Source organism: Nicotiana tabacum, chromosome 12 (assembly GCF_000715075.1).
Source record: "Nicotiana tabacum cultivar K326 chromosome 12, ASM71507v2, whole genome shotgun sequence".
NCBI classification, from domain to species: domain Eukaryota; kingdom Viridiplantae; phylum Streptophyta; class Magnoliopsida; order Solanales; family Solanaceae; genus Nicotiana; species Nicotiana tabacum.
This window is the reverse complement of record NC_134091.1, coordinates 105,351,847-105,423,935: the sequence shown is the minus strand read 5'-3', so window position 1 is coordinate 105,423,935 and position 72,089 is coordinate 105,351,847. Positions and strand designations below refer to the sequence as shown.

At 37.2% G+C, this 72,089-nt stretch overlaps 3 protein-coding genes across 14 annotated transcripts; all 3 read left to right on the top strand.

The window, feature by feature from the left end:
- The first annotated feature begins 42,291 nt into the window (after positions 1-42,291).
- LOC107802781 (replication protein A 70 kDa DNA-binding subunit D-like) lies at positions 42,292-60,638 on the top strand. 12 transcript variants are annotated; one of them, XM_075226787.1, is made up of 14 exons: positions 42,303-42,592; positions 43,165-43,467; positions 43,626-43,855; positions 45,090-48,362; positions 48,470-48,576; positions 52,415-52,833; positions 54,472-54,537; positions 55,209-55,337; positions 56,916-57,082; positions 58,090-58,252; positions 58,340-58,616; positions 58,734-58,824; positions 58,896-59,023; positions 59,159-60,638. In XM_075226787.1, the coding sequence occupies exons 10-14, from the start codon at positions 58,109-58,111 to the stop codon at positions 59,182-59,184; spliced, it is 666 nt and encodes a 221-aa protein (XP_075082888.1). In that variant the 5' UTR covers positions 42,303-42,592; positions 43,165-43,467; positions 43,626-43,855; positions 45,090-48,362; positions 48,470-48,576; positions 52,415-52,833; positions 54,472-54,537; positions 55,209-55,337; positions 56,916-57,082; positions 58,090-58,108; the 3' UTR covers positions 59,185-60,638. The 12 variants fall into 12 exon arrangements, with proteins under 12 accessions (XP_075082878.1, XP_075082877.1, XP_075082888.1 ...); XM_075226778.1 differs by having other exon boundaries at positions 42,305-42,592; positions 45,090-45,162; positions 48,028-48,362; positions 58,896-60,638; XM_075226780.1 differs by having other exon boundaries at positions 42,306-42,592; positions 48,095-48,362; positions 58,896-60,638.
- Positions 45,041-45,976, top strand: LOC142167312 (uncharacterized). The gene has a single exon (XM_075227475.1). It carries the CDS (start codon positions 45,041-45,043, stop codon positions 45,974-45,976), a length of 936 nt encoding a protein of 311 aa, XP_075083576.1.
- Positions 47,314-48,165, top strand: LOC142167310 (uncharacterized). The gene has a single exon (XM_075227474.1). It carries the CDS (start codon positions 47,314-47,316, stop codon positions 48,163-48,165), a length of 852 nt encoding a protein of 283 aa, XP_075083575.1.
- Positions 60,639-72,089: the final 11,451 nt, after the last annotated feature.

Below are 72,089 nucleotides of genomic sequence, written 5' to 3'. Positions count from 1 at the left end.
GTTTGCATGGGTCTGGGCCACCTAGCCTCTTTGATTTTTCCAATCACTGATACAATGCGCGACACATCGACACTGAAATTATACTCCAATAGTCGAGGTTCCTCTATAGGATCGGCATATTTTTCAAAGCCACTCTTGCTCATAAGCCCCCGAGAATTTTGTCCTCGATCACCCCTTCGATTGTTTCGGGTGGCATTGCGTGTTGAACCGTTTTTTTTATCTGTGACGCATGGTTGATATCTATCTTTGTTCGACCTTTGCTCTTTGTCGATGTCCTTCTGGTTTTTAATAGCCGACCTGTTCTGATGCATGGATCCGGAAGGTGCTCCTAACTGGTCGACTTCGACCCTAATATTTGACTGGTATCGATTGTGTACATCTGCCCAAGTTATTGCAGGATACTCGATCAAATTTTGCTTCAGCCGACGTGATGCTATTGAACTCTGCTCGTTCAACCCTTGGGTGAAAGCTTGGACGGCCCAGTCATCTGTGACCGGTGGCAATTCCATGCGTTCCATTTGCATTCGGAATATGAACTCCCTCAGCATTTTATTATCCATTTGTTTTACGTTGAAAAGGTCTGATTTTCTCGTTGCAACCTTTATGGCACCGGCGTGTGCCTTTACAAACGAATCCGCTAACATGGCAAATGAATCGATAGAATTTGGTGGCAGGTTATGATACTAAATCATCGCCCCCTTCGAGAGGGCTCTCCGAATTTTTTCAACAACACGGATTCGATTTTATCGTCTTCCAAATCGTTACCCTTGATGGTACATGTTTAAGAGGCGACGTGTTCGTTGGGATCAGTCGTACTATTATATTTAGAGATTTCGGGCATACGGAATATTTTAGGGATAGGTTTTGGGGCTGCACTCGAGTGAAAAGACTTTTGCACGAATTTTTTGGAATCCAACCCTTTTATCATGGGTGGAGCCCCTAGGATTTGATTGACCCTGGAATTATATATTTCTACTTTCTTATCGTTGGCTTCGATTCACTTTGTGAGCTCCTCAAGTATTTTAGAAATTTCGGGAGCAGTCCCCAATTCTTTCCCGTTTGACCTTACTACGACTGGCTACGTTTGGTGGGCAATTTCTCGATGCAGACTGGGCTCTGGTCTACTTGGTAGCTGGTTTGGCTCTGCAACTAAGCTATCTTTACCTGTTGGGCTTGCAACATTTTAAAGATCATACGCAAGCTAACTCCATTCTCCTACACGTTATGGGTGTCTCGAGCTGCAGATCGAGTATCGCCATGGATGCTATTTTCAGTCTCGGAACGCTGGTTTGCCTCAAAGGCCACGTGTGAGTTAACGTCTAGTGGTACCTCGGCTTGAGCTTCAGGTACTCCGACTCGAGTTTCAATGGCATCGATAAGCGGCCCCCCGGCCCCAGGTATCAAGTTGTTGGTTTCAACTTGAAGGTCAGCTTCGTTGTCGGTAGGTAAAGCCATTAACCGAGGGCTTGCCGTTGTTAATTCGAAATCATAGACACTTTCTAAAGACGAGCGTAAACTGGCGTGTGTTGCAGATTTGTTTCTAACAAACACTGTTTTCCTTAGCCCCACGATGGGCACCAAATTGTTTACCCGAAAAATCGGATAGAGTTAAATTTGTATATGATTCTAAGGACACGTGATATAATATGATATAAATTATAGAATGAAATAGAAAATAAATATATTCGTGACAAATGGAATGAAATATAAGGCAGAGAAAAGAAGTACTGATATACAAGGCAAAGTAAATGAGCTCTCAGATCTTAATGTCTCAAGAGTTGTCTTTGTTATATTGCGTTGATGCCCTTATGCTTACAAGGATCCCTCTCTTTATAGTAGAGGGATCCTACTTTATCTATAATAAAAAATATATAGTGGAGAACCCATGAAAAATTATTTTTCCCCAATTCCTACCAAGATTCTCTCCCTTAGTGCGGTTGCAACGGCCCTTGTCTGCGAGCTCGATACTGACTCGAAGTCGGTATTGGATCGAGCCATCGGCCTTGAATCGGGCTTGATCCCGATTTGGAGTCTTGATATTCGGGGTGGATATTGGCCAGTCTATGCATCTTCGACAACCTTTGCATTGCCTCGTAGTTTGATTTGGTTATGGGCTCGATAATGATACTGAACCGATCATGGATTAGACTTAGAGCTCGAAGCACGACGTCCTTACTCCGGATCTCGCTCTGACATTACGCATATACTCTTTAATCGAAATATTACCATCTCGACCAGACCATACGATTGACTACTCGATTTTGACCATATACACATATAAATCTATTTTAGTGAACAGAAAAGTCACAGTGAAAATGAACACATGATTCTTATTTTAGTGAACTAAAAAGTGAGTACAATGTTAACGTTCTACGATCATGTAGTAGATTAGAAAAATCCTTATCTATTTAATGGAAATATTTTTATTTCTTTTTGTTCTTTTCTATTTATTTTTTTTCTGTATTTTCTATATTCCTTAAAAACTAAGGTACTTGACATCCCTAAGCAAAGGTGGATCCACATGGAAGGGCACAGGGCACGTGAACCCATGCTCCCCTCCCTAGATTGTGTGTTACAATGGTATTTTTTGAATAAACTACTTAAATTTTCATGTGGGAATCCATGGTCAAAAGAGCATTTGGTGTAGTGGTAAATTTGTGCACCATTGGCCCCTAGGTCTATTGTTCGAATCCAAGTTCTTTCAAAATCTCATGCCCTATCTTTCTGTTCTATTTTTTTTTTCTATGCATTCTTCTGTGTTTGGGTTCACCCTTTGATATATCCTTAAATTAAAATTTCATTTTTATTGGATTCTTTTCTGTGTTTTCTTCATTCTCTTTTTTGGTTCCATCATTGAGTTTCAAAAATAAATTTAAATTGATTTGAATCTTTTCAATTTCAAGTTCTCTCTTTTTGCATTTATCACTCTCTTTTTGATTAGTTATTTAATTTTAATATATCGAGCTTAGTATTTGTAACTATAAATAACGATGTTATCATTGACAGTTCTCCAAGGTAAGAAAACTATTTATTGATATTTGTTTATGGAATGATAAGTTTTTGTAATAACAATATTGATTGTTCTTTACTTGTCAAATTGTTGTCGGTAAAAATTTAGAGGACCAAATCAAACGGTGGTCGAGTAGTGGTGTACCCATCCTCCTGAAATTCTGGATCCGCCTATGTCCCTAAGTATGATTACGCAGATAAAAAGAGTATGATTACGGAGAAATATTTTCATGAGGACAAGTTAAATTTAACAATATGGATTAACTTGTAGGTCCAGGAATCATTTAAAGCAATTCACGATGTCACAATCCTAAATAAATCAAGTCGTTCAAACAACTCCGAAAGCTTTGGTACTGTTTAAGCATGTCTAAAAAGTATCTAAGGCTTTCTGAAACCAATATAAATGTATATATGTTTTTATCATTTTTCTAGAAGAGAAAATTAGTAGATCAATCCATCGTCTTCTCTTTAATTTTATGACTTGTCTTCAACAAATTTTCTTTCTTGTTTGCTCTTGATGCGATTTGCCCTGAACACCTACGATCAGGAGTATCAGTTCTATTTGCGGGTTCGACAAAAATTGCTAGTTTTGCTGCAAATTCTATATTCTAATTAAAACTTCACCGTAATATGTATAAATAATTTATTCAAAATTTAAGCTGGCTATTTTAGAATCCAGAACCATAAACTAAAAATCTTGTAAATATCTTTTTGCTTTTTTCATTTCTCCCACATTACATTATTTTTAGGTTTATTGTGTGTGTTTATAGAATTTAGTATTACATTATTAATTAATTTATTAAGGAGTTTAAAGGTTTGGATTAATGCCATTTTCAGTTAAGTTATGCACAAATTATGCCCAATTGTTTTAGCCTAATTCGGTGAATCCAGTCCAATTATTGGTTTGCCAAGACCCGGATAAAAATGACGTAGTTTCATAATAAAACTGCGTCGTTTTGTTTAATGAATCAAAGATCCAATTTCATCCATCTATGACCCTCTTGATCCAATGGCCACCATTCAATCTCCCTTCTAATATTTAAAACCCCAATTTTCAGATTTTGGCCCACATTTTTTGCCTTACCTTCTTCTCTCCTTTTTCTCTCTTCACTCTCTCTCACCCTCTCTCTGTGCCTCCACCCTGCTCCGTCGCCGGAAATCGCCCACCGACGGCGGCCCGCCTCCAATCCGCCCCAAAATCGCACCATATAATCACCTCAACCTCCTCTTTCCAAATCTCCAACCCAAATCCCTCAAAACCCGCTCAAATTCCATGATTTTAGATCTAGGAAACTCTATCCGCCGCCTATTTTTCCAAAATCAAAGAAACTCCGGCCACTACCATACTACAACACATACATGAATGGATAGAGCTCCGCGAGACCTATCATTTCCTACCCATTTCACCCCCAAAAACCGCACCATCGCCGGCCAACCACCCCCGATGCCGCGATCACCCCAAGGTCACCACTGCCTCATTTTTTATTAGCCCACTCGACCCAAAGACTCATGTACCCTTCTAGTATGATGCCAAAACTTACTTGTTTTGGGTGTTTGCTAAAAGGGAACTTGTGTCTCGGGGTCGGACAGTCGCCTCTTGGCATCTCCGGCGTCTTCTCGTGGCTCGAACAGTTTCAAGCACGCTCGTTAGGTATAATTTTCATCTATTTAATTAATTTCTGATTTTGTTTTTTAGTTATTAGTAGGTTAGTTTCTGATTTTTGATTTTTCTGTTTTGGTTGTTTGTTGTTAATTAGAGTTTCAAGTTAGTTTAATTTTTTGTTAGACTATTATTGATTAAACATTATCTTTAGGGTATAAGTTGAATCGTTTACTTAGTTAATCGATTGTTTAGTTGTTGAACATCGTCGTCTGATTGTTAACGATACTTGTTCTGTTTTGAGCATTAGTTTGTGAATTCTGTTATTTGTTCTATGTTTAGTTTGCACAAATCGGTTTGAGTTTTAGTTCCATTTGAATTCTGGTTTCTGTTTTGTCAATTCGTAGTTGTTTGAGTTTGATTTGATTCAAAATCAATAGGATGTTATTGATGTTGTTAAAATCTGAAGTTTAGATGGATTTTATCATAAAATAGGGTACTAGTAGCCTACTTTTAACTAGTAGGGTGGCTGAAATAATATTTTTTCTCCTTGTTTCTTACATAGCAGATTTTCAGACTGTCCTTTTACCTTTTGGACAGCCTTTGAACAGTGTTTAGCACACAAAGTACTTTTGGTGAACCAAAATCTGTCCAAAAAGTGACTTTATTTGCCTATTTAAGAGGCTGCTCTTTCCTCACTTGAGATCATCTTTTACACTCTAAAACGACATATATCTTTGAGAAATATCAGCAGCTTAATATATATAGCAAGCTGAAATTTCAGAGCTTTGTGAGTATTATTTGAGTGCAAAAACTCTGGGAAAAAAAATATAGAAACACCCATTAGGTAATTTGTGAAGTTGATAGCTACTAGTTTCAAGCATCTTTGTTGAGTTTTCTGGGTTATCTTAACACTTGAGTTGCTGCTGTTTCTACTGTATTTGCTGCTGAATTTATGTTGTTGCACTACTGTATTTTATTATTCTACAAATCAGGTAACATTTAAATTATTATATTGCAGATTATTTATGATAATAAGAAGGATTTAATCCCGATTTGGTTGATGGATCATGTTAGATTTGATTTTGTTTCAAGATGAATGTTATGTTACTGTTATCATCATGTAAATATGCTAGAAATTAGTTAAATTATCGTTTCTTCTTTATATATGTGATTAAAATTGCATTTTATTAAGTTTACATAGTTTAAGGAAAAGATAAAGACCTCATTTTTAACCATGTTTGTTTAGTTTGAGATCTTTTATGTGAGTTACGTTTAAGGTTCATGTATAATTATCTAGGAAAGACTTCTAGCTTCAAATGTTTTGATGCTTTAAATTATAGTCAACACAATATTATAATATTGTTCTTGTCTTTAGCATTAAAGTATTACTGTTTTATAGTTTTTATTTTTAGTCGCGGTTGTAATTATGAAAATGGCTTCAAATGTTAAAGGTGTTTGTGTTGCTAATGGGTGTAGTTTGATTAGTGTCATGTTGGTGTAGATGAGTAAAAATATTATGTTAGTCCTTAAGAAATAGTTGGTTAAGGAGATAAAAGAGCAAAGATATAATTAGCATGTGAGTTTCTTTTATGAAAAATAATTTTAGTTTGGACACTGACGTGAAGAGCAATTTGGGCTTAGAGGAATACTTATCACTTTGTGTTGTCTTGATCATTGAGCCTCTTAAGAAACATGGGCCGAATAAGCTAAAATTTGTAGGCCCAATGACAATAGAAAGTAAGCGGGTTTTTCTTTAAAATCAATAATTTATCTTTTGTTAAATAAAATAAGTGGCCAAATACCATGAAAGTTTAGCATAAGATTACTCGGGTTTAATGTCTTGCATTAGTTAAAAATAATTTTAATAATGTCATATTTTTTTTTTTGGTCGAATAAGTAATAAAAAAAAAAGTTTAAGCACTCTTTTTTTAATTAATTTAAACACTAGGCAAATAGTAGACGCGCTTTAACTTCACAGAATTGCTTGCGTAGCTTGATGTTTAACATTCAATAAATTAATCGAATAATCGCATACCTTATCCAATAGTTGTAGTTAATTTATAATTTAATTATTTCTCATAATCGCGGATTCGCTTGCGTAGCGTGATAGTAACTTTTAATAAATTTTTTTTAAAAAAAAGAATTTTCTCAAATGTAGTAATTTTTCCAAAATTCATAGCGTACTAATATTCTTTGTTATGACTGCGAATTCGCTTGCGTAACGCGGTTACGATAAAGTTAATAAATTTCGTCTCAATCACGCATTCGCTTGCGTAGTGTGGTTACGATATCTTATTATTTAATTCATTCTTTATTAATTCTAATAAACCAAGCATTAAAAGCGGATAGGTAAAATATGGAAATCCAATAAAACACGGTTTATCCAAAATTAATTTAAGCCAAATTTAAGTCAATAAAGCGACCGTACTAGAACCACGGGACTCGGGGAATGCTTTACACCTTCTATCCGGTCAATAGAATTCCTTATCCGGACTTTATTTTCGCAGACCAATAATAAAAGAGTCAAACCTTCCTTTGACTAGGGATTCAAATAAAAGGTGACTTGGAACACCAAAAAAATCAATTCCAAGTGGCGACTCTGAATAACAAAATAATCTCTATTCAAATTTGTCACCTTAACTGGAAAAATTCTTTAACCCACCATCCATAACATATACATATCTTTAGGGTATAAAAGGGGTTTGACAAATCTTATCCCGTCTCTTTCCACAATAATATATAAAAAAGTTTTCTTGAATTCTTTGTCTAACTAAACATTGAAGAGTGTTCATAAAGCGTAGGCATGATACATAAAAACTGCGTAAAAACTGCAGTATCTTAAGCTGAAAGTATAACCAATTGACTAATCTGAATTTCATGCAAAAGGGCATTTCTTCGTTGCTGTTTTGCCCTTTCCTTTTTGGTGGTAAGATACATAAGTTTCTCAGTTATTCCAATGATTTCTTCACTTTTAGCTACTATAGCAATAGCTCGTAAAAAAAGTGCCTCCCAAGTCAGTGATTGAGTAATAATTTTCATTAAGAAATGTCAAAATATAAAGAAGTAAACCCACAAAAAAGTCAGAGATTCATTATATAATATATATGTATAATTAAAAGATTAACGTATTTACACAATATAATTTTTTGGCAAAAGAGTGTCAATTGTCCCTCCTTAATTACATGTGGCTTCGTCACTGCAAGCCACAACGATATTTGGCCAAGAACACCTACATGCAAGTTAGTGGGGAAACTGGCGGAAAAAAGTTGCCAGTTGAATATTATTTATCGAAAAAAATGTATTGTTTATATAGATTAAATATATATCTTAAACACATTTTAAATCCCTAGTGAAATTCTTTATTTGGCCAATGGTGAAAGTAGGAAAAACAAGTTGTAAGTGAGATTTCACACAGATTGTCTCTTCCCTAATCCCTACCCTCACTCCCACCCTTTCCCAAAACCCTCACCCCCAACTCCCCAAACCCCACTTTCACTCATCCTATAGTATTTGCTTGGATTATACATAAATGTTATTGAAACAACACATTCTGCATACTTTTCTATAAATGTTCAACTTCTAATAATAACCCACATCATTGTGAAAACAAAGATGCAAGTGTCAGTGCTTGTGTTCGTCAAAAAGCAGGATAAGATGATACAACTAGAGACATCAAACTTTCAAATTGTTGTTACGATCTACACTTTTTAGTAGGATTCAACTAAATAGTCCCCCTAATGCCTAATAAGACTTTAGGAGGATCCCACTAAAACAATTAATTTCTTTTCACATTTCTTTAAAGAAGAGTAACAAATTAGCAATAAAAAGGACCTTATTATGGGTCAACACCAACATATTGTCGTTTCATCATCAGTCAACATTGTGGAAGTGGGAATCTTAAATTATGGAACTTATTACTTATTTGCGGAGCCATTATGCTCGTGGATTTTCACTACTAAAAATTCGCTTAAAACCATCCGAAAAAACCGGCCAAATTAGGTCGATAATGGACAATAATCGTCCAAAACGCGATCATTTACGTGTGGTCGGTAATTTAAAGGTCAGTAGAGCATACCGACCAAAATCGGTCGGAAATACCGAACAACTTCGATCGGTATGCTTTACACGACCATCTGACAATTTAATTGACTAACCGATCAATATTGGTCGAAATATTATTTTAATAATTTAATTTTACCAACCAACGTTGGAGGGTGTGATAAATTTAATAATTTCTGTTACCGACCAACTTTGGTCGGTAAAGAAAAATAAATTAATCATATAATATTTTAATTACCGACCAACGTTGGTCAGTATTAGAAAATATATTTTCCTTTAAATAATTAAAATTAAACAATACCGACCAACGTTGGTTGGTAATCTGGACATGGCAACCAACTTACCGACCAAAGTTGGTCGGTAATGTTGAATTTTTGGTAATTCAATGTGCACTAACCGACCAACATTGGTAGGTATTTTACAATAAATATTTTTTAATTACCGACCTAGGTCGGTCGGTTTTCTGGTAATAATTTTGGCAGAAAATGCATGTTTTGGTAGCTACACTACCTGCCAAATAAAAACATCATACTAATAGCCCCAATACATATCAAATAACCCCCAATTCACCATAAACAACCCCTAATTCACCACAAATCCAATCAAACATCCAATTAAAACTTTAAAACTAACAAGTTCAATTAAACATCACAATTCAAAACCAATCAAAAACTAAGTAATTACAACAAGTTTAAAAATGTTCATTCTAATTTAAATCAAGTTCTATTATCTAGTTCAAAGTATTGGTCAAAGGGTATTTTCTACAGCATCACCACTATCTGATGAACTTTCATCTACAAGACGGTAAGAACGATCTTGTGGAGGACGGGAAGAATGAACACATGGAGGACGGGCAGAACGATCACGAGGAGGACGGGAGGAATGATCACCTGGAGGTCGAGCTTCTAGCGATGACTCACGAAATCGGGGCAACGGAAAAGCTCCAGTAGAAAGGAGAGTTCTGATCTGAGCTTGTATACCAAGTAATTGAGTATCTCTAAGCCCTTCTCTTTCCTTGGCCGCTCCTAGCTCGGATGTAAGCTTTGTCACTGTCTCCTGCATAGCCGAGAGGCTCTCCCTATTAAGTGCCTCGCCCTGTGAGAAACTCCATATTCTTTGTATTACACACCTGTAGTGATGGAATTTTTTCTCAGGAAGCCCGTATACCTTCCCCTTTTTTGGACAGCCAACAACCTTTAACCATATTCTGTCAGCATCCTTGTTTGAAGGTTGGGTTGGCCCGCCCGATTCACCAGCTGACTGACTACGAATGAAGTCCTCCACATTACTTTGGTAGTGACCTTACGTTATTTTAAATTAAATTCGTATATAAAAAATCTTATAAAAGTAAATTATAACACTTAAGGAAAATTGAAAGCTTACATATGTAGTCTCTTCCCGGACCTCGGCTGTAACGACCCGACCGGTCGTTTTGAGCTCTAGGACATAGTTCGGCCATTTGAGGCCTTGAGTAGCTTCACTTCAGGTATTATGACTTGTACGTATGGTCAGAATTGAATTTCAGGAAGTTCAAATTTTATTCGAATGAAAAATTCTCAATTCGGAAGCTTTAAGTTGGAAGAGTTGATCAAGGTTTGACTTTTGAGTAAACAACCTCAGAATCGGGATTTTAGGGTTCCAGTAAGTTCGTATGATGATTTTGGGTTGAGTATCAGGTGGTCCGGGAGCATTTCGGCGCTTATTATGAAAAGTTGGCATTTTGAAAGTTTAAGAATTTCGTAAGTTTGATTTGAAGTGAATTTTGGTGTTATCGATGTCCATTTGAAATTTTGAGCCTTAGAACAAATTCGTATCAAGATTTGTGACTTGTACGTAAAATTTGGCGTCATTCCGGGATGTTTAAGTATAATTCGGTCGTGTTCGGCAAAGTTTAAAAGTTTGAAAGCTTAAAGAAAGGTTTTGATTGTCGATTCCTAGTTTTGACATTGTTTGATGTGATTTGAGGCCTCTAGAAAGTCCGCGTTATGTTATGAATCTTGTGGGTATAGTCGGACTGGGTCCCGAGTGGCTCGGGTGAGTTACGGACGTGGTTCAAATCGTTTCATCGCATGATTTCTCTACTGAAAGGGTCTAGTGCAGCCGCTTCTGCAGAATTTTGATCACTGAACTGACTTCGTAGAAGAGGGCTGCTCATTGGGGAAGCATGAAAAGGCTGGGTGGTAAAGGATCGCAGAAGTGACATTTGGACCGCATTTGCGAAGGCACAGATACGGCTTCTTGGAGCGCAGAAGCGAAGGGGAGCGCAGAAGCGAGGGTCGATTGTCGCACCTGCGATGTCACAGGAGCGAGACCTTGTCCGTAGGTACGAAAGGGCAGCCTCCAGTGCTTTCCCCAGAATCGGACTTATTGCCGCATAAGTGACACCGCAGAAGCGGCCATTAGCTTCGCAGATGCGAATCTCTTAGGCAAAACATATATGTTAGCCAAATCGGGTTTTGGCTCATTTCTCTCATTGGAGCCGGCTTTGGGGGCGATTTTGGAGTGCCATTTTTTATCATCGTTCATGTGATAAGTGATTCCTACCGTTGTGAGTTAAATACATGATTTACATATGGATTTTAACATGAAAAATTATGAAAATTATGGGATTTTAAGAGAAAACCTAGAAATTGGTTTTTTGGGATATTTACCACGAAATTGGATGTGAAATTTAGAATAAATCATATATTTGAGTTCGTAACGTTATGGGTAATATTTATCTTCGAAAACTTTCGAAAATCGAGCACGTGGGCCAAAAGGTTGACTTTATTGACTTTTCGAGCGGAGTTGAAAACTTTTATAAATTGATTAATTATGAGTATTGATGACGTCCACAACACACCTCAATAAGAGATATGATACAGTGGTATGCAATAATAATTACCCAACTATAAGTCGGGGTCGAATACCCTGGGAGTTATAAGGGGTGTCAAGAGTATATATTTGAAGCAACCAAATGGACTACCTAAAATTGCACTTTCACAACAGAGTTTTAGTTTCTACTTCTACTATTACTCTAATGATAGCAAGCTATGGTAAATAAACTAGAGATGAATGTTTTTGATATTTTACCAAATAGTTTAAAAGCCTAGGCATGTGACCATAACCTAGGTGTTTGCCTAATGGGATAAAGACGTTAATAATTATTTTGTTGATTGGAGTATATTATAGCTCTCAACTCTACGTTACCCACTCAATACTTATCGGTCAAAGAGCGATTTTGCCCAATTTGGCCTTCTCAAATCCAAATGGGTATCAATCAAAATAATTGATATGAGCTCAAGTCGGGTTCTTACAATCTCTAGTTTGAACCCTTTAATTAGGCTAATCAATCTCTCAATTAACCCAATTCCTTATTAGCTAAGTTATCCTAGACTAGGTCCCTCTTTCTCAAATATAGACTAAGTCAAATAGGCATGAATTAATGTTTCCACCCATTAATTCTAAAATTGAAGCATGAACTAAGCGAAAGAATCAACACCCAGTTATAAACAAGCATTGAATTAAATATCCATAAGGTTTACACACTAGGGATGGGTCATAACGCTAGTAAAAATCTAGCTACTCATAATGGGAATTGAAGAAAATAAAAAAGAAAAGCTAATTAAACTCATAATGAAAGATTAAAATGATAAAATCTAATATTTAAACACTGAAATAATGTCAAACTTCCTAAAGTAGTAAAAAGAAACGGCTACAACAGCTTTTAATGTTCAAACTTGACTTACATTTGTGAAACTCATCTATTTATACAGGGCCAAAAATCGCGGACAAAAATTCCCTGTGAGAGGTTCTACGGCCACACAATTTCATGTGCGGTCCGCAATTTTTTCAGCTGGCAAGAAGGTGAGTTTTGCAGCCACACATTTTTGGATTGCGCCTGCAAAGCAACTTTTGCGGCCGCACAATTCTTGTGCGGTCCGCACTTCACAAGTGAAGACGGAAGCTTAAGCCTTAGGATTAGGACTGCAGTCGGAACTATGTGAAGACAACTCCAGAATGGAGTTCCGTCAGTTTCGTTTGCTCTGTTAGGTGATTTTGGACTTAGGGACGTGTCCGGATTGTGTTTTGGAGCTCTGTAGCTCATTTAGGCTTGAAATGGCGAAAGTCGAAGTTTTGGAGATTTTGACCGGTAGTGGAATTTTTTATATCGGGGTTGGATCCCAATTCCTAAAGTTGGAGTAGGTCTGTAGGGTTGAATATGACCTCTGTACAAAATTTGGGGTCAATCGGACGTGATTTGGTTAGTTACGGCATCGGTTATCGAATTTGGAAGTTTCAAGTTCTTTAAGTTTAAATCGGAGGATGATAAGTGATTTTAGCGTTGTTTGATGTGGTTTGAGGGCTCGACTAAGTCTGTATGGTATTTTAGGTCTGGTTGGTATGTTTGGTTGAGGTTCCGGAGGCCTCGGGTGTGTTTCTAATGCTTAATGGATTGAGTTTGGGACTTATGCAATTGCTGAACCTGCTGCACCTGGTGTAATCGCACCTGCGCACTTTGGGCCGCAGGTGCGGCATTGCAGAAGCAGCCATGAGCCGCAGAAGTGGTTTAGGCCCTGTCAAGCTAGGACCGCAGGTGCGGTGATAGATCCGCATAAGTGGAAGAGGGATGAAGGTGCGGGCCCACAGATGCGGACCAGTCCCCTTAAGTGATTTTCGCACATGCGATGGTATTTCTGTAGATGCGGTTGAAGGCTCGCAGAAGCGAGATCTCTGGCAGAAAAAAGGCTAAGTGCTAAGGTTTGATTTCAGTCTTCATTTTTGGAATTGAGAGCTCGGGATTTGGCAATATTTCAAGGGATTTTCAGAGGAAGCTTTGGGGTAATGATTCCTAACTCATTTTTGGTTGTATTCCATTAATCTATAGTTGTCTTCTCCATTTAATTTCGGATTTGGGGTTGAAATTTTGGGGAAAAGTTGAGAAAAGTTCTTAGGCCGAATTTTGGGATTTTGATCGAGATTTTGGTATCGGATTTGCGTAATTTTGGTATGAGTGAACTCATGAGTGAATGGGTATTCATATTTTGTGATTTTTACCCGATTCCGAGACGTGTGCCCGGGGAAACCTTTTGGGGCGATTTTCTAATTTCTTACTTTAGCTTTGATTTCATTAATTAGATTAATTTCTTATAGTTGTATTTTTGGTATATAATTTATTTTGGCTAGATTTGGGCCATTCGTAGCCGGATATTCGTGGAAAAGGCATTGTTACCGATTGATTGAGCTTGGTTCAAGGTAAGTGGCTTGCCTAACCTTGTGGGGGGGAAATCCCCTTAGGATTTGGTGTTGTTATGATATGTGAGCGTCATGTACGCGAGGTGACGAGTGCGTACACGGGCTATTTGTGGAAAAACCTATTTTTCTTTACCGAGTAATAGCCTGTTTTCATCTTATCTGAGTATACTAGCATGTGTAGTTATCCTGCTAGCCTAGAATAGCATGTTTACGTGTCCTAATTGCCTAATTAAACTCTTTGCAGCATGTTTAGTAAATCCCGCTTCTTTCTTGACTTGTACTTAGTCTAAATTATAGATTTCTTGTTGTAACTGTTATATTCATTTTTTTGAGTTGTGTATTTACTTTGGGTCTATGGGACGGTATCCCGGGAGATCCCCCTGCATATTTACTTTTGAGACTACGAGACGGTTCCTCGGGAGATTTTCCTGCACATTTACTTTTGAGACTACGAGGCGGTTCCTCGGGAGTTCTCCCTGTATATTTACTTTTGGGACTACGAGCCAGTATCTCGGGAGTGCCCCTGTTGTTATATCATTTTGCGGTGTTGTTATTACTTTGTGAATACTTTCTGTTATTTTCTCTATTTTACTTTATTTTATTATATCATCTGTCTTATTATTATATCCAGTAGGGCACGGACCTGACCTCGTCACTACTCTACCGAGGTTAGGCTTGGCACTTACTGGGTACCGTTGTGGTGTACTCACGCCCTTTCCTGCACATGTTTTACATGAGCAGATCCAGGTTCCTTTTACCAGCCTCGTCCTTAGTTGTAGTTGCTGCTATTTTCGGAGAACTTCAAGGTACATCTGCCCGTGCCCGCAGATCCTCGGAGTCCCCCTCTATCCCCCTATGTTGATTTATCTCTTATTTCTATAGATACTGATGTATAGAACAGTTAGAACTTCGTAGAAGCTTGTGACTTACGGTGTTCCGGGTCTTGGGAGTATCATATATATTTCGACAGTTGATTATTGTATATGCCGGGCGGCATCTCAATTGCTTATTAAGATATCCGTTACTGTTAGTTGTTAATTTTCATATTTTTCATTTCATTTCCGCAAGTGTTAGGCTTACCTAGTCGTAGAGACTAGGTGCCGTCACGACGATTCACGGAGGGAGAATTTGGGTCGTGACAAGTTGGTATCAGAGCTCTAGGTTCATAGCTGTCGTGAGTCACAATCTGGTTTATTAGAGTCTCGCGAATCGGTACGGAGATGTCTATACTTATCTTCGGGAGGCTATGGAACTATTAGGAAAAATTATGCTTCTTTTATTCCTTGTCGTGCGAAATTTGTTGGCATCAAAAATTCTAAACTTCTGTAATCTATTCTTTCTCACAGATGGTGAGGACCCGTACCAGAGGATCTGATGACCAGGCACCCGCGCCCCCTGCTAAAGCCGCCAGAGGCCGGGGCCGGGGTAGAGGATAACCACGCGGTGCATCCAGAGCACCCCCGAGAGCTGCGATAGAGGAGTCCCCAGCAGCTCCAGCTGGAGGGAAGGCACCGGAGGTTCCTATTACTACACCAGCCCTCCAGAAGACTGTAGCCCAGTTCATAAGCATGTTCAGCACCATAGCTCAGGCTGGATTGATTCCATTAGCTCCCGCCGCATCTCAGGCCGGGGGAGGGGCACAGACTCCCGCAATCCGCACTCCTGAGCAGAGGGTCCAGGTTGATCAAGCCCCAGAGTTCATTCCTATGCCGCCGATAGCTCCGATTCAGCATGAGACTAGGACAGTCGCTTCTGAGGTGGAGCAGCTCAGACTTGAGAGGTACAAGAAGTACCACCCACCTACCTTCAAGGGATTGGCTACAGATGATGCTCAGGGTTTTATGGAGGAGTGGCATCGTATTCTCCGTACTATGGACGTAGCGGAGACGAGTGGGGTTTTTTTTTACCACTTTCCAGCTTAGAGGAACAGCCTATCAGCGGTGGCATGCTTATGACTTGAGTAGTCTGGATGAGGCAGCTTCACTTACATGGACTCAGTTCTCGGACATGTTTTTGAGAGAGTATGTACCTCAGAGCCTCAGGGACTCATGGCGCGCAGAGTTCGAGCAGTTACGCTAGGGTGCTATGACTGTGTTAGATTATGTAGTCCGCTTCAGTGATTTGGCCCGACATGCACCGACCTTGGTTGCCACAGTTTGATAGAGGGTTCGATGGCTCATTGAGGGACTCCACCCCAGTATCTGGATTAGTATGGCCAGGGAGTTAGACATGGATATCCCTTATCAGCAGGTTGTGAGTATTGCCAGGCAATTGGAGGGCATGCTTGACCGGGACCGAGAGGAGAGAGAGGCCAAGAGGTCTCGAGAGACTGGTTCTTATTCTGGAGCTCGTGCCCCAGCAACTCGCCATGGTAGGGGTCATGTGAGTCACCCCATTCATTCAGATCTTCCAGCTGCCAGTGGTGTTCCAGCCCCTTCTAGGCCACAAGAGCCTTATTATGCACCACCAGTATCTAGTGTGCCTCCTACTCAGGGTGCTTTTAGCGGCCAGTCCAGCAGACCTGGCTCAAGTCAGTCGCAGCAGCCACGCCCTCTGAGGGGTTGCTTCGAGTGTGGTGACACCCGCCATATGGTGAGGGATTGCCCCAGACTTAGGAGGTTTGCACCTCTACAGACTTCTCAGCCACCACGTGCTCCACTAGGTCCTCAGGCTATGATTCCAGCACCATCTACCGCCCCACCTTCTCAGCCAGCCTGAGGTGGAGGCCGGGGAGGTCGAGGTCGCCCTAGAGGGGGAGGCCAGGCCAGGTATTATGCTCTTCTGGCTCGTACAGAGGCAGTTGCTTCCGACTCTGTCATTACAGGTATTGTTTCAGTCTGTCATAGAGATACGTCGGTATTATTTGACCCAGGCTATATATATTCACACGTGTCCTCTTATTTTGCCCCACATTTGGGCGTATCTCGGGATTTTTTGAGTTCCCCTGTTTATGTGTCTACTCCTGTGGAAGATTCTCTGGTCGTGGACCACGTGCTTCGATCGTGTTTGATTGCTCTTAGTGGTTTTGAGACCAGAGCTGATTTATTATTACTCAACATGGTAGACTTTGATATTATCTTAGGCATGGACTGGTTGTTGCCCCATTATACTATTCTTGATTGTCACGTTAAGACTGTGACGTTGGCTATGCTATGTTTACAACGATTAGAGTGGAAAGGTACCTTAGAGTATACTCCCAGCCGAGTCATTTCATTTCTTAAATCTCAACGAATGGTTGAGAAGGGGTGTGACGCGTATCTAGCATATGTAAGAGATGTCAGTATTGATACCCCTACAACTGAGTCAGTTCCAATAGTGAGGGATTTTCCAGATGTGTTTCCAGCTGATCTTCCGGGCATGCCGCCTGATAGAGATATTGATTTTGGCATTGATTTATTGCCGGGCACTCAGCCCATCTCTATTCCTCCATATCGTATGGCTCCTCCTGAATTGAAGGAGTTGAAGGAGCAGCTACAGGACTTGCTTGATAAGGGCTTCATTCGGTCCAGTGTGTCACTTTGGGATGCTCTTGTCTTGTTTGTGAAGAAAAAGTATGGTTCTATGCGTATATGTATTGATTATCGCCAGCTGAACAAAGTTACAGTGAAGAACAGTTATCCATTGCCTCGAAATGATGATTTATTTGATCAGTTATAGGGTGCCAAAGTGTTCTCCAAGATTGACTTACGTTCAGGCTATCATCAATTAAAGATTCGGGAGCCAGATATCCCGAAGACTGCCTTCAGGACTCGGTATGGTCACTACGAGTTCCTTGTGATGTCTTTTAGGCTGACCAATGGCCCAACAGCTTTTATGCACTTGATGCACAATGTGTTCAAGCCTTATCTTGTCTCCTTCGTCATTGTGTTTATTGACGACATTCGAGAGTACTCTTGGACTTGGGAGGATCACGAGCAGCACCTGAGGACTTTGCGTCAGACTTTCAGAGAAAAGAAGTTGTATGCGAAATTTTCTAAGTGTGAGTTCTGGCTAGACTTAGTGGAATTTTTGGGCCATGTAGTATCAAGTGATGGGATCAAGGTGGATCCATAGAAGGTGGAAGCAGTGCAAAGTTGGCTTAGACCGTCATCGGCTACGGATATCCATAGTTTTCTTGGGTTGGCTGGGTATTACCGTCATTTTGTTGAGGGATTCTCATCTATTGCAGCACCTATGACCAGGCTGACCCAAAATGGTGCTCCGTTCAGGTGGACAGAGGAGTGTGAGGAGAGCTTTCAGAAGCTCAAGTCAGCTTTGACTACAGCCCCAGTTTTGGTATTGCCTATAGGTTCGGGGTCCTACACTGTATATTGTGAAGTGTCGCGAATTGGTCTTGGTGTTGCGTTGATGCAGGACGGTAGGGTGATTGCCTACGCGTCTAGACAGTTGAAGGTGCATGAGAAGAACTATCATGTCCACGACCTTGATTTAGCAGCTATTGTTCATGCTCTGATGATTTGGCGCCACTATTTGTATGGTGTTCCTTGTGAGATTTACACTGATCATCAGAGTTTGCAGCATCTGTTCAAACAAAAGGATCTTAATTTGCTTCAGTGGAGTTGGTTGGAGCTACTTAAGGATTATGATATCACCATTTTGTACCACCCGGGGAAGGCCAATATGGTGGCCGATGCTTTGAGTCGTCGGGCAGAGAGTTTGGGGAGTTTAGTATATCTTCCAGCAGCAGAGAGACCCTTAGCATTGGATGTTCAGTCCTTAGCCAGCCAGTTTGTATGATTGGATATTTCTGAGCTGAGTCTAGTGTTGGCTTGTGTGGTCTCTGGGTCTTCTCTTTATGATCGTATCAGGGAGCGTTAGTATGATGACCCTCACCTGCTTGTCCTTAAGGACACGGTTCAGCACGGTGATGCTAAGGAGGTCACTATTGGGGATGATGGCGTATTGAGGATGCAGGGCAGGCTATGTGTGCCTAATGTAGATAGCTTGCGTGAGCTGATTCTTCAGGAGGCTCATAGCTCGCGGTACTCCATTCATCCGGGTGCTGCGAAGATATATCAGGACTTGAGGCAACATTACTGGTGGAGGAGAATGAAGAAGGACATAGTGGAGTATGTGGCTCGGTGCCTAAATTGCCATCAGGTGAAGTATGAGCATCAGCGGCTGGGTGTGTTGCTTCAGATGTTAGAGATTCCGGAGTGGAAATGGGAGCGGATCACTATGGATTTCGTTGTTGGACTCCCACGGACTCAGCGAAGGTTTGATGCAGTTTGGGTGATTGTGGATAGGCTAACCAAGTCAGCTCATTTCATTCCTGTGATGACTACTTATTCTTCTGAGCAGCTGGCTCGAATTCATATCTGCGAGATCGTCAGGCTTCATGGCATACTGGTATCTATAATCTCTGATCGGGGTACGCAGTTTACATCACGATTCTAGAGGGTTGTACAACAGAAGTTGGATACTCAGGTTGAGTTGAGCACAACATTTCACCCTCAAACGGACAGACGGACAGTCCGAGCACATTATTCAGATACTGGAGGATATGCTCTGTGCTTGTGTGATAGATTTTGGGGTGCTTGGGACTAGTTCTCGCCACTTGCGGAGTTTGCCTACAACAATAATTATCAGTCGAGCATTCAGATGGCACCGTATAAGGCTATGTATGGTAGGCGGTGTCGGTCCCCAGTGGGTTGGTTCGAGCCGGGCGAGGCCAGATTATTGGGTAAAAACTTAGTCCAGGATGCCCTAAATAAGGTGAAGGTAATTCAGGATCGAATTCACACAGCTCGGTCTGGACAGAAGAGTTATACGGACCGGAGGGTACGCGATGTAGCATTTATGGTTAGAGAGCGGGTCTTGCTCCAGATTTCGCCTATGAAGGGCGTTATGAGGTTCGAGAAGAAGGGCAAGTTGAGCCCATAGTTTATCAGCCCATTTGAGGTGTTGTAACGCGTTGGGGAGGTTGCTTATGAGCTTGCCTTGCCTCCCAGTCTTGCAGGGGTTCACCTAGTATTTCAAGTTTCTATGATCCGGAAGTAATTTCGAATGCTTAATGGATTGAGTTTTGGACTTATGCAATTATTGATTCTGTTGCACCAGGTGTACACCTGCGCACTTTGGGCCGCAGGTGCGGCACCGCAGAAACGGCCATGGAGCCGCAGAAGCGGTTTAGGCGCTGTCAAGCTGGGGCCGCAGGTGCGGCGATAGATCCGCAGAAGCGGAAGAGGAGCGCAGGTGCGGGCCCGCAGATGCGGCCCGTGTTCGTAGATGCGGACCCAGTCCCCTTAAGTGATTTTCACACCTGCGATGGTATTTCTGCAGGTGCGGTACCGCAGATGCGGTTGAAGGCTCGCAGAAGCGAGATCTCTGGCAGAAAAAGGGGTAAGTGCGAGGGTTTGATTTCATTCTTCATTTTTGGACTTGAGAACTCGGGATTTGGCGCTTTTTCGAGGGATTTTCAGAGGAAGCTTTGGGGTAATGATTCTTAACTCGTTTTTGGTTGTATTCCATTAATCTATAGTGGCCTTCTCCATTTAATTTCAGATTTGGGTTTGAAAATTTGGGGAAAAGATGTGAAAAGTTCTTAGGCCGAATTTTGGGATTTTGATCGAGATTTTGGTATCGGATTTGAGTAATTTTGGTATGAGTGAACTCATGAGTGAATGGGTATTCATATTTTGTGACTTTTACCCGATTCCGAGACGTGAGCTCGGGAAGACCTTTTGGGGTGATTTTCTAATTTCTTGCTTTAGCTTTGATTTCATTAATTAGATTAATTTCTTATAGTTGTATTTATGGTATGTAATTTATTTTGGCTAGATTTGGGCCATTCGGAGACGGATATTCATGGAAAAGGCATTGTTACCGATTGATTGAGCTTGGTTCGAGGTAAGTGGCTTGCCTAACCTTGTGTGGGGGAAATCCCCTTAGGATTTGGTGTTGTTATGATATGTGAGCGCCGCGTACGCGAGGTGTCGAGTGCGTACACGGGCTATTTGTGGAAAAACCTATTTTTCTTTACCGAGTAATAGCTTGTTTTCATCTTATCTGAGTATACTAGCATGTGTAGTTATCTTGTTAGCCTAGAATAGCATGTCTACTTGTCCTAATTGCCTATTTATACTCTTTGCAGCATGTTTAGTAAATCCCGCTTCTTTCTTGACTTGTACTTAGTCTAAATTATAGGTTTCATGTTGTAACTGTTATATTCATTTATTTGAGCTGCGTATTTATTTTGGGACTACGGGACGGTATCCCGGGAGATCCTCCCTGCATATGTACTTTTGAGACTACGAGGCGGTTCCTCGGGAAATCTCCCTGCATATTTACTTTTGAGACTACGAGGCGGTTCCTCGGGAGATCTCCCTGCACATTTACTTTTGAGACTACGAGGCGGTTCCTCGGGAGTTCTCCCTGCATATTTACTTTTGAGACTATGAGGCGGTACCTCGGGAGATCTCTTTGCACTTTTATTTTGGGACTACGAGACGGTATCTCCAGAGAACCCCTGTTGTTTATCGCTGTGTTATGATTTATTCGTTATTGACTATTAGCACTTTAATTATATTGTTGTATTCTATACTGGTTTACCTTGTTTTTCATCTATAATCATGAGGGCCCTGACCTTCCTCGTCACTACTCGACCGAGGTTAGGCTTGGCACTTACTGGGTACCGCTGTGGTGTACTCACGCCCTTTCCTGCACATGTTTTTCGTGTGCTGATCTAGTTTCTTCTGCTCAGCCATACCATCTGTGAGGCAAGGCAATTTTTCAGAGAACTGCAAGGTACATCTGTCCGTGCTCGCAGATCCTCGGAGTCCCTCTCTATCCCCCTATGTTGATTCTTCTCTTATTTCTATAAACACTAATGTATAGAACAGTTAGAACTTCGTAGAAGCTTGTGACTTATGGTGTTCCGGGTCTTGAGAGTGTCATGTATATTTTGATAGTTGATTATTGTATATGCCGAGCGACATCTCAATTGCTTATTAAGATATATGTTACTGTTAGTTGTTAATTTTCATGTTTTTCATTTCATTTCCGCAAGTGTTAGGCTTACCTAGTCGTAGATACTACGTGCCGTCATGATGATTCACGGAGGGAGAATTTGGGTCGTGACATCTTATTATATGCTACATGTTGTGGGAGTTGCACACGTATGAGGTGACAAGTATTCATGCGTATGCTAGAATTCTTGATTATGTCCGTGTAGACTTAGGTTCATGTCATGCTTTAATTGTACTAATTGAGTTATCCTTGCTTGTTTAATTCCTTTAATTTCTGTTTCGACCTAAGACTAGGCTTGTGTAGAGTTACGGACTTGCTATTGTAGAGATTTGACGAGCTACTCGATTAGCCACAAAATAATTGTGCTTTCCCCTACGAATATTTCCCGCGTTGTGCGTTTTCATCGAAAATCTTCCTTAAATTTCATAACTCACATGTATATTCGTGAGTGGGGTCAAGGTCCCATTAAAGCTTCTTATTCTAATGGGATCGGGTCGTTCGCCTAGGCAGTTTCATATTCTTATGTGATCAGGCCGTTCACCTCGGCAATATCATATTCTTACGGGATCGGGCCGTTCGCCTCGGCATTTCTATAAAATACTCTTATGGGATCGAGCCGTTCGCCTCGGCAAACTTCATGAAATACTCTTATGGGATCGGGCTGTTCGCCTTAGCAAAATCGTGCATAATATTTGACAAGAAGCCAATGTATCCGTGAGTTTTCCTAACTCGAATTGTGACGACCTATCTGGTGGGGACTATTTTATATATATATATATATATATATATATATATATATATATATATATATATATATATATATATATATATATATATATATCCCGCCTTGTCACGCCGCATGTGCAAATATCAATAGTAACAATAGCACGGAGGGTGGTACCACGTACCTATATTTATTTAAACTATTTATTTACGATGCCTCATACTTGTTTACATTCTATTGTACTGGATTTATTGGACCACTAGTAACTAGTAAGTGTCGATGTCAATCCCTTGTTACTACTTCTCCGGGGTTAGGCTAGATACTTACTGAGTACGCATTGATTTACGTACCCATACTATACTTCTGCACTTATTGTGCATGTATATATATTCCTGGTGGTCTTTTGGGAACAAAGGCGTGGCTATTGCGTGGACTTTACGGTAAGCTGCATCCCATATTACGATTTGTAACATACAAAGTCTCCATCAGAATTATTTACATTTTTCATGTCTAACTTGTATTCCAGACAGATGTTGTATTGTTATTGTACCTTCTAGTAGATGCTCATGCACCTGTGACACCAGGTTTTAGGGGTGTTCTAGAATTTATTATGGATTATTTTACATTAATACACTTTCACTTATTATTTTAACAAAATTGTATGTAACTACGATTTATTTTGATGCACTGACCTCTCTATCTTAGTAAGATTCATGATTTAAAAAAATAATCAAATGAATAATTAAGTTTGGCTTGCCTAACGATGACGTTGGGTGCCATCACAGCCTATAGTGGATTTTGGGTCGAGACATCGACCCACCTATCTGCATCCCCATCTTTCTTCTTATTATAAATATGCGCTTCCTTGAATAGCTGATCTTGGTGCATCGGGCACTCATACTTCATTTTCTGAAAATAAATTAATTTGGTTAAGAGATGGAATTGATATACTTAGAAAAGTAAAGACGTAATAATTTAAGCAATTACCAATCTTCTTCTTATTGTCCTGATGCTGATAGTACCCCCGGTATGCAAGGAGCCTCCCTTCTCGGATGAACGAGCTTTCTTGAAAATTATTCCAATCAGATTTGATACTTAATAATCTAACTATAACAGACAGCTCAGAGTGCGAACTTCCTTCACGTATTGGACAACTAGCTTCCTCTAACTGTTCATAAATATATTTTGCATCATCATTAGGAGTTTGTTCGATATTTTTATTAGGCTCAACCCCAGAGTGCATCCCAAAAGCATTCGCAACCATATCATGAATTCTAGAATCTTGATTCCTATTCTCGACCGACCTACTAATTTCACCAACAATCATGTTATAAAATATTCCACGGCTACCATCAATCTCTCCATGATTAGTCCACACAAAGTAATTCTCTATAAATCCCTTCCTATAAAGATGAGACTTAACTTCCTCCAGTTTTTTAACTTCACACAATCGCACTTGACACAAGGACACCTAATTACTCCTTCAATTTGGTATGATGAAAGTGGCATTGCATGTCTAATAAAGTCATCAACCCCTTCTACAAAATCCTCCATCAATCCCCGCCGATTAGGATATTTCTATTGTACATCCAAGTACGATGTTCCATCTATACAAATAAAACAAAAATAAATTAAGATATTTCCATTAGTATTAGAACTACTTAATTTATGCTACAATTATTAAATTAATTAAATCATTTTTTAGTTAATTAAGATAATTAATTTTTACTAATTACACCAAAATTAAATTATAGTAAATATAGTTAATTATGATTCATTCAATTTAAACATAAACTATAAGTTCACTTCATACCCAAAAAGTTCAACAATTATCTCTAAAAGTTTAATTCATATCCAAAAAGTTCAACCATTACCCCTAAAAGTTTAATTCATATCCTAAACGTTCAACCAATACCCTAAACAATTCAATTAATACTCTAAACAATTTAATTAACCTCACAAAACATAAGCTATATCCAAAAAGTTCAGCACTTACCCCTAAACCAATTTAATTCATATCCAAAAAGTTCAACTCATACCATAAACCAATTCAATTCATACCATAAAAGTTTAATTCATACCCTAAAAGTTTAATTCACAAGAACAAAACCCTAATAACTCAATTCAATTTAAAGTTAAACTTTCAATTCCAAACTAAACTACTCAAGTCAATACAAACTTAAATATTCATTTTACACACTAGGTAATCAATTCAATTCAAGTTTAATAAGACCTAACCCCTAGATTTCAATAAAATTCAAAGTTAAACAATCAATTTAAACAATAATTAACTAATTCAAACTAATTAAAAAAATATTAAAATTATACAAAAAATGTAAGTTCAAATCGAAACCTGAAATTTTTAGGAGGTGGAGGGGGAAGGGCAGTGAAGGCAGTAGCAACGACAACGGCGGCGTGGGGGAGAGGGGGCAGTGGCAACTTGGGGTGGCACGAAGGAGTGGGGAATGTGATGTGTGAGAGAGAGAAGAGAAGGAGTGGCAGAAAGGGGGGTTGTGGGTGGTATGAGGGAGAAAAGAATGAGAGTTAGAAAATTTTGAGAAGAGAAGAAGAGAAATGAGGGGGAAACCCCGTATTTCATATCTGAAATTAAAGGTACCGACCGACTTCAGTCGGTAAAGTCGGTCGGTACACTTAAGTGATCGTTGACTGTGTTTGACCACAGTTAACCGATCGACTTTGGTCGGTTATCTTAAAAAAACCTAAATTAAATTTTTTGTGTTATTATTTCTTAAAAATTATAAAATTTTAAAAATAATTATAAACTATAAGCATATATTTTATTCACAAATATATATATATATATATATATATATATATATATATATATATATATATATATATATATATATATATATATATATATATATATATATATATATATATTTACTTATAAATAATTATAAACTATAAGTATAATCTTTATAAATAATTATATTAACTAATTACTTTTAATAAACTATAAGCATATATTTTATTCACACATATATATATTAATCAATCATAATAAACAAATAAACGTATATATATGATACGCTTCACGTTTCGCCTTATATATTCATTCGTTTTATAACTAATTACAAATAACATAGATTAATAAATATCAGTCAAGACATTTTACCTTTTGTATTCATCTATCTAATTTAATTTTCTAAGTTATAATTAAGCATATGAGTCATTTCACACACACAAACATACACATACGCACACACACACACACATATTATATTGTAATTGATGATCAATCGCATACATTACTACGCATGAAAACTTGATCAATTGATGAATTGGTAAACCAATATTATTCTATTTTAAATATGTTTAGTCGATTGTTATATTAACTCGTTTACTTAATGCTAATAGCCTCTTTCATTTATTTAATTTGTACTACATATATACATGTCAAAGAAGTTTAGTATTGTTCTATATTTCATTCATTCATAACTAATAATGCATGACATAGATTAATCGATATAGGTCGAGACGTTTTATTTTTAATATTCATCGATGCATCTAAGAAAGTTATAAGTCGATGAATCAATTTACAAATAGATATATTTGATGATGATTAATTATATATACTAATTAGATTATTGCTTCTTCACAAGTCTATCCCCAAAAATACCCAACCTTGTAGCCCTAGCGTTTCGCGTTCTTAGATGCGGTTATAATACTTAATGTGTGTGTGTGTGTGTGTGTGTGTATAGAGAGAGAAAGAGCTTGTTATAGTATATGTTAGTGCATTCATTATTTGTATTACAAAATAAAGTATTAATAGATTACATTTATATTATTTAAATAGTAAAATTTAATGTGATTTAAAAGTTTGACCATGTTTGACCTATGAAACGACCGATGTTGGTCGGTTATTTTTCAGAAACTACAGCTACAGACCAAAGTTGGTAGGTAAAATCTTCTCCTGTAATAACCGACCAATTTTGGTCGGTTACTTCAACTATAAATTTTATAAAATATTTTAAATAATAATATAATTATTAAAATTTAAAAATGTGAGTCCATCTAACCGACCGATGATGGTCGGTAATCAAAAAGGTGCTTTGACTAAGCAAGTATGACCATTACGGTCAAATATTTGACCAATATACCGAATTTTAAAAAAATATAAAAAAATATTTTGGTATTTTCCGTCCGCTTTGGACGGTTTTTTGGTCGCTTTTGTTGACCGACCAACGTTGGTCGGTACGTCTCGGTCGAATTTTATCGAATTTCTAGTAGTGTTGTCCTATCGCACATTTGGTACGTATGGTAGATTTTGTACAACTGACTAAACAAAAATATTCTCGTGTAATGTGTCTCCTTAATGATTGTGTGATCCATTTATAGCCTGATATCGTCACAAAATAACATCAAGTTACGGTTGTACTTACAGCAGCAACAAGGTTGTCACTGTTAATATTAGGTGTGAAAATTAGGGATTTTATAGCTACTTTGGTCACCGCAACAAGGCCGATTTCTTGTAGTGAAATTATAAATCTCTAGCTGCTGGGTTATAATATTTATAAATGTAACGACTCAATCGGTTGTTTTGAGTATTTGCACTTCACTCGGTAGTTTGAGAGCATGAGTAGCTCTGTATGATGTATTATGACTTGTGTCAATCGTCGATTTAGGTTTTCAGGTTATTCAAAATCGATTTGGAAGAATAAATTTCGTAATTGAAGCTTTAAGTTAGAAGAGTTAACCAAGTTTGACTTTTTTAGTACTTGACCTTGGATTGGAGTTTTGATGGTTTAATTAGGTCCGGATGATGATTTTTGACTTGGGCGTATGCCCGGATTTGCATTTGGATGTTTCTAGAAGGTTTCGACGCAAATTGGCGAAAGTTGAAAATTTGAAGGTTTGGAAAGTTCATAAGTTTGACCGGGAGTTGACATTGATGATATCAGATTCAAATTATGGTTCCGGGAATTAGAATAGCTTCGTTATGTCATTTGGGACTTGTATGCAAAATTTGGGTTCATTCCGGGTTGATTTGATATATTTCGGCGCGAGTTTTGGAAGTTGAAATTCCAAATTTCACTTTAAGTTCGAATTGAGGTGCGATTCGTCGTTTCGATATTGTTATGTGTGATTTGAGACCTCGAGTAAGTCCATATTATATTATGGGACTTGTTGGTATATTCGTACGGGATCCCGAGGGGCTTAGGTGTGTTTCGGATAGGTTTGGGTTGTGTTGAGCTCGTTTTATGTTTCAACGTCGTTTCTTCAAGTATAAATGGTACCACATTAAGCAAATGATCTCCAATTTTTGTTTTGAATGAAGCATTAGATCCGTATCATAATTTTGGAACTATAACAACTGGAATTATCAAGTTTCGACATCGTATGAGGAATTTATGGTCATTTTACTAAGAATTGGGTTGCGAGATTTTTTTTAAATTAATTACGAAATTGCCACTGAATTAGTATTTAAAAATCTACACTATTTTGCAAATATTGAAACCAACATATCTCCTTCATTATAAGGTCAAATGGAGTGATTCAAAAGCCCAACTTGACTGAAATTTTACAAAGAATCCATTGGAGGTATCAAAAGTGAGTTTAGAATCGTTTGGCCTGAGAAACGAGGTAGAACAGCTGGGCGGAAGCATATAAATTAAGGGTTTGTTCATTTGGTCATATTTTGAGTTGGGGAGCTCGGATTTGGACGATTTTTAAAGTGCTTTTCACCACATTGATTGAGGTAAGTGTTCTCTACTTATTTTTAATATATTTCATTAATCTATCTTCATTTTTGGCAATTGATTGATGATTTCAAAAGTGAAATTTGAGTAATATTTCATAAAGTGAATTTTTGAGTTTTGAACATCGATTTGGAGTCGGATTTGAGTAAAACTAATATGGTTGGACTCGTAATTAAATGGTTATCGTATGTTATAAGTTTTATCGAGTTCTGAGTCGCGGGCCCGGGTTGGACCTTATGGTTGATTTTGGGCTTTTGAGTAAAGATTCGACCTTTATCAATTGGAATTGTTTCCTTATGCTTTATTTGACGTATTTGAGTTGCTTTTGGATAGTTTCAAGCCGTTCAGAGGTAGGTACGCGCGGTATGGCAGTTTTGGAGCATCGTTTGGCTTGCTCGGTGTTGGATTTGGCTTGTTCAAGGTAAGTAACACTTCTAAACGAGGTGCTGAGGGTATGAACCCCGAATATACGTGATATGTGTTTGGTGTTGAGGTGACACACATGCTAGGTGACAGACGTGTGAGCGTGAACCATATGAATTGTGACTCGGTTAATTCTAGGCTATATGCTTATCCTGTTGGGACCTACTGGGGTCATTTCTGCTGTTGAGTTACCTGTTTTTATTAAAATTACATACTTAGTCATACGCATTCATCTGCATATCATATCTCAGTCTCTGTTACCATTTATTGATACATCACATCATTATTTTTGGCCAGATCTTTCATGATACTGTGAGCCCGAGAGACTAGAGAGATTGATGACTGAGTGAGGCAGATGGCCTATTTGTGAGTGATATTTATGGAAGTGGGTTGCACGCCGTAACATATTATTTTGATTTATGCCACGATTGGCTTATTATAGTGCTTGGGCTGAAGGAGTCCCTCCGGAGTCTATACACACCCCAGTGAGCGTAGGTAATTACTGAGCGCGAGTGCCGAGTGATTGGGAGGATTAAGTGACTGTGAGGACTGAGTGGTTGTGAGGACTGAGTGACTGTGAGGACTGAGTGACTAGGAGGAATAAGTGAATTGATACTCTCGGAGTATGGATATGGTTTTATCACTGAGTTGCATCACATTCGACATGGACACTTGACATACATGCATAGAGATGCATTTTTCTCATGTTGTACGGTATCACGTCATTCATGACTTCTCATATGAATTGACATATAGGCGTAGAGATGTATTTTCCTCGCGCTATTTGATAATGATACATCTTGTCTGTTGTTGAAAAGTTTTTTGGGAAATTTCACTGTTTTCAAACTAAACTTACTCATACTTTTGGTGTTTTTGGTAAAAGAATTGGGATTTGTTGTTATACTTGAAAAGCATGCCTATTTTTTCATAACTGTGAATGAGCTGAGTATCATATCTCTGAGTTACTTCGTGTGTCATTTTTTACTATATTGTTATGCATTGTTGCTGGTTATTAGAGTTGGACTGTAACCCTTGTCCTAACTCGTCACTACTTTCAACCTAAGGTTAGGTTTGTTACTTATTGTGTACATGGGGTCGATTGTACTCATACTACACTTTTACACCTTGCGTGCAGACTTGGATACTGATGTTGTTGTGTATGACGGGAGCTAGCATTGAAGACGTACCTGCATTCCGGTAATAGCTGCCTCTTGTTTATGGTAGCTCTAGACTTATGAAAAACCTGTTTATGTATAATTCGGACAGATGATGTATTTATTTTACACTAGCTTTGTAAACTCTAAGTCTTAGAAGCTCATGATTTGTACTACCAGTCTTTGGGAAATGTATAAGATTCAGATATTTTCTTTTATTTATTTGTCTCATTAAATTTCATTGGAACTGATTTATTGTCAATTGGCTTATCTAGCGGGTTGGGTTAGGTGCCATAACGACTAGTTAGATTTTGGATTGTGACAATAAACGTACAAATTTTGGTGGCTGATCACGCCCAACTATACTTTATAAAAAGGACTAAGCGGTCGTTGCAAATATATTCCGGTCAACAAGTCCGGAGTCGAATCCCACAGGGAATTAACCTATTAAGCACAGCTACTAGACTCGCACAAATTCACGCAATCAATATTTAGGAATATTTAAATAACAAATTGGATGTTTACTAACTAAATATCACGTAATAAAAATGCAGTAATTAATAACTAATTATGAACAGGTTGTAGACAAGAATTGGAATAATCTAAGGTTATGATTTTCCCTATTGTCGAAATCCTTTCCTCTATGTTTCCTATAAATTTGCCTAAATTTTCTCTACCGATCATGAGCGATCTGAGTGTCGTAATTCTCTCTCGAGTAACTACCACAATTTACTTGACATATTCATCCTAATTATGCTAGCCGGCACTAAGTACGGCTCACTCGGATCGCACCCTGGTTTCGTTATTCCTAATCCTACCTTTAAACCCTCCGTATTGATACCTCATATACTTTAGGAGTGATGTTGTTCCACAACTACCTAAATATACACTATCTTCCAAGTAATACACACTAAATAGGCACAGTCGATTGAGAGCTCTTCAACCAACCACAATAATAACATAGTTGAACAAATAGAGAAAATACTACGACAAATCTATATTAATGTAATAAGAAAATCATCCTCCAATAGGTTCCATCAAAACCCTTGATTAGGAGTTTAGCTACTCATATTCATAGTAACAATATCCCAAATATTTTGCATAACTAAATTACAAAGTAAAGATGAAAGAATGCAGAAATCGATGATTCTATCTCCCAACTGGTGTTCCACGAGCTATTCTTGCCTTCGGTCACAAAACTACTTCAAAAGTGGTGTTTTATGTCTATTTATATGTGTAGGAAAAGACCTAAACGGCATAGGTCAAGTCCTAGTCAAACCAGGAGACAAAATAAGCCTTCAAAATTCGGAGTAAGCACGCCTCAGACCATGCCTCGCTAGGCTCCACGCGAGATGAACCTCGCCTAACACTGTGCTGCGCCAGCTCCCACGCGAGCTCGAGCTCGCCTCACCCTTCGCGATGCCTACTCCTACGCGAGTTCAGAGGCTCGCGTCGCTAGCTTCCACGCGAGATCAAAGGGTCGCCTCGCGAGCTTCTTCATCTTTTCACTGTTTAATGCATTCTTTCTTCTTTCCACAGTTTTCGAGCACACTTTATTCTTTAAATTTTTCTTTTTGCTATAATTTCATCTCCAATTCACCTACACATAAAATAGACTCCATTACGCGCAAATAAAGTGTAGTTTAACATTAAAGCACATAAAATGCAAGATAATTAATATACTAAAATATGGAATTATAGCCACATCAATGGCTTAATTTGCTAGTTGGAAAAAAATCTCCAAACAGAAATAATCTAGTAAATCTCTCCATGTTTTTGGGTTCAGGACAAGGAAATTAAATCAAAGATTATCTAATTGCATAATATAATAAGCAGTTTATGTTTCAATAATTGTATAAAGATAAGAAACTGAAAATTGCGTCATACCAAATAACTAATTGACGCAAGATACTTTTTGGACAGGCTCTTGCAATTGTAACAAAAAGTAAAGAAATAATGGACTAATTGAGAACCCTTTGATGTATCTTGACCATGAAAAGAGAAAGAGTGAAACAACAAAAAAGGTGTCGTTTTGTTTGATATCCAGCTCATAAGACTGTCAGCATAAAATCTTGTTCTTTTGGAATGACCATCATTCATTTAGCCATGCCTAACTTACTAACTAATCATCGTTTGGTTAACTAATTATTGTTTGGTCCTTGACAAGAAAATAAAGCAAGATTTTCTTAGCCATTATCGTCTACTTTTCAGTTAAAAATGTGTTATATGTTGTTAGTTGTTTGAAACATCACAACGGACAATCGTAAAAGTGATTAGCGTAGATCACACTGGCTTTAAAAAAGAAAGAAAACTGCTGAAGATGAATATTCTAATTAAAAGAAAATAATGCTTTCTAAAGATTCTCTTTTCTACAGAAATGATTAAAAGACATAATTTGTATTTTTTCGTTAAAATCTGATCCTAAAACTCCTTTAGACATTGCTTTCCAACAGTATTGAAAGTTTGGAATTAGTTTGACTAACATATATATATATTTCTTAGGGGTATATGGTTCTAAATTATGTTTTGTAAATAACAGATGTACCATTTTTGCAATGGTGCTAAAGTTGTTATTGTCTCCTTCAAAATCAGTATCATATTTCCCTCAAAATTGTCTTTGATTCAACAACTGAACTAAAATAGTTTTTGCAAACTTTTACCTAAAGTAAATGCACTTAAAATCCCAACTCTGAATCAACTTCCAATAATCTCGTTGTCATATAAAATACTTGACCAACATGCTGAATGGATTCCATAGTCTCCAACTCTCCATTGGTCATATCCAGAAAAAATCAAGTGGACTAGAAAAAAACTTAACTGCTAACCTCTCAACATCATCAACATAAAAATAAATAAATGTAAGAAAAGAAGAAAAGTAATGAAACAGAGGTTGAACGATAAAATCTTAGTCGCACCGGGTATTTACACCCAACCAATCATCTTAATCTCAGTTAACAAAAAATTAAAATAAGAATATCTAGCATTTAATCATGATTAAGTGATAAATTTGTGTATACAAAACATATGTAAGCACTTGGTGCATGTAAGTATTCTGAAGCATCGAAAGAGAAACTAGACTCAAAAAACGTTAATGTTGGCCCAAGTGAAGGTTAATTTTGAAGATTGACAAAGGAAGCTCACGCATGAACCAGGTCCATCCCTTGTGTGCATAGACAGGGGAAGATTCGAGCATGTGGGATGCACGTGAAAGAGATAAACTTAATTTGGCATAATTGATATCTACTGATCGAAAAGGTTGTATAATTGATAAGGAGAAGGACTCCTTACTCAAAGAGAACATTATTCAAGATAAGGAAGGAGTTAAAAGTTGGGATCAACTAGAACTCTTCCACCAAGGAAGAGTAGCATTAGAACTCTAGTTATTTCTTCATCTACTAACTCTATATATTGCAGGATGTTCTCATTCTACAAGTAACGCACAAAAGCAGAAGTTAAACGTGAATTGAGAGTAAAATAGCAAGGCATTTTGCAAGCAGTTCGTGTGTGATTCAAGTGTGCAAACTTGAAGCTACATGAACAAGATAGAAGAACCAGTTCCAAGTGTCTGTCTTTTATTCTAGTTCAATTGTAGTAGGTACTTTCATATTGTACCTTTCAGCTTTATCTAGAGGCAATCGTAATAGGTACTAAGAGTATTCAAGTTAGAGTTAACTTGAAGTTGTCGCAACAGTTAGAGGTTGTGTGCCACAACGGGATTAGAGTTAATCCTAGGTTTACAAAAGTATTTTATAAATGCAGTTTTTGGCTCAGTGATTTAGTGAAGAGTTTTGAGAAAATTCTAATGGGAAGAAGGTCGTGATTTTTTCACCTTTAGAGCCAGGTGTTTTCCACATAAAAATCCTTGTGTTCTTTAATTTCTGCATTTATTATTCCGCAGCAGTAGTATAAGGAACACATAGAAAAACCAGGTCTTTCTATAATCTGTGCATGCAAAAAATTGGACACCACACAAATCACCCCCTCCCCCCTGTGTGGTATTGAAGTTAAAACATCAATTGGTATCAGAGCAGGTTATCCTTGAAGAGGCAAAGACCTTAGGAGAAGATCAAGATGAGTGCACCACCTGGAAATTGGGAAGGACAATCCACTGCTAGGCCACCACTCTTCAATGGCCAGTACTACTCCTGATGGAAAAACAGAATGAGAGACCACATCATAGGAGAGGACTATGAGTTATGGGACATTGTCACTGATGGTCCCCTGGCTACCATAAAAAAGAATGTTGAAGGAGTAGATGTGCTAAAAACAAGAGTTGATAGCACTGCTGAGGACTTAAGGAAATGCGAGAAGAATGCCAAGGCCAAGAAATGGCTCGTGTGTGGACTTGGTCCAGACGAGTACAGCAGAATTCAAAGTTGTACTACTGCTAAGGAAATTTTGGACACTTTGCAAGTGGCTCATGAAGGAATACCTCAAGTGAAGAGGTCCAGAGGAACACTACTATATTCTCAATATGAGAATTTCACCATGAAGGAAGGAGAAACCATCCAAGAGATGTATACAAGGTTCACCACACTAACAAATAAACTTAAGTCTCTTGGAAGGGTTATTCTTGAAGAAGACAAAGTTGAGAAGATTTTGACAAGGGTTCTGCCAGTCTCATGGGAGAGCAAAATCACTGCTATTCAGGAATCAAAGAACATTTCCACTCTTAATTTGGATGAGCTAATTGAAAATCTCACTGCTTATGAACTTAGAAGACAAACCATGAAGATGGATGTACCCAAGAAGAAAAGGAGCCTGGCACTCAGAATCACTGAAGGTTCTGATCTAGAAGATGATGAAATGGCTATGATCACAAAAGACTTCAAGAAGTACCTAATGAGAGGAAAGGGTTCTTCAAGAAGTGGAGGCTACAACAAACCAAGGGTTCCTGAAAAACAGACCATTAAGGGTTGCTACAAGTGTGGGAAGACTGATCACCACATCAAAAACTGCCCTCAATGGGAAATTGAATGGAAGAAGGAAAGAGTTGAACGAAGAAACAGAAAGAAGGAACAGGTTCATCCCAAGAAGAATAAAGGATCAACAAAGGCTATGGTTGCTGCTTAGGGGGAAAGCTCAGATGAGGACTCAGATAATGAAGATGGAGATGAACAAGCACTTATGGCAATTGGAGAATCCAATGAGGAATCTGAAGTAAGTATAATCCATCTAAAAGACAAGATTAAGTTTTTTGTCTAAAGAAAGTAAGTATAATCCATCTAAAAGACAAGATTAAGTTTTTTGTCTAAAGAAAGGCTATCTGAGTTACTTCTAGATTTCATTGATGAATCTGAGGATTTAAACAATGAAAAAAATAGTTTTCTAAGGAATCTGTAATTTTAAAAGCAAAGTGTAAGAACCCGGAACTTAGAGTTAGTGAGACTGTAAGTGAAAATACTGCATTAAAGAACCAGGTTCATGCATTTGAATCAAATGTCCTAGAACTTAGATCTGAAAACCTAAAACTGAAATTAGGAACAAGTAAGAAGACAACTGATTGCACACAACTCACTCTGGAAGAAAATGTAGGTAAACTAAAAGATAAGTTGTATAAGAAGGACGAGCAGGTAAGAATTTTGACATAGGATCTAGGCAAGGTCAAGCATGAACTAGACAGAACTTGTAAATGGAACAGGTCCTCCGATGCACTGTCATGGCTGCAGGAACATCACAGTAGCAATAGAAGAGGAATTTAGTTGGGAATCTGCCAACTAGACAGAACTTGTAAATGGAACAGGTCCTCCGATGCACTGTCATGGCTACAGGAACATCACAGTAGCAATAGAAGAGGAATTGGCTTTGGGAATCTGCCAACTAAATGGGATCCCAAAAGCAAGTATCTCACACTTCCTGAGAATAAAATTTGCACACACTGTGGTAAGACTGGTCACTATAAAAGTGAATGCACTGTAAAAGAGAAGGCTAGTCAAAAGAATAAAAAGTTTGTTCAAGGGAAAAATAGGCTGCCAGGTTGGGCTAAAAAGAATTTGATTCATCCTTTTGCCTATAGAAAGGGACCCAAACTAGTTTGGGTTCCTAAGACTAACCCATGATTTCTTTTTGCAGGTCCAAGTGAAGGGGAGCAGCCAAATATGGTACATGGATAGTGTCTGCTCAAAGCACATGACAGGAAGCAAGAACCAGTTCCTTTCACTTAAGGACCTCAAAGGAGGTAATGTCTCCTTTGAAAATGGGAAGAAAGGTGAGATCATTGGGGTTGGTAAGGTAGGTAAGACTGACTCTCACTCGATTGAGAATATCTATTTGATAGACGGCCTAAAATACAGTCTAATTAGTGTATCACAACTGTGTGATAGAGGTAACTTGGTAGCATTCACCTCTACGAAATGCTTTGTGATTAATCTTACCACTGACAAGATTATTTTGTAGGAAAAAAGAGTAAACAATATATATATTGTAGATCTTTCCACACTGTCAGAAAATAAACTCACTTGCTTAAGTGTGGTGGACAATGATCCCCTCCTTTGGCACAAGAGACTTGGGCATGCAAGTCTGAGTCAACTCAACAAATTAGTCTCCAAGGACTTGGTGATTGGACTTCCTAACATCAAGTTTAAGGAAGACAAAGTTTGTGAGACTTGTGCAAGGAGGAAGCAGGTAAGATCCTCCTTTAAATGCAAGAAAGTGGTAAGTACCACCAGAACGATGGAACTGGTCCATATGGATCTCTGTGGTCCAATAAGAATATTAAGCAAAGGTGGTAAAAGATATGTGATGGCGCTTGTTGATGATTACTCTAGGTTTACTTGGACATTATTTTTAACATCTAAAGATGAATCATTTGACATGTTCCCTTCTTTTGTTAGAAAAACTCAGAAACAACTAGGTAATCAACTTGCATCAATTAGGTCTGATCATGGTACTTAATTTAAAAATGCTAAATTTGCTGAATTTTATGATGACCATGGCATAGATCATAATTTTTCTGCTCCTAGGACTCCACAACAAAATGGAGTAGTTGAAAGAAAGAATAAGACACTTGAAGATATGGCTAGGACTATGCTCCTTTCTAGTAAACTGCCTCATAGCTTCTGGGCAGAAACTGTAAATACAGCATGATACATCATAAATAGGTGCATGACTAGACCTCTTATAGAGAAGACTCCCTATGAGTTACTTAAAGGGAGAAAATCAAATATATCCCATCTTAGGGCATTTGGATGCAAGTGCTTTGTGCACAACAATGGTGAAGACTCCCTAGGCAAGTTTGATCCCAGAAGTGATGAGGGGGTATTCTTGGGTTATTCTTCACATAGTAAAGCTTATAAGGTCTATAACAAAAGAATTATGTGTGTTGAAGAAAGTATTCATGTGATTTTTGATGAAACTAACATTCTTTCTGAGAGACAGGAATATGATGACGAAGCAATTGGGCTGGTGAGAAACTCAAATGAAACGACAGCCCAGACTGAAGCTGCACTAGAGGAAGGAACAGGTGATAGAACGGGTTCTTTCACCCAGGGCAACATGACAGGGGGAATAGAACAAAGAGGAAATGATTCTCAAACCTCAAGGGAACCTGTCCATGAATCTGTTCCACAACAACAAAGCATTGAAGGAACATCAAAGGGAAACCAGTTGGTTGTAAAATCTTACAAGTATCAAAGTTCTCATCCCATTGAGAACATAATCACTGATCCAACCTCTGAATCAAAACCAGATCTTCATTAAAAAAAATCTTTGTGCTTTTGATGCCTTCTTATCTCTTATTGAACCTAAAAATATTGTTGATGCTTTGCAGGATACAGACTGGGTAAATGCAATGCAGGATGAATTTAACCAATTTGAAAGGAGTCAAGTTTGGCATCTGGTACCAAGACCCTTGGACAGATAAGTAATTAGCACAAAATGGGTCTTCAGAAATAAGCTTGATGAGGATGGAACAGTTACAAGGAACAAGGCAAGATTGGTGGTTCAAGGATATAGCCAAGAGGAGGGCATAGACTATGATGAAACCTTTGCTCCAGTTGCAAGGTTGGAAGCAATAAGACTCCTCATAGCCTTTGCTGCTTACATGAAATTCACCCTTCACCAGATGGATGTCAAGAGTGCCTTCCTTAATGGCTATCTAAAGGAAGAAGTGTTTGTCAAGCAACCTCCGGGGTTTGAATGCAAGGGGAGTCCTGATCATGTCAAACTTGACAAAGCACTTTATAGGCTCAAGCAGGCACCAAGAGCATGGTATGAAAGATTATCAAAGTTTTTTCTTGAGCATAACTACAAGAGAGGTAAAATTAACAATACTTTATTCTTGAAAGAAAAAGGTAAAGATCTCTTGGTAGTTCAAATATATATTGATGATATAATCTTTGGAGCAACTACAGATAAGTTAAGTAAAGAATTTGCTAAACTAATGGGGAGTGAATTTAAAATGAGCATGATGGGTGAGCTTAACTTCTTTTTAGGCTTACAAATTAAACAAAATTCAAATGGAACTATGATCCATCAGCAGAAGTATGTAAAAGAGTTGCTTAAAAGGTTTAAAATGGAAGATTCCAAAGAAATTGACACTCTTATTGCAACAGCTACAAAGTTGGATATAGATGAACCAGGTTCATCTGTTGATCAGAAGTTGTATAGGGGAATGATTGGCTCATTGTTATATCTCACTGCTAGTAGACCTGATATTATTTTCAGTGTAGGCCTTTGTGCATGATTTCAGGCAAATCCGAAGGAGTCTCACTTAACTGCTGTCAAGAGAATTTTGAAATATCTAAAAGGCACCACTAATCTTTGTCTTTGGTATCCAAAAGGTAGTAATTTTAATCTTGTAGGATATGCTGATTATGCATGTTTTCTTGTGGATAGAAAGAGAACCTCAGGTATGGTACACTTTCTTGTCTCATGTCTTATGTCTTGGGCCACCAAAAAGCAAAATTCAGTGGCCTTATCTACTGCTGAAGCTGAGTATGTTGTTGATGCCTTAAGTTGTGCTCAATTGTTATGGATCAAATAACAATTAATGGACTTTGGAATTAATGTTGGTTGTATCCCCATTTTTTGTGATAACACTAGTGCAATTAGTATGACCAAGAACCCGGTTCATCACAAGAGAACTAAGCACATAGATATTAGGCATCACTTTTTGAGAGATAACTATGAAAAAGGGTTGATCACTGTGGAATTTTGTGCTACTGACAAGCAAATAGCTGACATCTTCATGAAAGCTCTAAGTAGAGATCACTTTGAAAGGAACGTATTAGAATTAGGGATGATTAAGATCACCTAAAAGGACCAGTTCAGAATTCACCACGAAAAAAAAATTTGAAAAAAAAATTATTTTTGGTTAGAAAATCTGAAAATGTGTATATAATTAGATTAATTTTTACTCAGACCCATACTTTCAATAGTATACTCTTGTGCCATGTGTTAAAATAACTAATTAATCTTTAATGATATTTTCTCTATTATGGCAAATTTAGACTTACACAAGAGAATTATCAGTGAAGAACCTGGTTCATCAAGATAACACGGTATATTTTCTACACTCTGCATAATTTGAAATAATAATATTTGGATCATGAGCAGAGTCCTACTTAATTCCAAACTCCTTTTGGAATTATCCGTTACAAGTGAACCAGTTCTGTTCAAAAGAGTCCCAACCGAATTAAAGTACCTAGATTCTAGGGATACACTCCAAAGTCTTTTCAATACTGAAATTCAGTTTGATTAAACTTTCATACTCACTATCATCCCTTCCACCACCCCAACCTCTAAGAAAAGAGTAAAGATGCTTGCTCGCAAGGTTGTTGCGGGGAGAGAACAACTCAAGAAAATAAATAAAAAAAATTGAAAGCGGGTAAGGAAGAAGAACCCCAGAAATCTAATGAATCTGCTACTGAGGGGGAAGAAACTGTTTCTTCTGAAATTGAACAGGCACAAATTTGGAGAATAGGTTTGTACTAGTAGGGTCTATGGCAGACGTTGAAAGTACTGAATCTGGAGAAGTTGGTGGTAAAAATGAAAAGGGAAAAGAAAAAAAGAGCAAGGTAGTTAAGAGTGTTGTGAGGGAAAAAAGTAAAAGAGTGGCTGATTCTTCACCCACTCCTGTTAGTTTAACCAAAAACACAGATGCAATGGTTGTTTGGGAAGAAAAATCTGCTGAAGTAGAGGAGAGTGTAAAGAAAACAGGGGAAAGTGGGTCTGGCAAAGCTGCTGAAGGGTTGGTTCAACTTGGGAAAAATAGAGATGAACCTGATTCATCTGTAGAGGAAACCCCTGCAGACCTACTGAAGAAAGTGGGGCTAAGGATGCTGAGATTGAGAGACTGGAGAAGAGGTTGGTAGAGGTGGAGACTGAGAGAGATGCTCTCAGAACTGAGCTGGCAAGAGAAAAGGAGAAGAATGATGGCATTTTTCAGGATATACTGAAACTCCTTCCAGCCAAAAACCAAGCACCTAGTTCTTCTCAGTCTTAAGCCTCCTAGCCTAGTGTAGATCAACCAGTGACCTAGTTCGGTATTTTTTGTTGTGTTTGCTTATGTTTTCAGTATATTTATTTCTTTTTATGCTTTGTGGAAGAATCGTATCAATTATCAATGAAATTCACTCTCTTCTACTCTAACTGTTTGTTTATATTTCCTTGATGGTTAAAATTCTTAGCTTGATCTATGATGATTAATCCATGAATGCATTTGAAATAGCCCCAATGGCCATGAGTACGTTTTAAAATCTGGGAATCACATTATTTTTTATGTAACTTTTCGATGATGCCAAAAGGGGGAAAAAGGTTGTGCTTTACACTTTGAACAATGATGTTTATAACCTAATGAACCTGGTCCTTGATGATAAGTGATAAAAAAAAAAAATTATTTTAACATTATATTGATGCTGTGCTAAGTTGAAACAGGGCCTAAGCTTATGAAAAGCACAGAGTTTGTCATCATCAAAATGGGGGAATTTGTTGGCCCAAGTGAAGTTTAGTTTTGAAGATTGACAAAGGAAGCTCAGGCATGAACTAGGTCCATCCCTTGTGTATATAGATACTGGCAGATTCGAGCATGTGGGATGCACGTGAAGGAGATAAACTTAATTTGGCATAATTGATATCTACTGATCGAAAAGGTTGCATAATTGATAAGGAGAAGGACTCCTTACTCAAAGAGAATATTATTCAAGATAAGGAAGGAGTTAGAAGTTGGGATCAACTAGAACTCTTCCACCAAGGAAGAGTAGCATTAGAACTCTAGTTATTTCTTCATCTACTAACTCTATATATTGCAGGATGTTCTCATTCTACAAGTAACGCACAAAAGCAGAAGTTAAACGTGAATTGAGAGCAAAATAGCAAGGCATTTTGCAAGCAGTTCATGTGTGATTCAAGTGTGCAAACCTGAAGCTACATGAACCAGATAGAAGAACCAGTTCCAAGCGTCTGTCTTTTATTCTAGTTCAATTGTAGTAGGTGCTTTCATATTGTACCTTTCAGCTTTATCTAGAGGCAATTGTAATAGGTACTCGGAGTATTCAAGTTAGAGTTAACTTGAAGTTGTCGTAACAGTTAGAGGTTGTGTGCCACAACGGGATTAGAGTTAATCCTAGGTTTACAAAAGTATTTTATAAATGCAGTTTTTGGCTCAGTGATTTAGTGAAGAGTTTTGAGAAAATTCTAATGGGAAGAAGGTCGTGATTTTTTCACCTTTTGAGCCAGGTGTTTTCCACGTAAAAATCCTTGTATTCTTTAAATTCTGCATTTATTATTCCGCAACAGTAGTATAAGGAACACATAGTGGAACCAGGTTCTTCTATAATCTGTGCACGTGAAAAATTGGACACCACACAAATTACCCTCTTGCGTGGTATCGAAGTTAAAACTTCAGTTAATCATCAAAATGGATATTGTCTTTGATTGAAGCTATCCGATGTATGCAAGAGACCACTAGGGCCTAAATTTAGTACAAAATTGCTAAATGCCTTTTTACTGCTACCTAATATAGGCTACTCTCTATACAACTCCAAGAAGTGGGGAGAAAAAAGAAGAATAAAAAGACTATGGACAAATCCCATAACCCAATTTTGTTGAAAGGGTTATGTGGAGTTTAATTAATTTAATTCAATCATGCCAACAAAGGAGCATGACCACACATCTCTTGATTATGTAAAGCCTGGCTCTCTGCTGCCTAAGAACTCCTCCGAGCCCTCTGCTTGAAATTAGCTTCCTCTTTGAACTTCCCAAATTGCTACTGCTCATCTTCATATTTTACTTAAATAAATAGTGGTGACGAAAATCAAGAAACTAAAAGGGTGTCTATAATAATTATTGGTATACAAAAAAGAGAGAACTTTGATTTTGTTGTTGGTTTTGTGCACAGAATATATATATATATATATATTCCTACTTATTAGAAGAGGGAACACAGGCACCTCTCCGTCAACGTGTGTGTTCCCTTGAATATTTAACTTTGTCTGGGTATGTTTGTAATTTCATTAATTTACAGCTTAAGTGCTGACTCTTTCTGCCATTAGCCAACGCGTGGCCTCCCTATTCTTCAAACCTAAAACCTCCATTCAACACAACTTACTCCACATCTGTTTGCAATAACCAAAAATTACCGAAGGAAGGAAAGAGGACATCATCAATTGCCCCAAAATTTAGCAGACTTCACCTAATAATTCAACGAAATTACAACACTTAGCCTTTTCCGATTCTCATCTACCACAAAGAGCAGGTTTATTCCAATTAGTCCAGTATTTTATTTTATTTATGCTTTCTATTCTACTTTTTCTTCTTCCGTAAAAATATCAGATCTTTGGGGTTTTGGCTTGATTAGCAATATTTTCTTCATTTTACTCTTAAGATTTGTTTCAGAAAAGTGAAAACAAAGTGAGATTGGTTTCTGATTTGTTGTCTGTTTTTTAGTCCGGTATTTCATTTTATTTATGCTTTCTGTTCTACTTTTTCTTCTTCTGCAAAAATATCAGATCTTTGGGGTTTTGGCTTGATTAGCAATATTTTCTTCATTTTACTCTTAAGATTCGTTTAAGAAAAGTGAAAACAAAGTGAGATTGGTTTCTGATTTGTTGTCTGTTTTTATTAATTTATTTATTTTGCATTTCTTCTATGAATTCTAAATCCTCTTCATTTTTCCACTGCTATTCAACTTTCTTTAAAAGATTTCTCTTTAAAAGGCTGAACCCCAATGGGTTATTATATTTCTATTATTTAGCAGTAGAATAAACAATAAAATGTGTTACTTAGGGTCTACTGACGCTTTTTTTGGTTTGATTGTTATAAATGCAGTTATCTTGCGTTAATAAGCTTGTGAAACAATGTATTCCGGCCAAAGAAACAAACGGCCATATGCAGAACATACAAACTCTGACAAGAATATAAGAAGACGTGATATTTATGGACAAATATTGCCTGATAAAAAAGAGGCAATGTTACTACAACGCCGCACCAAAGAACTTGAACGGCAAAAATGGAATAGTTCGATAAAATCGGCAATTGATCCAGATGAAAAAGTAATGTATCAATGTTACCCTATGATTCGAAAACATACTGCTCTTATCATAAGAGAGCCTTCTTCTGCCGACGTCCAAGGTTAGACTGAATTATTGCTTTTTGTTTATGCTATGTTAGTGTAGCAGCAGACAGAAAAATATTCATATTTTACTAAGTAATTATTTTATAAGCAGAGCAGGCTATGACGTGTTTGATTGAATATATTAAATGTAAAATGTGTTTCATATTTGTTGCAGTTGGCAGCAACCATGATGTTAATACTTTCTCAAGTTCTTTTGATAAGGGAAAAAATACCGCTCATCCGTTTTCTGTATTTGAAAGAGTTAAACCTAGAACGTCTATGAACATGTTTCTTAGCACATCACGGCTTAGGTATACATCTAAATTGTGAGAAGTCGTGCCCCAGGATCAACATCGCGTGCATTTAAGGGACAACAAAATTTGTTCCCCGATGTCACAGGCAAAGGTTAGTATTTCTTTCACGCTAGAGTAACACTATTCATTAGTAGAATATTTTCCATGTCTTTATTTTTAACAATACTTACAACATACAGGTGATACCTTCACCAAATTAATCCATAAGAAAAATAATGACAAACATGTGGATTATGCACGATTAAAAGATGTTCCAAACTATAAATTTTGCAATGCAAAAAGGTTTCAATATGAACCCCCTGGATTTTGCTGTGGCAGCGGGTCAGTTAAGTTAGTTTCATATGACCTGCCTAATGAATTATCAGACTTGTACACAGGTAACACTGAAGAAGCTAAGCACTTTCGAACCTACATTAGAACATACAACAATATGTTTGCCTTTACGTCACTTGGTGTAACCAATGATAAAGATTTAGCGAGGAGATATCATGGTATATATACGTTTCGAGTTCAGGGACAAATGTATCGTTTTATACCTGATTTACTTCCTTTTGATAAAAAAGGAAAGAATATGCAATTATACTTTTATGATAACGAAAATGAACTTGCTAACATAATGGCTTGTTCGAGAAATATTAACGAATCAATTGTAAAAAGGCTTATGCATGTGCTCTCAATTAATCCATATTCCATTTTCTTAAAATCCTTGACAAACGTTCCGAAACTATCTGATTGCTATATCGCGCTTAAATGTGAACCAAAATCAGATCAACGTGTATATAATCTACCAACTACAACAGAGGTAGCTGGAATATGGGTACATGATAATGCTGTCGATATTGTTTTTATGCCTCATATTCATATTTACACACATAGTGACAAGACTCAATCAGTAAACTATTATTATGGATGTTATGATGCATTACAATATCCGTTATTATTTCCATACGGTCAAAACGGGTGGCATTGTGGTATTAAAAAAATTGTACGAACAGATCAACGTTATTGTAAAAATGAAGAATTACCGAGTGTAAAGAACATGTGTTCCATTGATGGATTTCTTGATATGGAAGCTCAAACTATGGAAAAAGGAAAATGAAAAAGAGAGACAGTTTCTTGTCGTGAGTATTATTGTTACAAATTTCAGATAAGAGAGGATGAAAAAAATGAGGTCCTACATTATGGAAGATTATTTCAACAATTCATAGTAGATGTGTTCATAAAGCTAGAAACACAAAGATTAGATTTTTATTTTTTTAATTAAGATTTGTTTCGAATGGATGTGCTACAAGGACTTATTGATTTTTTAAAACTTGGTGAAACAGAAGCTTCCAAGATTGGCAAGAAAACATTCATCCCTGTTACTTTCATGGGAGGGCCAAGAGATATGCGTCGACGGTATATGGATGCTATTGCATTAGTGCAACGATTTGGAAAACCTGATATTTTTTTAACTATGACATGTAATCCATCTTGGCCAGAAATAAAACAACACTTGTTATCAACAGATGAAACTCAAAATAAACCTGATTTAGTATCACGAGTATTCAGAGGAAAAGTAAAAGAATTAAAAGCAGATATCTTGAAAAAAAAAATCTTTGGAAAAGTTGCCGCTTTTATGTATACTATAGAATTTCAAAAACGTGGTCTTCCACATGCTTATTTTCTTATCATACTTACTGGTGAGTACAAATTGTTAGCACCTGAATCTTATGATAAGTTTGTTTGTGCGGAGTTGCCTGATTGTAATACTGAAGAGCACCTTTATTCACGTGTGCTTCAACATATGATGCACGGACCGTGTGGTGATTTAAATCCTACAAATTCATGTATGGGAAAAAGAGGGCTTTGTAAATTTAATTATCCAAAAGATTTTGCTGAGCAAACATCAAAAGGAAAAAATTCATATCCAATTTATAGAAGACGAAGCACAGGTAAACTAGTACATATAAGGGAACAATATTTGGACAATTCATGGGTTGTCCCGTACAATCCTTACTTACTTTGTAAGTTTGATTGTCATATGAATATTGAAGTATGTTCTGATATTAAAGTTGTAAAATATATTTACAAATACATTTGCAAGGGACATGATAAAATTGCTTTCTGTATACATAACAATGAAGAAATAGATGAAATAAAAGAATATCGATCTGCTAGATGGGTAACACCCCCAGAAGCGGCATGGCGTTTATTTGGTTTTTGCTATTAGTGAAATGACTCCGACTGTTTATCATCTTCAATTACATTTAGAAGGGCACCAATTTATTTCTTTTAAAAGTAGTGAAACTGTGAATAGAATTTTAAATAATCCGATGATTAGAAAAACAATGTTGACTGAATTTTTTGCTATGAATAGAACTAATGAACATGCTATAGCTATGCAATTATTGTATAAGGAATTTCCAGAACATTTTGTATGGTCTCCAGGATATAGAACGTGGACACGTCGGCAAAAACGTAACGTAATTGGACGTGTTGTAACATGTCATCCAACAGAAGGAGAGAGGTATTATCTCAGGTTATTATTGATGAACGTGAGAGGGCCTAAATCATATAAAGATCTTCGCACTGTTAGCGAGGTACCCTGTAGTACATTTAGAGAATCAGCAGAAAAAAGAAAATTATTATACTGTAGCAATAGTCTAATTGAATGTATGTTAGAGGCTGTTAGCTATCAAATGCCATATAGCTTGAGACGCTTATTTGCTACACTGTTAGTATATTGCAATCCTGCTGATCCAAAAAAATTATGGGAAATGTTTGAAGATTCAATGTCCGAAGACTTCAAACATTTATCTGATTTTGAAGAAAAAGGTGTTCGGCATAAGGTTTTAAGCCATATCAATGATATCTTGCACTCTATGGGACACGACATAAATGAGTATAAGCTTATTCCAAAGAATATTAGAGCTTCCGAAACTGCAAAGGATGCAAAGGATATTCATTTTGAAAGAAATATAATTGTTAGTGAACAAGACTTACTTTTACCGAAGAGATTGAATGTTCAACAATTACGCTCATATAATACAATAATTGATAGAGTATTTTCTGGAAAACAAGGAACATTCTTCGTCGATGGTCCTGGAGGAACAGGTAAAACTTTTTTATACCGTGCATTATTAGCAACAATCCGGTCTCAAGGATTTATAGCTTTAGCAACTGCAACTTCTGGTGTGGCAGCTTCTATCCTTCCAGGAGGACGGACTGCTCACTCACGGTTCAAAATGCCTATTGATATAGATGATAATTTTCGTTGCAACATTAGTAAACAGAGTTTGCTGGTATGTCTAATTAGAGATGTGAAATTAATTGTATGGGATGAGGCATCAATGGCAAAAAAGAATATAATTGAAGCTCTTGATACACTTCTAAGAGATATTATGGATGTCGATACAATGTTTGGTGGTAAAGTTGTCGTATTTGGAGGTGACTTTAGACAAACTCTACCAGTTGTTCGAAATGGAAAAAAAAAAAGATTTTATTTATGAAAGCTTATTGTATTCTGAAATTTGGAATAAGCTCGAGAAATTATGCCTATCTGAAAATATGCGCGCAAGAACAGATCCTTCTTTTTGTGAATATTTACTCCGAATTGGAAATGGAACAGAAAGAACTAACTGTGAAGACAAAATAGAGATTCCTGATTCTTTTGTTATTCCTTTTACGACCGAAGAAGAATCCTTAGATGCATTGTTTAGTGTAACTTATCCTGATTTGCGCGCATTTTCTCCTGATTCATCTATGATAACCTCTCGTGTTATTTTAACAACGAAGAATGACTTTGTAAATGAAATAAATAATATGTTGATCACTAAATTTCCACAAAGGTCTAAAACATTTGTTGCAGTAGATGAAACTATTGACCCGAACGATCAAAGCCAGTTTGAAGATTTTCTACATAGTTTAGATCCTCCTGGTTTACCGCCTTATAAGTTAACTTTAAAGAAAAATTGTCCTGTTATATTATTACGAAATCTAAATCCTTGCGAAGGTTTATGCAACGGTACATGGTTAACATGCTGTGACTTTAGAACACATGTCATAAGTGCTAAAATTAAAAGTGGTGATTTCAAAAATATACATGTATTTATTCCGAGAATACCATTGTTAACATCACAAGATGAAAAAATACCTGTTCAATTTAAGAGAACACAATTTCCCCTAAGATTGTGCTTTGCTATGACCATAAACAAAGCTCAAGGTCAAACATTAGATTTTGTTGGAATTTACTTACGTGAACCTATTTTTTCTCATGGTCAGCTTTATGTTGCTTTATCAAGAGCGAAAAGTTCAAACTGTGTTAAAATACTGATTCGACCATCTACAGCGGGCAGTACTGATGATCATTCAACATATAATGTGGTTTATGACGAAATTATTCAGAAAGCTTTCTCGTAGGAGACCTAATGATCTTTAGTTCAACAATGAAAAAACCAAGTTTTTAACTCCGCTTGTGTTTCGGTTACACAACTGCACCACAGCCGGTCCCAAGCCCGAAAAAAGGAGAAGGGTTTACTGTCTATCTATGCTTTACAATTCTAGAATGCATGATGATTAGTAAACCAGCATATATTGGATCTTCCAAAATCATTAAGGTATATCTGTTTTATGGTTCTTCTGAGTTACTTTATTACAAAAAAACATTTTCCATTGTATGCGCCTTTACTCGAACTTATTTCTTTTTACGATTCTTTATTTACAGAACAAAAATGTTGAGGTGGACAATATAGTGTGCACGTGAGGCATTGCCTCAGTAGCAAAAGTTTGTACTGCAATGTGTTTTCTTCCGTCAATCAATCCTATTTTATGGTGAGTATCCCTTCTACTATTTCTTGATTTATCTTTATCTGTATTTGTCTTGAGGACTCTCAAGTTTGTACTGCAATGTATTTTATTCCTTCAATCATATTTTCTGCTGGGTATCCCTTCTACCATCTCTTGATTCATCTTTATCTGTATTTGTCTTGAGGAATATTTGAGACAATTCTTGAACAAATACCATTTCTATTAAAGTTCTCTAGGTGTTTGAGAAAATTCTTCAATGAATTACCATATTTGTTAAATTTCTTATGCATATTTCTATCTTCTCTATTATTTTGAAAAAAATACTTGAACGACCAAACTTATCAGTCGACTTAGCAAGGACGAGGAGACCGCTTCACTTGAATTACTAACTGTTTGCTATATTTTTCTTCTCGCTTCTACTATATTTTTTGTTGATCGTATATATCATCAAATACCTCTGTTTCTTTATTCGATCTCTAATCTTTTCATCTTAGGTGAATGTTGAATTTGTTATTTTTGTTCTCTGTCAATTAAATTTCCAATTATTAGCTTATGTGCTTCTCGTTTTCTCACTTGTGCGTTGACGTTGTTACAATTATTTTCTGTCAGTTTATTTGGAGATAATTAGGGTATTTGGGGCTTTAACATATTTCTCAAAGGCTGATGGCCTGTGTGTATTTGAGATGGATTCTTTTGCTATTTCCATAATGCATAGATTGTTTTTGCATACATTTTTATAAGTAAATTTTGCATGTACAAACTATCAACTTGGTGGTTAAGTAAAATCAGCTTTCTAATTTATTGACTAAAAATTCAACTTAAGAAGACGTTAGTGATGCACTGTGCTGGGAATTGTCTGCAGTACAATCGGTAAGATGTTAACCTAGAAGCATGTTAAAAAATTACATTTTTTTTGCGCTTGCGATACTTAGATTCAAATAGCTGTTTATATGAATTCACTATTAGAATGAAATAATTACTAATCCAATCAGTTCAAAATTGAGTAGTTGATTGCTTGATTAGTATACAAGAAAGCAAAAATAAACTTTGCCAGACAAAAAAGAGGGAGAAAATGTAATCGAATCAGTGTGTGTTCCTTTTTAATTCCTGTCACACAAGCAATTGCTTAGTGACTCGCTCGCCCTTTACTGCTATATCTTCTTATGTATCCTTTTGCACACCAAAAGAGCAATGAGCAGTTGAGTTTTAGAAAAGATAAAATAAAGGAAACACAAGAAAAATAACGATTTCCTTGTGTGGGTTTGTTTGAATACAAAATAAAAGTTCAAACGGAAGAAAAATAGTTATATTATAACTTCAATATCTTGTGTCTCACTCTTTTTTTGGAGCCCGGTCTAAGTTTATATCTCAGTCACAAATGTTGGGGCACTTGTTCTCATCCGACAGAATAACGGGAGGCTTCCATTATGTGGTTTCTCTTTAGTTATTAGGTGTTCTTTAGAGTAGTGTAGTAGCCATGTTAGCAAGATGTTGATTTTTCTTTGAGTAGTTTATTTTTCAATCTTAAATGGTGGAATATTGTTTACGATAAATGGATTAGGTGCTTTGAAATGTGAAGTTTTCTACAATAGGAATAGTACTATAGTTATTTGCGTCGAGCAATTTAGTAACTTTAGGAGAAGACTACAACTATACTGCCCACAATAACAAATATTTGGACCAAAGGTAGAGGTAGAACCGGGGGAAGAATTATGGCTATTAAAGTCCTCGCCCTCTTAGACACATGGTTCTACCATGAAATGTTGCACGAAAGAATACCTTTATTGAACTGAAGTTTATTAGATGAGATAACTACAAATAACCTTGAATCAAATACATCGACAACATGCTGCAAAGATGACAAACATACAAAATAAATGAAGGAACAACTAGAAACCATGAAATGTGGAAGTTTTACTCAGATTTCAACATAAGAATATCTAGGAAACAATATGGACTAATACTTCTATCTATATAATCTTTACATATATATGTATGAAAAAATATATGGGCGAACTTGCGAAATATCACATATTGTTGGCCGGTCATTTATGTAATTCTTTGGATTATAGGGTGTATATGTATATTAACCCAAATAATTTTTTTAGATTATTGGTTGTATGACTGCGTCAATACCTTCATTCACATTTAACTAATGCTACTCTGTTTGGCGTATAAGCATGGTAGAATTTAGTAGTGTCTTCTGCAAAAGTTTGTTACTTTTGATAATGTGATTTATACAGGAATATGAATAGCATCTTCAACAAACCATTGAGGCTTAAAAATTGATACAACTTAATCTTCTAAATGGATACTCAACAACCTATCCATGTGATGAGAAGAACATTCCCGTTACATTGCACTCACGATGTAATTCAAAATGGATCTATAAATGTTAAAATATGGACGCACACTCACGATTGCATAGATCATGCACGTTGATGATTTTTCTAGGAACATTCATGCCATTGATGTATTCCTCCTATTCAATTGGTGTTAGGAGCTTCATTCCTTCATGTTTTGGCAGACCGTTGATGATTGGGAGCTTCTTCCCTTACTCATTTGGAGTATACATTCCAGTGGCACATTGAAACACAATTTTGCATGCTGAAATTTTATCACTGGTTATATGTGTTTGTATAAGTGTATATGTGGATAGTTCAGTGTGCTATTATTAATTTGTTCACTTTCTTTTTTGATTTAGTTTGCACTCATTGAGTTTTATCTTCCCCTTTAGATTCAATTTCTTTTCTTTTCTTTTGTTGTTGTTCCACGGTCCTTTCATTGTTATTGATTATTTGTACATACTTGATTTTACACCTTCTTCATCACTTTTCAAATAGATATGACGAAAATTATTACTCCATCTCATGTGGAGATTACTTTCTGCGAAATAATTTCCCTGTTTTCTAACTTAACACATGTAATTCTTTTGACAACTGGAAAATCTTCCTGTTAATCTACACTTTGTAAAGTTGTATCATCCTTAAGGTTTTTCTCCTTCTTCTTCTTCTTCTTCTTCTTCTTCTTCTTCTTCCTTTTCTTCCCACTTTGCACTTTACACTTAGGTGGATTATCCTGGCAAGTTCAGGTAAGCTTCTACCTAGAAGATAATGACACCAAGGAAAACTGCATTTTTCATTAACAAAAAGATTTGGCACAAATATTATTTCTTTTAAACATTGTTTCTTACTAAATATGAAAAACGTATTTTTTATAAAGACTATATATGAAGAACTTTAAGAAACAATCAATCGTCCTACTAACCATAGAGTTTTTAATTTTACACACCAGCTGGTATCAAGATGTGTCTGCTACTGTACATATGCTACTGACTGTGAATGCCATCTGTTGGACATGTTATTTTGCTAAAAGTATTTGGAAGTATTATAGTAGCCCTGCAGAACTCTTTTATATAACCTTTTGTCAATATGATTATTTTAGTGTTCAGCTACGTCTATAATATAAAATACTGTTGAGCTAATTGTGACACTTGCAGCTAGTGTGCTTCATGATATACGGGTGTTTTCATCACAAATCGATTCCTAAAGTTATGTCAATGGCTAATTTATTTCACTGTCATTATAGTTTCTTTTATTGATTATTATATTCTTCTTGTTATATGGTTTCTGCATATTATGACATCTTGATCATTAACAACCTTTCCTATGTGTTGGATTCACTTTCACTTAATGGTAAGTGAATGTGTTCTACACTGCAAAACAATTGTCTCTGATTGTTACATCAGATAGCCATATTTTCTTCTGTTCTTATCATTCTATAGTTGGAACAATACAAGTTACTTGACTAATCCTTGTTTTCCTAAAATCTGGTAATAACTGTTGGGTTCATTTATGCACAGTAGACAGCTGGACTGCTTAATGTCAGCGAAGCCCAGGAAGATCAACAAACCATTCGGATCTTCATGCTAACATAAAAGAACAAATAATAGTTCAGTCCTTTTCACAAGGAGATATCTCTATCTACCTTTTTCCAGTTTTGCCCGATGGTATTACCAGAAAATTATATACGAGCAATTTCACTTGATATGCAATTCATATTCCTTGGTATAAATTATGTTTATGTAAGATGGTATTTTTTACTTTTGAGTAGAGACAAAAAAACAGTAAAATCTGGAGTTATTTTTGATGTGCCTTCTGTTTTTTAAACTTCTCATCATGTAAATATAGTTATTATAGGTGGTTTTGGAGAAGCACATGATGATAATTCTGCTTCTGGGTAAACAGTGAGCTATGACATATTTTAAAGTTCTTTCCCATGGTATTCAATTCAGCTCGCTTTCTCTTCTATATCTTTCTTTGATTTGCTCTACTTCTTCGACTTTCTTGCTGCCATGATTTGCTTTAATAACTTTTGGACTGCCTTTTGATTCATACTATATCGATTTCATATTTGCCTTTTTGCTTTTCTAATGTATTTCATTTTTGTTATTACGAATTGACTTTTACAATTTCGGTCATTAACTGTTTGTTCCTGGAAAAAGCTGCGGTAGTTAATAGATTTTTCTCTCATAATCTTAATGTTTCGAACTTTACTAGAGGTTATATATCATCACACAGATGAAAATAGAACGAAGTTCATAGATACTCAAAAGATAGATATAGTAATGAAATTCTACAGTTTAAATTCTCAGGCCATAATGCGAATTATGCTTTTGAAAAGATTAATGTGTTAAAAATTCTCAGCCCTCAATCTACAGTGACTTTGCTTGCCATTTGGCATTTGAAGATGTTTCATTGTAAGGTACTCCGGACCTTAAGTTTATTTATATTATATACATAAATGAATGACTAACCATTTATGTAGTATAAATGTGACAACCCTTCGGCCTATTCATGGAGGTACATATATAGATCTTATACAATATTTGGGACCTTCATGTACCATACAAGTTGTCTAGCTCTGTTTCTGCTGTTCTAAAAGGATAATGTGTTTTATTTTTGAGCCTTAGGTTTTCCTTGGTAGCCTTCACTTCTGTAAGATGAATATTTTTATTTTTAGTTCTTCGTACAAAAGAGTTGAGCGGTTTAATTTTGATTAAAAATATTGTCCAGCTTGCATGACCTTCTAATGAGAATCCTTCAACTGTTGAACATGACTAAGGACAGTGCATTATAAAAATATTGCTCAAAAAGCCTGATATGCATATATGATTATGCAGAAATTTCTATTTATTTGAGCTGCTTCTCCGTGGGCCTCAAAATGTACGTCCACCACATAAATTAATATTTGAAAAACTACAATAGGATAATAGTATATGCTAAAATTTGTGTCTACAGAACTCCAAAGTTAGGATGCTGCATAGATCATACAGTTTTTATATTACTTCTTTTTGGTTTTATCATAACCAACTAACCGGTAGCACCAAACCTTCATGTCCATCGCTTGAAATCTCTATGAAGCATCATGATTGACATGACTTCGTATGCATTGCTGATATTTAGCTTCTTATCTAAGAATATATATTATATAAATGTTAATCTTTAATATTGAAGCAAGGACATGATTATTAAACCAGATTAAAATGAGAATGGGACATTATTAGATAGTTACTGTCTCTTTTTCTCTCCAAACATGCTTCCATTATGCGACATTATTTGATAGCTACTGTATGCTTTTCTCTATAAACTTGTTGTCATTCTCCTATATTTCTTCTCCTCTAGGTACAAAGTTGCTATTCAATGTTTCGTCTAGCCAGGCTTCTTTCTGGGTTACTTGATGGAGAAATTTATCAACTAAGCTACCTAGAAAAAAAATTATCTTTGTTTTGCTCTTTTTTTGACTGTTGCTTTACCCTTTGTTTGACGTGGATTTTTTATAGTCGCGTGACCACTTTTCAGTATCATAGGTTTCCCGTTTGTAAGGACTGAATGTATTCTCGCTCTCTTCATGATGCAGGAAGCCCCTCTGAAAAGCTTATGACGTAACCTTCAAGGACAGTCTGACGGTAGATATACTTTAAAGGTAACACAATCTTTGAATCGTCAAACTTGCAACCATAGATTGGACGAAGACCCCAACTTGTACGCAGAAAATTGATGAACACCACAAAGTCTTATATTAGATTGATGTAACAAATATCACATAAATTTGAATGTGTCTACATATATCATTTTGTGAGATATCTTTGTGAATGTAACCTGAATAAGGGAATATTGTCGCTGCTCGAATTGTCGATGCTGAAAATATTTGTTATTCCAGTTCTTTCTTTTGTTAAGTCATAGAAATTATATCAAATACGTTTATATCCCAGGTAACTTATTGTTGTTTAAGGGGTTCAATGTGTTTTTCGTGTAAACAATCATAACTCCAATTGTCGGTACAATAGGATTTTCTATGAAAAAATGATTTACATTATCTCTGATGTCTAGATATGTTAGTTGGTTGTGTCCTGCTGTTATTTCCTTTTTTGTTACTGCTACCACAGTTTTCTCATTTATACTCTTCTGATGTATTTTAGCTGATTCAGTATTATTTTCGTGGTTCATTATTAAGCTACATTACAAGGATAAACCATGTGAAAAGCAATTGTTCACTTCTTTACCCGAGGAAATAGTTGTCATGGAAGTCCTATATATTTTTAGAGTCATTCAATGTCTTTTCTTACTATTGTTGCAAATTCATCTTTGCTGCAGTTGACCCAGAACCTGTGTGAAGGTTTGGCTTGCGAACGAACTAGCTCTTCCAGCATCGAGTGTTGTTAACCGTGGAATCAACGTCCATCAACAAATAAAAGCTCCCACTGAAGGGAAAATGTCGACTTTGTACGCTTCAGATTATCTTCGCTTCATTATGTTTGTTTTCCTTTATCGAAAAAATCATGACATATCAGTTTATTACCTAAAATATTCATCTAGCTCAACATCCTTGCTTGCTTTCACAAGGTTATCGTTGTCCTTTCTGTTATTTCAAGCCGCATTTTGTACTAAACATGGGGGACACAATTAGTGAACTCCATATTACGCTACTCTATAAAACTAAATAGGAGACTTTAATAAAATAAAATTATTATAACTTATTTTAACTGGATTATATGGATACAGTATTATATCTATTGTCTTCGTTAAAAGTAGGTTAACTTGTTATTAACTTTACTCAAAAAAATTTAGTTGAGAACCCGTCAAAAGTAAATTAAATTTGCTAACGTTTAAACAATTTAACTTATAAAAGTACCATTGATCTACTATTCTGACGGGAAAAAATTCAAACATGACAAAAGTTAAGAAGAAAAAACCTGTCAAACTGTTTCATTTTAAGAATCTAAAGAAAACTTTCTAATTTTTGGCAGCGCTTTCATAGTAAAATCACAAACAATTTGGAAAACGTTGCAAAATTATTTTTGTGCCCTTAGAAAGTTCATGAAAAAGAATTCAATACTTTTTTTGTGAATGACTTCTTTCCAAATGTAATAAAACTACATTGGGGGTGAAGAATAAATAAAATCAAGTACCAATTATTGTAGTTGATTTAATTGAATTGTAGTTGAAAACATGTAATTCAAATAGCAAAAAAAATTAATTATCATTACGCGCTCTCTGTTAGTTCGTTTACATATCCATTTATAAAATATCAATAAATATATTTGGTTTACATGTTCAAACCATCATAGTTACTGCTCATATTTATTTTTGTTGTGATATTGAAAAAAATAACTATTTTTACATTGACTGTAAAATAAAATGCAAGCTGTAAAATCAAGGGGTTGAATTGATATAAATATTAAAAAAGAAAACATATTATCTACCTCGAGATTTGAAAAATTATTTCATGTCGTGCTTATTAATTAATATCTACTGATATATAATTTTATTTGAAAAATATATATTTTTGAGTTGTTTCTACATATTTCAAATAACCCAAATCACAACTTGAAAAATAATATGCAACTCAATACTTGGACCCATGCGCAATAAAAGAAAACAATTTGACTAGCCAAAAGAAAATATTTCGGTAGTTCCTTCATAAATATTTTACTGCCTTCACTATACCGTTCTGTTTTCACTGCGTTATGTAACCAGCTTTTGATTTGCATCAATAATTACCTATATGTATTATAATATGATGTAATGCCACCATCAGATGATCTAATTGTTCACTATGGTTTCTTAATGCACTAACTACGGTGACACCTCAGTCATTTGAAGCTAAATTTTAGCTTACACCACAAATCAAGACCAACACCTGTAAATTTTGTTGACACTTATGCATGACGTGTCATTATTTTGTTTAACAGTGACATCACATAGTTGGTCTCTCTAAATAATCTTCTTCTTCCCTTCTTCCTTCACTGTATTTTAATTTTCATCTACACTGTAATTATTCATGTGTTTTTCTTCTACAAGGTTGAACTTTATTTCATCGCTCCATTGTACCACTTGAAATTAGAGGACAAAACCAAGAACAAGCGGGAATCACGATTACCATCAGGGTATATGCATGTAGTAACATAGAAAAGGAGGAACTAACTTCTTTTCAGGTTGGCAGAAGGTTATGCTACTACTGTTTTCAGGTATTGTATTTCATAATTATCTTGCAATTTTCTATAATTCGTTTGGATTTTTCATTTTAATCACTGTTTTCTACCGGGTTTCCTTGTTTTCATCTTGTGTTTTTCTATTTTATTTATCTACTGTTTTCTGATGGGTTTTCTTGTTCTCATCCTGTGTTTTTCTGTTTCATTTGGCTCTGTAAGTGTTTGAGAAAATTTTTCAACGAATCAGGCCTTTGATTAGACTTTCATTATTATATTTTGGTTAATTTGTTACTTCCCATAGGAAGGAGGGGATGGTAATTTGAGTCTAGGTACATCATAGTCGGTGACGATTCGATATTCCGCCAATTGATTTTCATACGTGTTGGATTTTTGCTATTAATAATTCATTTTCATGGTTCTTCCTGAACTCTTAAGCCCAGGAAGAATCTGGAGTGGTTTAAGTTTTTTCGTGTCTTCTGAGTTTTTTCCAAAATACAAATGTGTAAACAATTCAAATTAGAAAGGAGCTTCACTCTATTCGACAAAGTAATTTTGTAAAACCTTTCAAAATATAGATGTATCCAAAATAATTATACCTAATAATTATCATTAGGACAAGAATATCACGAGACATATAGCGGGTTTAGTAACTACATGTCCAATCGAATTAACTCAACTATTATCTGATAATATTTTGATATTTATACTTAATTAGGTGTATTTGGTAGACCAAAATCATTTTTATTGAGAAGACTCGTGGGAAATATCATAATTGACTAAAATTTATTCTCGACTAAATAATATCACCTATATGGATTTTTTTACACCAAAGCACCCTACTTTTTACATTTATGTTCAAACATGAGATTACCCAATATAACTTTCCGACAGAATAAATCATCCAAACTAAATCGACAAGCTATGAGCTCAACGGAGCACATAATTACTCTTACCGTCATGTCTAACATTGAGTTGTTTCAATTGTTTTCTTCATATAATTCCTCAGGGTCAATTACTTTGTCCTACATTTTCATTCTTCACAGGTTGCAAGATACTCAAAAGATGGAGCATCGATATACCATCCATGAAATCACGCCATTTACTAGAGATTGGACTTGTAAAATACAAGTTGTTGACAAAATCCGCCCAAAAATTAGCAGAGATCACCGGGTGAACTTTCAAACAACCATCGTCCAGGACGAAAACGTAAGTTCACAAACATCTCAAGTACATAGTAAAGCTTCTACCATATCTGTAAACACTTTCTCCATCTTAGATGTTAACAAATTGCAGGAAGACCAAATCTGCATCATAACATATGGTCCTGAAGTCGCACATTATGACAACCTTTTCAAATATTTCCACACATACCTCATCTCGGCAGCTAAAGTTAGGGAACCGTCACGTTTTGCAATACCCATGCACAACTTCGAATGGGTCCTCGATACCTTCAGTATTGTCGAAGAAGTTATAGATAACAATGAAGAAGAATCAATGTTACCGTTGCCTTCAAGATTAAACATGGTGTCCTTTGCCGATATCGAGAAACAGATTCCAGGAGATGAATTCGGTAAAAAACACGACTTTATACTATTTTATTTTCCGCTGTAAAAATATTTGTGCTTCTTCATTATCAAATTTAATTAACTGCATCCTACTTTTATACACGCATGCTTTTCTAAAGCAGACCTAGTGGCAGTTGTGGCAAATTGCGGTACCATGAAATATCAAGGCAGCGAAAATAGAAGATTTCAAGAAGCTATTCTTATAGACGACAAGTAAGTAATACACACTTTAACTACCTCTAACAACAAAATATGCATTTAACACTGCATCCTTAATTTCATAGGAAAAAGCCTTTTCTGTTTACTATATGGGGAGAATTGGCTGACAAAGATGGAACTGAACTACTGCAGCAGTTACATAGATACCCTGTCATTGTTGCAAAACGAATAGCTGTTTCTAACTTTAAACAAGGTATTCACAGCTTAATTTACATCACACATGTACATTAATCTTGACCTTTATTCATTAACAAGTATATGACATGTAGACGTCCGACTAACAACAAGGTTCAACTCCTCAATCTTAATCGATCCTTTGTACCCGCAGGCAGCAACGTTAATGAATTGGTATGAAACAGGTTTTATTTGCACACGAATACGTTCCATTGTTTCATACCAAATTACACCAAAACAAAATCACAATATCTACTATTACATCGCACGGCAAAGGACAACAATCAGATGCTAATTGAATACACTCTCAAAAGTACATCAGCATCGCCTTCGACACTAAATGTTGCACCTTTTGAAGATCAAATACTTTCTATTTCAAGCATTCCTTCACAGTCTACCGTGAGTATATTAAAACATATCAGTCGGACTTGGCATTGATTGTTCTTTTCCTTTTATATCGTATTAAAAATACCCTATAGCGAGTTATTCTACGTTGTAATTACTAAGTAGTATCTTTTTATTATTTTCTAAACAAGCGCAAAGTTTTTATGTTGAAGGAGAAATATCATTACCAAGTGAATTCCAGTTTTTCTTCGTACTTCTATGCCAAGTTTTTAAAATAAGTATATTTTGGAAAGTATTCGTGTGAGATACAATTTGTTTTTGATTAATTAATTTAAAAAAAATATTTTTGAGAAGCAATCAATATTTGGCCAAAGAAATGCACTTTTGAGAAACAATCAAAGAAGTGATTTTGTCGAGGAGATATTTTTTCTGTTTTTCAAAAATTACTTCTACTTTTATTAAAAAATATTTTTTTTTTCCATTTAAAAGTTTGGTATAACTTAACTATGAAAAAAAAAAAAAAACTGCCCCCAAAAAAGCACTTTTTAAGAAAAGAAATTTGGCCAAACAAGCTATAAATTTGATTCGTGCCGGAAAATTTTATATTGGAGAGTAAAATATTTCCTAATAAAGACAATTTTTCGAACCAAAATTTTTTAATTAAGTATAAAAGAATACTTATTACCCCGTCACAATCCTCGCGACAGTACCACTATACCACAATCCTCGCGACAGTACCACTATACCCATATGCTATGTCCCCCACGCAATTTCGTCATAATAAGTGTAAAATATATTGGGTGGATATTATTCTTTTTCATGTTAATATCATGTCTAATCAATGTTTCGGAAGACAATATCAGAACTCATCTAGACTCGTGCTAGTCTTGAAACATTCTCTCGAGTCGATTATGAGAGAGAATTTCTTTTATTGAGACTAATGTATCGTTAGGTAAAGCTCTCTGTCTCAAACGATTTTTTCTTAATTCTTTTTTACCTAGTTAATAGTATGTCGCATATGATAGTACAGCTTAATTTAATTTGAATTTGCTGACTTTACTTTAGTTACTGTAGAATATAACCAATCGAAAAAGAGAGAGAAAATTAAACAAGCAATTTGAAACTCTCTTTGCTTACATTAGTAACAACTAACAATAATGACTTTGGCTGATGAATTTATTTTCTTGAATACATAATAGTTCCTATTTGTACTGAACTAGTTTAATTTTCTTTACTATTTTCAATAAAATGCATTTTTAGTCAGCAAAAAAGAACACTTTATTTACAAACTCAATGTAATAATATTTCGTTCGAAAATTTTATGCTTAAACATTGTGCGTGCATGTGTAAACATTTTTTAAGTGCAATGTGTATTTCTTTTTAAATGTTTATTTATTATTTTTGCTGAAATGTCTGATTATATGCAAGTGAAGTTTACACACTTGGTTTTGCGGACTGACCGATTAGTTGGATATTTGATAGGAACATTTTCTTTTAACGTCAAATGTTCAATAGTTAACACCCTTAATTGAGGTGTCTAAACAAAAAAATTGACAAATTCAAGGGCCGTCTATGTATTGAGTCATTTTGAAAAGAAGAGAGTGTTTTTTCCTTTTCAAAAAGATTGTCTTAGTTTTATTTTGCACAAACTTTAATAAAAAAGAAAAAACTTTTGAAATATGTGGTCTTAAATAATTCATAATATTTGTATGACTATAAAAAATTTGAAACTTGTAATATGAAACCTGGCATAATATTTGTGTGTCTATAAATATTTTCTACTAAAAAAATATTAAAAAATAATAATTTTTTTAAATAAATTAATAAGAAAATAATGTCAATCTTTTTTTTAAAGTAATGAGTATTAAGTATCGGAGTAGTTGACATCATTGGACCTTACTTTTGCATTAGTGTTAAATTCTTAATGATAACCCACATCATTATGGAAACAAAGATGCAGGTGTCAGTGCTTGAACTAGTCAAAAAGCAGAATTAGATGATACGACTAGAGTCATCAAACTTCTAAAATGTGGTTATGATGTGATTTCTTTAGTATGATTCAACTAATTAATGGCCCTAATGCCTAATCAGATTTTAGGAGATCCCACTAAAACTATTAATTTCTTTTCTCTTGTCTTTAAAAAAAAGAATACTAGTAACAAATAGCATGTCTTTAAAAAAAAGAATTCTAGTAACAAATAGCAATAAAAGGACATTATCAGTTACTAGTATGATTTATGAGTTAACGCCAACATATTATCTTTCATCATCAATCAACCAACAATTTATGGGAGTGGGAATAACTCTTAAATTATGGAACTTATAGGCTTTAATGCTACTTTAATCAATTATTTGTTATAGTAGGCTTAAAATGTCAGATAGAGTACATTTTTATTTATTTAATTATATTTCTGTCACACCTTCTCACTAGAGGGCTTGACTTTCTTATGAGTCAAGCACATGAATTATTTTTTAATAATAGACTCGAACCCAACACTTCAATACCGTGCTGAAGTGTGTGACCATCATATCTAAAAATTTAAACTATTAAAGAGAATACGAGACACGTAATTCAAAACATAATGTATAGAATGAACGTAAGTTTTGTTGGAATTTGTGGGTATCTCAAAAGGAAGTGTCCCTTATTTTTATCAACTTTCTCTCATCTTGAAATAGTCAAACTAGCAGTTAGAAATTAGTCGTTAACTAGCCGTCGGAAACTAGCTGTTAACTAACCGTTGGAGCAACACCTATATAAACATGATCTTTGAAGAGCTAAAGACACAATTTTCTGACACAACTTTCTAAATCTTCTTCTTCCTATACGTTGGCTTTCTTTATTAAATTTTCTATTAGTTATGTTCCCAATTTAATAACTGGAAGAGCTTGTTGAATCTTGGGGGATACAGCTAATTTATTCTTTATTGTGTAAGCAAAATATCATTAAGGACAATATTTTTAACACGTCTCAAGCTTTGACAAATCCTATTCTCAATAACCAATTTTTCCAACAATCTTGAGGATAATTCTACATAGTTCTTATGGAGAATACAGATTGCAATATTTCAGCCGATACTCCTACGCCTGATACACAAACTATTCTGGCCATTGTTTTAATTCAACCAGCGACATAGAGATTTTTTCATCCATCTTCTTTTCTTCAAAGCAGGTAAAGGTAAGATCTACATTGGATAGTTTATGATTTGGACGCAAACTGTATTTTGTGCATATGAATTTTGATGCATTGAGTTACAATGAACTTCAATTGATTTACAAATGAGCATCTTAAACGGGTAGTGATTGAACTAAGAGAACTTACGGTTTACCCGAAAAACGGATAGAGTTGAATTTGTACGTAGTTCTAAGGATATGTGGTGCAACTTAATACAAATCGTAAGGATAAATAGAAATATCAAGTATGGATTACAAAGAATGCAAAATAGATAAGGTTGCAAAGAAGATAAATTTTAGGACTAAACAAGTGGAATCAATTTTAGAAGTCTGAAAGAACAATTCTTCACTATAGAAGAATATGGTGCTTGAATTGCCATGTAAGCAAAAAACTTGCCCCTATAGAAATGATAATCATCCCTTTTATAGTAGAGAGATCTTACTTTAGATATAATTAAAAATACATAGTGGGAGACCCATGATAAATTAGCTTTTCCACAATTCCTGCCAAGATTCTCTCCTCTAGTGGGATTGCAACGACTCTTGTCTATGAGCTCGATATTGACTCGAGTTTTCGGTCTTGACTCGAGCTCTCGATCTTGGCTTGAGCTCGATTCTGACTCGGACCCTTGAATTGATTCGGGGTCAATGTTGGTCGGTCTCTGGATCACAAGCTCGATAACTTTACTTTGTATCATAGTTCGATTTAGATTCTGGCTTGATAATGATATCGAGCTCGACATTGATCGGCCCCTCGGACTCGAAGCTTGTTTATGCCATCTTCGGAACCCGTTTCGAAGTCTCGCTTCGATCGATTGTGTTTCAAACTCGATCAATTGTACGAAGACCGAAATCTATTTCGACCATATACAGATAGTCCCCTCGTTTCTCAGGAAGATTGTGGTGAGAAACGATATGATTTTTTAACGGCTCGATCGGATTATAAGCCGACGTTTACATCGGGCTCGACCATGACGCACGTGATAGCTGTCCCGTCGATTTAGTCTTTCAAGATATTTAATGCATATCAGACGGTGGTCAGCCACCGCTGATACTGAACCGGCATTGCTTAAACCTATAAATAACCCTTCCTTTTATCATTTATCCCTTTTACATCTTCAGTCTTCCAAATTTCTCAATTTCTTTTTCGTATTCTTTGAGTTTATTCGCAAATCAGTGATTCTTCTTCGAAAGTACCAAATCTTCATCACCTTCTTTAAATCCAAAATAGTGAAGACATCTAAAACCGTCCCCCAAAAAGAAAAAGCTTCTTCTTCCCAATCCGTCGCGGATAAAACACCGGTGGATCCTCGTCCTGAGGAGTGTGTTCCGGCGGCGTGTGTTCTTACCTCCGATTTTAAACTCGATAAAGGTTCACTGGTTCCTGGCCAATGTGAGCCCGTATCGAGATATATTTGTTCGATAACTCGGAAGCACATCGAGCTGATAGAAAAAGATTTTAACTGGGAGAACAAAGAGGTGGTAGTGCCGTCTCCCGAAGAGGATATTACTACTCACGTGAGAGGGTTTTTAAGCGTGTATACTTACCCTTTCACGTTAGGTCCCCTCGACCCTATTATCATAGATTTTTGTTGTAAATACCTAATAACCCTAGGCCAGATACATCCTTCATTTTGGCGGATCGTTATTTTGATCCGATATTTTGTGAGTAAAATCGAGGAGATGACTTTCACCCTCGATCATCTTGTTCGATTATACCGTCCTCGCCTTTTTCGAGGAGGGTTAATAAAACTCCAACGTCGAGCTACCAAGTCTCTGTTCTCGAGTATATACGAGGATAAAGATCGAGGCTGGATGGGCCTGTTCGTTCGAGTGAGGACTTCAGACCTGATCCCCACCGAAAAGATGCCTTTTCCCGAGGAACAGAATATGAAGCGTGAGTGTAATTCTGCTGTTATCTCCTATTATTTTGTTCTTTCATTTCTTTTCTCACCAATATTTCCTTTTTGTGATGCAGCGTTTCCCTGGATGCCCGGCGTAGTGCCCGATCTCAAGAACTTTGTACGGGATCTGGTTTCGACCTCCTCATATGCCGAGCGCTCATGGCGCGACTTGTCAAAGGGCCGATGGGAGGCAAAAAATCACGGTGAGCACCTCTTTCGTATATTTTGATAATTCGAATAAGATGTTTTTTACACACTTCGATAAAATTTTTCGTATGTAGGTATGGGCAAAGATGCGGTTTTGAGGCCTTCATCCATCGAGGAAGAGGCTTCGGCATCTACCCCAAAGCCGGTGGAAGATAATAAGAGGAAAAGAGCCCCCGTCCTTGAAGATCAAAAACCGAAGAAGAGGACGGCTCGTAAGCCGAACACGAATGCCATTCCTTTGACCGTAGAATCAGTTCTGCGTCTGAGGGAAGAAGAAGAAGAAGAAGAAGAAGAAGAAGAAGAAGAAGAAGTAGAAGAAGAAGTAGAAGAAGAAGAAGAAGGGAACGATAGGTCTGCGTTGGCGGCCCGAACAAAGAAAACCACCGACGTTCCACAGTCAGCTGGATCGATGGTGGTTCACAAGGCTCTGCCTCGAACTGAGGATATATCAGAGAGAGATTCGGGCAGAGTCCCTGAGTTGCTGGAGATCAAAGATGTTTCTCATCGAAGCCGACAGGTGGGGGATATGTCTGTAGGGACTCTTCCCGAATCTTTTCGAACCGAAGAGAATGCCCAGATGACTCATTTGGCGCAGTAGCAATCGAAGGCTCGCCCACCTTCCCTGCTTTTTCCGCAGGTGCGATTCGGGAAGCCCAAGCTTTGGGGGCCCTCGAATTAGATAGGCCTCATGATGGAGAGGATCCTTTTCGTGACCTGTTTATCGGCATCGAAGACACTGCTGGTACAAGTGATGCATCGGATCTTTTTCAAGGAGTGCAACAGGCTTTGAATCAGGTAGGCCTTAAATCATATGACGTTACCTTTAAGTTTGCTTTTTCTGACTTTGTTTCTTCTTTCTTTGCAGGCCACATCAGTTCATCGAGAATCATGTTCTCGGTCCCGAACCGAGCTGCGTCGATGCGAGGTCGAGCTTCAACAGGTTACGATTCGGGAAGCTCAAGCTTTGGGGGCCCTCGAATTAGATAGGCCTCATGATGGAGAGGATCCTTTTCGTGACCTGTTTATCGGCGTCGAAGACACTGCTGGTATAAGTGACGCATCAGATCTTTTTCACGGAGTGCAGCAGGATTTGAATCAGGTAGGCCTTAAATCATATGACATTACCTTTAAGTTTACTTTTTCTGACTTCGTTTCTTCTTTCTTTGCAGGCCACGACAATTCATCGAGAATAATGTTCTCGGTCCTGAACCGAGTTGCGTCGATGCGAGGCCGAGCTTCAACGGGTTACGAAGGAGAGGAACTCCTTAAAACTCCTTTTGGACCAAAGGGGAGAGGAAATAAAAGACCTCCAAGCTGATTTGGCTAGGGCTCACCAAGATCAGATCGATCTATCCGAGCAGGTAATAATGCATTTAAAAGCCTATGGGCTTGATACCAGAACGATGGATAATCTTTAAGTCTCACAGGTGCAGCAAAAAATCGAGATGATCGAAAAACTCCGTGAAAAAGTCGATGTGATAAGAGCGGAGTGTTTGGAGTGGAAAAAAGGAATGGACCGCTTCACTGCAGAAAAAGAAACTGCTCGAGCCCAATTGTCATCGGCCGAAAACCAACTTCAAAAAATGAAGGAGAAAAGCTTGGTCCAAGCAAGAAAAATAGAGGAGCTCGAGGCTCGGTTGGCCTCTGTACTTGCCAGGGCTGAATCTGACGCCGAAAAGGCAAAGGCCGATGCGGATACACTCGTCGCCGTCTATCGGGCCGATGCTGAAGCTGCCCAGGTCCAAGCAAGAGAGACCGCCGATACTCGAGCACATTGGGTCACTGAACTTGCTAAGTGCCGATCTCGGAGGGAGACCCTCGAGGAGATCCATGCTCGAGGTTTGGACCTCGCTGAAGAGATAAAAAGGGCCAAAGAACTCGAAGCCGTTGCTGAAACCTTGGTTTTCGATGATGATGACAATGACGATGATGATGATGATGGGAGTAAGAGCGGATCCGAGAATAGGGGGAGCCCGATAGAGAAGAGACCGCTCCTGGGGATAACCAGGAAGCTTAGTCCTTAATTTTTACGTTGTAATCAATCATGTAAATAATTTTGTATATAAAAATATCCCTATTTTTGCCGACTTGCTTCTGTTTTGTTTCTTGTCTTGTGAAGATTTTATTCACGCCTTATGAATATTTTCACAAGGATTTAAGCAACTTAATCAAATTTGGACTTCGTAGCCTCTATAACCGAGCGAGCGCTTACTCAAACTTTGAAATAAGGTAGCTCGTATGCTTAGTGGTCGAGTTGAGTGATTATTCGAACACAAGCTTACTCAAACTTGAAGTTATGTAGCCCTTAGGCTTATTAGTTGAGTCAGTGATTCGAGCTCGAGGAAATATAGCCCGTAGGCGTAATGGTCGAGTGAGTGCTTGCTCGAAGTCGAAGTAAGAGTAGCCCGTAGGCTTAGTAGTCGAGTGAATGATTTGAACTCGAAATAATGTAGCTCGTAGGCGTAATGGTCGAGTGAGTGCTTGCTCAAACTCGAAGTAAAAGTGGCCCGTAGACTTAGTAGTCGAGTGAATGATTCGAACTCGAAATAATGTAGCCCGTAGGTGTAATGGTCGAGTGAGTGCTTGCTCGAACTCGAAATAAAAATGGCCCGTAGGCTTAGCAGTCGAGTGAATGATTCGAACTCGAAGTAATGTAGCCCATAGGTGTAGTGGTCGAGTGAGTGCTTGCTCGAACTCGAAATGAAAGTAGCCCGTAGGCTTAGTAGTCGAGTGAATGATTCGAACTCGAAATAATGTAGCTCGTAGGCGTAATGGTCGAGTGAGTGCTTGCTCGAACTCGAAATAAGAGTAGCCCGTAGGCTTAGCAGTCGAGTGAATGATTCGAACTCGAAGTAATGTAGCCCATAGGCGTAGTGGTTGAGTGAAGGCTTGCTCGAACTCGAAATAAGAGTGGCCCGAAGGCTTAACAGTCGAGTGAATGATTCGAATATAGAATAATGTAGCCCGTAGACGTAATGGTCAAGTGAGTGCTTGCTCGGACTCGAAATAAAAGTAGCCCGTAGGCGTAATGGTCGAGTGATTGCTTGCTCGAACTCGAAGTAAGAGTAGCCCATAGGCTTAGTAGTCGAGTGAATGATTCGAACTCAAAATAATGTAGCCCATAGGCATAATGGTCGAGTAAGTGCTTGTTCGAACTCGAAGTAAGAGTAACCCGTAGGCTTAGTAGTCGAGTGAATGATTCAAACTCGAAATAATGTAGCCCGTAGGCATAGTGGTCGAGTGAGTGCTTGCTCGAACTCAAAGTAAGAATAGCCCGTAGTCTTAGTAGTCGAGTGAATGATTCGAACTGGAAATAATGTAGCCCGTAGGTGTAATGGTCGAGTGAGTGCTTGCTCAAACTCGAAGTAAGAGTAGCCTGTAGGCTTAGTAGTCGAGTGAATAATTCGAACTCGAAATAATGTAGCCCGTAGGCATAATGGCCGAGTGAGTGCTTACTCGGACTCGGAGATTTATCTTAATTCTGTTTGCATAATAAATCTCAAAATAGCGGAATTTTTCTTGGATATAAGATATCGATAAAGAGGAGAACTTTCTTTGTAAGTCATTATACATGCGTTCATGTTTTGCATCATTGCTCGGGCCAACTACATGAGCATGGTCCGTTTTGACCATTTGGCTCTTACAACTTTTCCTATTGGAAAATAACTTTCTTGCATCAGAACTTGATATATTTGAGGGCTAATGCCCCCCAATATTCGAGGTCGATTGTAAAGAGGCCTCAGATACTGTCGAATTATTTCCAAGTACAGCACGATCATTGGTTGCCTCATTAAAAACCTTGCCGAAAAACCCATTTGGGATAAAACCGGTCTAAGGGAAAAAGAGTGCTACGCGTGCTTTCAGACCTAAGGCTTCGTATTGAAGGATCCATCTTAGCTCCTGATCGGACTTCTGTAGGGGTTAGTTTTGAAATGTAAACGAATATGGGAGGGTCGTACCTTAGCAGTAGTATCATTTTAGATGCGACACATTCCAATTACTTGATAGTTATTTATCATTTATAATGCCGAGCTTGTATGATCCCTTTCCGACGTTTTCTAGAACCTGATATGGTCCTTCCCAGTTCGGTCCTCGTTTTCCTTCGTTTGGATTTCGGGTACTGAGGGTGACTTTCCTTAGCAATAAGTCCCTGGGTTTAAAATGGCGGAGCTTGGTTCTTCGATTATAGTATCTTTCGATTGGTTGCTTTTGGGCGGCCAATTGGACGAGAGTAGCTTCTCGTTTTTCATCCGATAATTCGAGGCTAGTGTTTATAGACTCATTATTTGATTCTTCTGTCGTATATCGAAATTTGGCACTGGGTTCGCCGACTTTGACTGGTATCAAGGCTTCGGAGCCATATACTAAGGAGAACGGGGTTGCCCCCATACTAGATTTTGATGTTGTTCGATATGCCCAAAGGACCTCAGGTAGGATTTCCCTCCATTTTCCTTTAGCGTCGTTCAACCTCTTCTTTATTTTGAATGAGAGTTTTGTTCGTTGATTCAGCCTGTCCGTTCCCACTGGGGTGATACGGTGTTGATAATATCCTTCTTATTTTGTGGTCTTCGAAGAATTTCGTCACTTTGCTGCCGACAAATTGTTTCCTATTGTCACATACTATTTCGGCGGGTATCCCAAATCGACATACGATATGATCCCAGATAAAGTCTATGACCTCTTTCTCTCTTACTTTCTCGAACACTTGTGCTTCAACCCATTCAGAGAAATAGTCAGTCATAAATAAAATGAATTTAGCTTTACCTGGGGTCGATGGCAGAGGGCCGACGATATCCATTCCCAATTTCATGAATGGCCATGGGGATAGGACTGAGTGAAGTTGCTCTCCGGGTTGATGGATCATTGGTGCAAACCTTTGACATTTGTCACATTTTCGAACAAACTTTTTTGCGTCTTTGCCTATATCGATCCAATAATACCCTGCCCCGATTATTTTTCAGACTAATGAATCGGCACCGGAGTGATTCCCACAAGTGCCCTCGTGCACCTCACGTAATATGTAATCGGTATCTCCTGGACCTAAGCATACTGCCAATGGTCCATCGAATGTCCTTCGATATAGCATTCCATCTGTAGCTAACATGAATCGAGCAGCTTTGGTTCGTAGGGCCCTTGAATTTTTAGGGTCCGACGGGAGCTTTCCATTCTTTAAGTATTCAATATACTTATTTCTCCAATCCCAGGTTAAGCTTGTAGAATTTATCTCGGCATGACCTTCTTCGATCACAGATCTCGAGAGTTGAACGACAGTCCCCGAGCTCAACTCACCTTCCTCGACCGATGATCCCAAATTCGCAAGTGCATCAACCTCACTGTTTTGCTCTCGTGGAACATGCTGTAAAGTCCATTGTTTGAAATGGTGTAAAGTGACATGTAGTTTGTCCAAACACCTTTGCATTCTATCTTCTCGAACTTCGAAGGTTTTGTTTACTTGATTTACCACCAGCAAAGAGTCACACTTGGCTTCAATGACTTCTGCTCCCAGGATTATAGCTAGCTCGAGACCTGCAATCATGGCCTCATACTCGGCCTTGTTGTTAGTCAACCTGGTAGTTTTGTTAGATTGCCTAATAGTGTTACCCGTGGGTGGCTTTAAAACTATGCCTAGCCCGGACCCCTTCATGTTCGAAGCCCCGTCCGTAAAAAGGGTCCATACCCCAATGACATACCCCATTTCAATAAGAGTTCTTTTACGACTTTAGGTACGAGGGTTGGCGTGAATCAGCCACGAAGTCTGCTAAAATTTGAGACTTGATGGCCGTATGGGGTTGATATTCGATATCGTACCCACTGAGTTCGACGGCCCATTTGGCCAATCGGCCTGATAGTTCGGGCTTATGCAAAATGATACGAAACGGGTAAGTGGTTAATATGCATATGGGGTGGCATTGAAAGTACGGTCTTAACTTTCTAGAGGTGCTTATCAGTGCAAGTGCCAATTTTTCTAGGTGCGGATATCTAGTTTCTGCTTCTCCTAAGGTCCAACTTATATAATAAACGGGAAATTGCGTACCTTGCTCTTTTCGACCTAGGACACCGCTTACTGCAATTTCTGATACTACCAAGTACAAGCAAAGTTTTTTGTATGTTTTTGGAGTATGAAGTAGTGGTGGGCTCGATAGATATCTTTTTAATTCTTCTAATGCATGTTGGCATTCCAGGGTCCAAGCGAAATCGATAGATATCTTTTTAATTCTTCTAATGCATGTTGGCATTCCAGGGTCCAAGATATCTTGAGAACTTTGGTTACCTCGTCCTTTATGAATGCGTGCTTTACCTTGGACTGGGGTCTTCTCTTTTGCTTTACTGGTTTGAACCTAGGGTCCAAGCTTAGCCGATGCATCATTTTGTCCGGTGGGATCCCTATTATATCTAAATGGGACCAGGCAAAGCAATCAATGTTATCGATAAGAAATTGAATAAGTTTCTTCCTGAGTTCGGGGGTCAACCCCATTCCCAGGTATACCTTCCATTCGGGCCAGTGCTCGATTAGTGTGACTTGCTCAAATTTCTCAATCGTTGATTTGGTAACATCGGAATCATCGGGAATCGCGAAGGATCGAGGGATCCTCTAATCATCATCTTCTTCGATCTTCCGGTTATCTAGTTGGGTCAAAGTCGATGTCAGTGATTGCTATTTGGTATCTCGTTCCCCTTCTGAGCCCGGTCCCTTAACTGGCGAAGGCGAGGATATTGGTTTTGCTTCCTCGACGGTGAACATTTCTCTTGCGGCTGGTTGTTCTTCGTACACTGTTTTGACTCCTCTCAATGTTGGGAATTTAAGGACCTGGTGTAGGGTCGAAGGTGCAACTCTCATGTTGTGGATCCATGGTCTTCCAAAAAGGGCGTTGTATCTCATGTCACTTTCGATCACGTGGAACTTTGTTTCCTGGATGGTCCCGTCCACGTTTATCGGTAGAATTATCTCGCCTTTGGTGGTTTTACATGCCATATTGAATCCGTTTAGAACCAGGGTTGCAGGTGCGATTTGGTCATGCAGGCCGAGTTGTTCTACGACCTTTAATCTGATGATGTTGGCCGAGCTACCTGGATCAATCAACATATGCTTAACTTTAGTTTTATTCATGAGTACGGATATTACCAGTGTATCGTTATGGGGTTGTATGACTCCTACTGCATCTTCATCATTGAAGGACAAAGTTCTTATGGGTGTGTAATCTTGAGTTCGAGATCGCTTTTCTCTCACAATCGATGTCTTAGTGCGTTTAAGCACCGGTCTCTGAGGGGTATCGGCGCCGCCGATGATCATGTGAATGACGTGCTATGGTTCTTCTTGTTCGCTTTGCTTTCCGAAATCCCTGCTTTTAAAGTGGTTCTTCATCCTATCGCTTAAAAATTCTCGAAGGTGCCCTTTGTTGAATAACCGGGCTACTTCCTCTCTTAGTTGCCTGCAATCTTCCATTTTGTGGCCATGGG

Coding starts and splice junctions, on each gene's coding strand:
- LOC142167312 (XM_075227475.1), top strand. CDS start 45,041: ATGGATGTGCTACAAGGACTTATTGATTTTTTAAAACTTGGTGAAACA.
- LOC142167310 (XM_075227474.1), top strand. CDS start 47,314: ATGCGCGCAAGAACAGATCCTTCTTTTTGTGAATATTTACTCCGAATT.
- LOC107802781 (XM_075226777.1), top strand. CDS start 45,981: ATGACTCCGACTGTTTATCATCTTCAATTACATTTAGAAGGGCACCAA.